Source organism: Emys orbicularis, chromosome 12, assembly GCF_028017835.1.
Source record: "Emys orbicularis isolate rEmyOrb1 chromosome 12, rEmyOrb1.hap1, whole genome shotgun sequence".
NCBI classification, from domain to species: Eukaryota; Metazoa; Chordata; order Testudines; family Emydidae; genus Emys; species Emys orbicularis.
In genome coordinates, this window is record NC_088694.1 from 48,763,439 (window position 1) to 48,834,340 (window position 70,902).

The window sequence follows — 70,902 nt, forward strand, 5'->3', positions numbered from 1 at the left end:
GCAGGCCAATGCTCAAACCACTGAGCTATCCCTCCCCCCCATTCCTCTCGTTAATTCCCGTTTCCCCCAAGCACATGCAGGATGGGGAGGAATCCCTAACAACTTGGAAACAAACACGTATGAGGCCCTGAAGGTTGCCTTTGCCTGGGAATTCAATCTCTCCAATTGTTGGATATGTTCCCAAATCCCTCACCATTCGGCAGGGCTACCCTGGAGAGCCATTCCCCACAATTGGTCCGACACCTGTCAGCTCTGGCTGGCGTGGAACTCGGCTAAGCTTGGGGACGAAGCGGTAAAACAAAACTGCACCATAGAAGCCCCCTTTAGCCTGCTAGGAAATGACACCTGGAGGCCATTTAGTAATGCTACCACCATTCCACAAGCCATTAAATTAGCCTCATCCCCTGTGGCCTATGTTACCAAGAATCTAAGCAAAACAACACCGGCACCCTTCCCTGGTGGTTTGCCGGCAACAGTACCTGCCAATACTACCTGTCCCCTGATGCTAATACCAATATGCCCCTGTATAACGCCACAGGTCACCGGGTGGGCGACGTGCCCCAAACCTTTTCACAATACTCGGCAAGCCTAAGTAAAAGCGGCAACAGTTCTATGTTTCAGAGTAGCAGCCGTGTTAGTCTGTATCCGCAAAAAGAACAGGAGTACTTGTGGCACCTTAGAGACTAACAAATTTATTAGAGCATAAGCTTTCGTGGGCTACAACCCACTTCTTATGCTTATGCTCTAATAAATTTGTTAGTCTCTAAGGTGCCACAAGTACTCCTGTTCTTCTTTCAACAGTTCCATGTTAGGGAATGGCCAAATGTATTATATATGTGGCCACAGCTCCTATAAGACACTGCCTAACCACTGGTATGGTAGCTGTTACCTAGGGTTTCTGGCCCCTCCTCTGCGAGTTCTCCCCCAGGCCCCAGGTGGCCGTCCCCAATGGCGCTGGTCTCTATATGCCACCCCTGAACCTATTAGCAAAGGAGATCGACTTGGTATGATTCTCCTCCCGTCCTATGGCATGGGGCGACTGGCCCAGCTCTATAAGAGGCTCTCTGTATTCCTTACCCAGTTTGCCAATGACACCCTGGCCATAGAAAAAGGCATAAGCTCCGAGCTGTACCAGCTTTGATTGCTGGCTCTGCAAAATCGCCAGGCCCTGGATTATGTCCTGGCCTCCCAGGGCGGAGCATGTGCCCTTATCGGTAATGAATGCTGCACATACGTCCCAAATAACGCAGAGGACATTAACAAGCACATCCTGTCCTCTGAACAGGCCTTCAATCAGTGGAAGGCCCAAGAACAGGAACCCACTCTATTTGATACCCTCTGGAGCTGGCTCCCTAGCCTAGGGGGCTTAGGAGGTGGTCTTGTCCGCCTCCTGCTTACTGGTCTCGTACTTTGTTTCCTCACCCTAGCTCTCTTCTCATGCCTGAAATGTTTAATGGTTAACGTGTGTACCACCTCTAAAAGTCAAAACACCTCCTTTTTCCCTTTAATCAATGATCCTAAGACCATGGCCTTAAATCACATTTTGTCCTCAAATTATGAGAAAACTCAAGCCGGTGCCTTTTGAGTGTTCTCAAAGGAGGGAGTTGTTGGTGTCACTAGGCATCACCCTAGGTAACTCGGGGGGTGGTGGAAGACCACGAGAGTCGATGAAGCCCCCCCCGCTCTAGGCCAAAGTGAACCAAAGCCCCTCCATGTTAAACTTTACTAACCTCACAGGCCAGCAGCTGGAAAGCGGTAGTGATAAGGGGAACCTACATGCTTCTAGCTGAAGGACAAAATAACTTGCAGAAGGGAACATTGCGAACAAGCTACACTTCCAAGTTCGTTTAATGTAACTAAAATAAAAATAAATTAATGGAGATATCCTATCTCCTAGAACTGGAAGGGACCTTGAAAGGTCATCGAGTCCAGCCCCCTGCCTTCACTAGCAGGACCAAGTACTGATTTTTGCCTCAGATCCCCAAGCGGCCCCCTCAAGGATTGAACTCACAACCCTGGGTTTAGCAGGCCAATGCTCAAACCACTGAGCTATCCCTCCCCTACAGGGGGAGGTAGGGAAGGAAGGGGGGGAGGAAGGAAAGGATAAAAAGTGAAAAACTGCTTGTATCAGCGCGCTTGATTTGAGACATGCTGGTCTCCTAGTGCCTATTCAGAGCTCTTGAATAAACTTTGTCTGCTTCTCCACCCTGGTGTGTTCATTGGCGCGAAGCACACCGGGCAACGAACCTCGCTGTTGCCCCCCTCGGGCCCTCTGTGCCGGCAACACACCCCTCCTGGTTCCCACCATGCCCTGATCTAACCCACTAGACCCCACAGAGCAAGGTGAGAACCCAGGACTCCTGGCTTCTAACCTCTCCCCCCAATCTCACCACTTGAAGCCAGGCAGACACCAGCTGACTCTGAAATTGCGATCTCCTGCCTGAATACTGGAGACCCCACTGCACCTGACGCCAGCTGGGTTGTCACCTCACCTTGTCCTGGGGCTGCAGCTCTCGTCTGAGAGCTGGATCCAGATCCCTGCTGAGGTGAAAGCAACTGAGTCCCCTCCCACTCTGGTGCCCATTAGATGGAGCCTGGACAGGCCCAAGGTCCGGGAGACACACAGTGAGCGACTCAGCGAGCACAGCTGGAGAGCACAGACTCCCAATCAATGGCCATAAAAAGTAGACACCACATTCTGTAAATATTTGCTATCAGATATCTTGTATCTGCCCATGATCTCCCGGTGCCCCTCAATCCTGCCCCCCTGCCCCCTGCTATCCCAGCCCTGTCCCCAACACAGCTCTGCCGGTGCCCCTCAATCCCAACCCATAGCCCCCTGCTATCCCAGCCCTGCCCCCAACACAGCTCTGCCGGTGCCCCTCAATTCCACCCCACAGCCCCTGCTATCCCAGCCCTGCCCCCAACACAGCTCTGCCGGTGCCCCTCAATCCCACCCCCCCCGCACCCTGCTATCCCTGCCCTGCCTCACCCCCACCACAGCTTTACCAGTGCCCCTCAATCCCACCCCATAGTACACTGCTATAGCAGCTCTGCCCCCCAACACAGCTTTGCCGGCATCCCTCAATCCCACCCCACAGCACCCTGCTATCCGTGCCCTGCCTCACCCCCCACCAAAGCTTTACCAGTGCCCCTCAATTCCACCCCACAGCACCCTGCTATCCATGCCCTTCTCCCCAACACAGCTTTGCCAACATCCCTCAATCCCACCCCCCAGTCCCCTGCTATCCCAGGTCTGCCCCTCAACCAGGGCCGGTGCAACCATTTAGGCAAACTAGGCGGCTGCATAGGGCACCTAGTGGTTGGGGGCGCCTAAAAGCCCGCTCAGGTGAGGAGGTGGAGTGGAGGTGAACTGGGGCGGGGGGAGGGCCGCCTGCAGTAACGGGGGGGGGCACGCAGAAACCGCTCCCCGCCCCAGATCACCTCCACTCTGCCTCCTCCGCTGAGCACACAGCCCTCACTCTAATTCTCCTCCAATCGGTGCTCCAAGCCTTGGAGGGGAGGAGAATTAGAGTGGCGCCGGCGTGCTCAGCGGAGGAGACAGAGGCAAGGTGAGCTGGGGCGGGCTTCCCAGGTGGGGTTAGCTGCTGTGGCGGGGGTCTCCCCAGGCGGGGTTAGCTGCTATGGGGGGGGCTCCCCGGGCGGAGTTAGCTTCCACGGGGGGGGAGAGTCTCCCCAGGCGGGGTTAGCTGCCGTGGAGGAGGGCTCCCCGGGCGGGGTTAGCTGCAGAGAGGGGGTAGCTGCTGCATGGGGGGGCTCCCTGGGTGGGGGGGGTGGGCTCTCCGGGTGAGGGGCTGGATTAGCTGCTGCGGGGGGGCAGGGTTAGCTGGGGGGGGCGCAAGGTGGAAGTTTCGCCTAGGGCATGAAACTTCCTTGCACCGGCCCTGCCCTCAACACAGCTTTACCAGTGCCCCTCAATCCCAACCCGCAACACCCTGCTATCCCAGCCCTGGGTTCTGCAATCCCCCCCCACCTCTGTTGGTGCCCCTCTGTCCTGACACATAGCCCCCTCCCATTCCTCCACACCCTCCCTCTACTCCCCATTCAACCCAGTAGACACGATACATGTCTCTAACACTGTCCTATTTGTCGGCGAGTCCTCGATTCGAGGATGATTTCTACCACTGATTTACAGATGGGTCCTGAGATGACTCAGGAGTCCGAGCTTGGAACCACAGATCCACCCGCATAGGTACAAACATTTCCTGATGGATCAGCTGCCAGCTGGGAAAAAAATTCTTTCTTTTTCTTTCCTTCTCTCTCCCTTTTCAGCTTTGAGGGCAAGGCACTTCTCCTCCAAGTGGGCCACTGCCTGATGGAGGATATGGCGCCATTGGGGTTGGTTGGTGGCTTGCTCCTCCCAGCTTGTGAGGTCCACATCAGTTTTCTTAAGATATGCTTTCAGTGCATCTTTGTAGCATTTCCTCTGACCACCACGGGATCTCTGACCCTGGGTGAGCTGAGAGTAGAGGACTTGTTTTGGGAGGTGAGAGTCTGGCATCCGCACACAATGTCCAGCCTAGCAGAGTTGGTGCATGAGGATCATTGCTTCTATGCTGGTGACATTGGCTTCAGTGAGGATGCTGGTGTTAGTGGAGCGATCTTTCCACTTGACGCGAAGGATCTTCCCGAGGCATTGTTGGTGGCACCTCTCCAGACTCTTGAGGTTCTGTCAATAGTCACCCAGGTTTCGCATCCACAAAGGAGTGTAGGAACAACAATTGTCACATAGATCTGGATCTTGGTGTCCTTCCGTAGGTCACGGTCTGTGAAAACATTTTGGAGCAACTTCCCAAAGGAAGCACTTGGCACTGGATCCTGTGCTTGATCTCACTGTTAATTTTTGCACTTTGAGGAAGTGGGCTACCGAGGTAGCAGAAGTGCTCAACTGTCTCCAAAGTCTGACCCTTGATGGTAATTTGTGTTGAGTCATGTGCAAGGCCTGAAGCAGGCTGATGGAGCACTTCAGTCTTCTCAATATTGAATGAGAGTCCTAAGCTTTGGTAAGCTTGTGCAAAAAAAATCCAATGTGGACTGAAGGTCATTCTCAGTTTGCGCGAGGATGAAACAATCATCAGCATACTGAAGACCAGTAATGGATGCCCTGAGGACTTTACGCTTTGAGCGGAGACGTCGAAGATTAAAAAGCCACCCGTCCATTTTGTATTGAATCTCAACTCCAGTGGGGAAGCGGTCTTTAACGAGGACCAAAATGACTGCTAAATAGGTTGGGGCAATAATGTATCTTTGCTTAACCCCAGTGTTGATGAGGGTCCATCTCCAGGCCATTACAGAGAATGGTGACAGTCATCTGATCATGGAGAAGCCTTAGGACCTCAATAAATGTTGGAGGGCAGCCAAATCTGGCCAGCACCTTCCACAGGCCTTCACAATTGATGGAGTTGAAGGCCTTTGTCAAATCAATGAAGGTCATGCTCCTTCCATCTGGCTTTGATGACTTTGGTGTACTTAAGGTTCATTGACCTGTCTTGGGCTTGAAGTGGTGTGAGGTCATGGGAACATGGGAACATGGACCATAAATGGCCCTTGTTTCCTGAAAAAAGCTCCTCATGTCATGTTTATCAGCATAAAGCTCAATCTCATTCACCTTTTCTCATCACCACTTGTTTTTGATGTCGTGGATTTTCCTTTGGGCTTCAGCCTTTAGTTGCTTGTATGTCTCTTTCTTCTGATGGTGTAATATGTCATTTCGCCAAATGCAATGAGGTTTTCTTTTCCAGTCGAGCAGGCCTTGAATCTCAGCATCATTCTCATCAAACCAATCTTGGTGATGGCGGGTGACATAGCCAATGGACTCAGCACATGCCAAAAGAATGGCAGCCTTTAATCCTGTGATGGGTTCGGTCACAGAGACCTCCTTGGGACTGTCACCTGATGTGCTGAGATTACCTCTGAGCCCATTTCCCCTGCCAGCTTGGGACTCCAGAACCCTGCCTTGTTGAGCCAGACACACTAGCCTGCTGCAACACAAACTCAGGGTCTAAACCACACCCCCAAAGCTGCAGGCTTTAACCAAAAACTGTTCAGCAGGTCACCTATCTCCAGCACCCAGACACCCAGCTCCCAATAGGATCCAAACCCCAAATAAATCTGTTTTACTCTGTAAAAAGCTTATACAGGGTAAATTCATAAATTGTCCGACTTCTATAACATTGATAGAGAGATATACACAGCTGTTTGCTCCCCCAGGTATTAATCACTTACTCTGGATTTATCAATAGACAAAAGTGATTTTATTAAATATAAAAAGTAGGATTTAAGTGGTTCCAAGTAATAACAGACAGAAAAGGTAAGTTACCAAGTAAAATAAAACAAAACACGCAAGTCTAAGCCTAATACATTAAGAAACTGATTACAGATAATATCTCACCCTCAGAGATGTTCCAATAAGCTTCTTTCACAGACTAGACTTCTTCCTAGTCTGTGCCCAATCCTTTCCCCTGGTACAGTCCTTGTCAGTTCCAGCAGACATCTTAGATAGAAACTAGGGGTTTTCTCATGACTGGAAGCTCCCTTTGTTCTGTTCCACCCCCTTTTATATCTTTGGCACAAGGCGGGAATCCTTTGTCTTTCTCTGGATTCCAGTATCAAGTGACATGTTCACATGTCCTGTGAGACTTCATTACCCACTGGCTGGCACACATGTATACAGGAAGGTTTGCAAGTAAGCAGAGCAGTTTACAGCCAATTGTCCTAGTCAATGGGAGCCATCAAGATTCCAAATCACCGTTAATGGCCCACACTTTGCTTAATTACAATAGGATTTGCATAATTACAATAGGACCTAGGAGTTATATTTCATATTCCTAGTTTCAGATACAAGAATGATACATTCATACAAATAGGATGAACACACCCAGTAGATTATAAGCTTTGTAATGATACCTTACAAGAGACCTTTTGCATGAAGCATATTCCAGTTACAGTATATTCACACTTATTAGCATATTTTCATAAAATCATATAGAGTGCAATGTCACAAATCCCATCCAGAAATGTTCATCATCATCATCAGCTGCAGGCATGACAGTGACAAACCTCTCCTGGAGACACTCCTGAAGTTTCTCCCAATTTGCTATATTCTGAAGAGAATTGACATTGAATTTCTTTTGTACTGATTTTGCCTGCTTATGATGCCTTGAAATGCTCAGGAAATCCATGACGGATCTAAGAAGGTAATGATCTATCCAACAGTCATTGGTTTCATGCATGACCCTCAGGATGCAGACATCCTTCTGATCTTGAGCTCTAATGAGAACATAGCCAAGAAGGTGCCAATGCCTGGAGCGAGGGTGTCTCCAGGTGGTCTTATACTTTTCACTTTGTCTAAAGAGGGTGTTTGTGATGACCAGGCCATGTTCTAGGCATTTGCTCAAGAGGAGAGTGCCATTGGAGTTGGCCTTCCCTACATCTTCTTTCCGAGATCTGACTCACACCTGACTCTAGCGTTGAAATCTCCGAGGAGAATGATTTTGTCCTCCTTGGGAATGTTGGTCCAGACTCTGTCAAGATCTGTATAGAATTGTTCCTTAGTATCCCCATCAGCACTGAGCGTTGGAGCATATGCGCTGATGACAGCAGCAGACTGGTTGTTGCTGAGCTTGAACTGAAGAGTCATAAGACGTTCATTGATTCCTATAGGAAATTCTGCAAGCTGACTGACAAACTTCTTCTGAAGTGCAAAACCAACACCATGGATGTGCCTGCCCTCTGCAGATTTCCCTTTCCAGAAAAAGTTTCCCTTCTCTCAGTTGACTTTCAGCTGGACACCTTGACTCACTGAGGGCAGTGACATCGATGTTCCCTGGCGACTGTGACACTACACCCCATATTTGTCATAGTAATATTATTATGATATGATTTTGGCATAATTATGATGCATTTTGTACAAGATGGGTCATGCATCATGAGTTCGCAGTAGCTCTGGTCACTGGAGGTGCCGCTCTTGGGGAAGTCGATGTGTTGGTTCAAGAACTGCGAGTAGCTGGTGCCTTCGCTGAGCTGGGCCAGGCAGGGGGCCATCAGGATGAGGGGCAGCAGGAGTGTGGGGCAGGGTTCCCTCAAAGCCATGGCTGTATCTGTCACTGCATTGACCTGCAGTGGGGAAAGTGGGGAGATGGATGGAGACAGTGTGGGGTGGAGATCTGCCTCCTCCATGGAACCTCCTGGGCCCAAACCCGTCCCTTCCACTCCACTCTGCCCTCACAACTCCTCTCATCCCAGGGCAGTGAGATGGGACTTAACCATTTGATTCAGAGCAACTCCATATTAGCCCAAGAGCTATTGACCCTGTGGCAACGAGGGGGCGCCAGAGTCACACGGCCGACTTGGAACACGGTTCCTAACTCTTTTTGGGTGCTGGGGGTGTATAAGTGGGCCGCCCCACCCATCTACTCACCATCACCCAGCTCCAATTCATTTCATGTCACTGGAAAAGTTATGATTTGCTGAATATGATTATCCTATTTGTACATATGTATCATTTTTGTATCTGAAGTTATGAATATTGACTATGGATCTGGTTATTTCAAATGGGATTACTCTGGAAGACTCCCACAGGTATAACAATGAAGAGGCCAGAGAGTGCTAATGGCTCTTCAACAAAGACAATGGGCTGTGAAATAGCTTAAGCCTTCCTGTTTTGGCCAGCCTGTTAAGTAATGGCTGCTATGACTCTGCAAGGGCAGGTGACCAGACCACATGACTCTGGACTCCATTTTGAGTACCTGTATTTTTCTACAAACTGTGCTGGGAACCGTTTTTGGAACAAAGGGTTCCCGCCATATGCTAAAGCTTTATAAGGCAGGGAGTGACCTCCTCTGTTGTTCTTCACTCTCCCACAACTCAACACCCGAGAGAAGCTCCTAAGGGAAAGGACTTGGAACGGGGCTGGGGAGCCCAAGCTGCAAAGCAAGTGCAGCTTGTGCCTTGAGAATCTGCCAGCCTGCTTGTATCATCAGTCAGGGTGAGATTATTGATTCAAATCCCATCTAGTATTTTAGGCGTAGTTTGCAGTTTTGTTTATTTGCTAGGTAAGCTGCTTAGATTTGTTTGCTATCCCTTATAATCACTTACCAGAGCGTTGCACTGTGGTTAGTTATCCCATAGCTATCCCATAGTTCCCGCAGTCTCCCCCGCCCATTGGAATTCTGGGTTGAGATCCCAGTGCCTGATGGGGCAAAAAACATTGTCGCAGGTGGTTCTGGGTACAGCCTCACCCCTCCCTCCATGAAAGCAACGGCAGACAACCATTTTGCGCCTTTTTTCCTGGGTGAACACAGCAGACGCCATACAACGGCAAGCATGGAGCCCGCTCTGCTCAAGACAGCAGTCATGAACATTGTAAACACCTCGCGCATTATCGTGCAATTTATGCTGAACCAGGACCAGAAAAACGAGGCAAGGAGGAGGCGGGGATGGCAGCACGGTGATGAGAGTGATGAGGACATGGACATGGACATGGACACAGAATTCTCTCAAACCACGGGTCCCGGCGCTTTGGAGATCATGTTGTTGATGGGGCAGGTTCTATCTGTGGAACGCCGATTCTGGGCCCGGGAAACAACCACAGACTGGTGGGACCGCATAGTGTTGCAGGTGTGGGAAGATTCCCAGTGACTGCGAAACTTTCGCATACATAAGGGCACTTTCATGGAACTTTGTGACTTGCTTTCCCCTGCCCTGAAGCGCCAGAATACCAGGATGAGAGCAGCCCTCACAGTTGAGAAGCGACTGGCGCTAGCCCTGTGGAAGCTTGCAACGCCAGACAGCTACCTGTGGTCACCTGTGCTCTCCACGCTGGGAAAACAGGAAATGAAATTCAAATGTTCGCGGGGCTTTTCCTGTCTACCTGGCCAGTGCATCCGAGTTCAGATTGCTGTCCAGAGCGGTCACAATGGTGCACTGCCTCATTTGCTCTGGTGGGTTTTCAATAAGTCCAATGATTCTTACATATATTGAGCAGCACCTAGTTTATTTAACCCGAAGGCGTTTTGCAAATAGGCCTTTGCCCCAGCATCTCCGGCTGGAGAGTGAGGGGGCCGAGTTAACCATAGTCCATTAACCTCACGTATGTCCAGGTGCTTTACTGGCCAGCCCCCAGTGGCAAAGAATACCCTTCTGAAGTCAGGGCCTCTTGCCCCTAGCTGGTGAAGAGACCCTCCTGCCGGGGTCAAACCGCATGTACCTTCCCTCTGCTCTGGCGCTGCTCCCTGGTGATATCCTTCTGCCGGTGGCAACAGCAGGTTCCCCTGGGACTTGGGGTGCATAGCGCCTCCCTTTCAAAGCAGCTTCCCCCGGGAGCTGCCTTCCTCAGTTTCCTTTCCTGGTGGTCCCCCACACTAGCTGCCCCCTGAAGAGACCTCCCCTTTGAAGCCTTCTCAGCCCATTTCCCAGGGGCTCTGCCTCTCCCCAGGACCCTCTGCTCCCTTAGCCAGCTCCTACTGGGAGTAGCTTTCTTTTCTCATGAGGCTTCCTTAAGGTGTCCATTGTCCTGGCTCCCAGCCCCTGCTGCTCTAACCACTAGACCCCACTCCGCTCCCAGAGCTGGGGAGAGAACCCAGGAGTCCCACCTCCCAGCCCCCCCTTGGTCTAATCCACTAGACCCTACTCCCCTCCTAGAGCCTGGAGAGGACCCAGGAGTCCTGGCTCCCAGCCCCCCTGCTCTAACCACTAGACCCCCACTTCCCTGCCAGAGCCAGGGGCTAGAACCCAGGAGTGTTTTTTTTTTTGACTGGGCCCAGCTCACTCTCTGCCGCAGGCTCTCGGCTCAGATGGGATGTTCCATTATTCCGTCTCATCCACCATCTCTCAAAGGGCTTGGCTGGAAGGCTTTTCAAGTCCCCCCTCCCCCCCCCCGTTCCACTTTCCCAGCCTCAGCCCTTGGCCCCAGGGTTGTGAGAGCTTCCCCTGGGTGTGCCATGCAGAACATGGAGGGGCACAGGGGGCAGTGTAATGTCCCATGTAGACAAGCCCTTTGACACTCTGTGACTCAGTTTCCCATCTGGGAAATGTGGCTAATGGCCAGAAACCTCAGATAGATGGATGTGGAGGTATTGGGTGGGGGACAGAGCTGAAGCCCCTCCAACAACTCTCACTGCACCTCTCTCACCCCGGCCTTTCCACCCCGCTCACCCCGGCTTTGTTCCAACACTTGCCCGCTCTGCTCCGACCCCCATGTACACACAGCTGCTGTGACTCCCCAACCCCTGCTCCTCCAGCACCCCTTCCACTGTGCTCATTGCGCCGAGTGTCCATCACATCCCCCTGTTGCTCTGACCCCCCCGAACACCCACTCTCCGCTCCTCTCAGCCACTCCATGCCCCTGGGAAGCAGGCTGGGCCCTGGGGAACTGGGGGTGGGGCCGTCAGGAGTCCATGAAAGGGGCAGGAGAGGGGAGACATAGAGCCTCTGCCCCAGAACTGGGCTAGTGAAAGGGGCAGGGGCACTACACACTTTTCTGCAGGCCGGGAGGCTGGGAGAGCTGCGAAGGGACCGGGGCACCTCGACAGGAAGGTCTCAGCTGGGCGAGATGCCCCCCCAGAGATGATACAGCCTGGGGCAATGGCAGGGCCTCCCAAAGGAGTCAGGGGGCCTGAGGCAAAGCGGGGGAGCTGCAGCGCTTGTACTCACCCGGCGGCGGTCCGGGTCTTCGTTGGCATTTCGGTGGCGGGGGGCCCTTCAGTCACTCCACATCTTCGGCAGCACTGAAGGGCCCCCCGCCGCCGAAATGCCACCGAAGACCCGGACTGCCACCGGGCCAGGGCTCGCGGGGCTCCTGTGGGGCCCTGGGCCTGGGGCAAATTGCCCCACTTGCATACCCCCCCCCCCGGACAGCCCTGGGCAATGGTGCTGAGATGTGGAAACTGCTCCAGGTGTCTCCCCAGGTGTTCCGAGCCCCCTGCCCACAGTCAGGGCTTCAGAGCCTGGGCCATGCACCGAGTGTGCCTGTTCTCAGCTCCCCACCCAGCTCCTGAGGCACATTTATGATCCCTGGCTCAGACCCCCATAGAGGGGCAGGGTCCCTGGATTCTAGCTTGGACATGAGGGGCTCCAGTATCCCCCAGCGGGGCAGCACACAAGAAGCATCTGACAGCTCCCCCAATACTTCTTACTCCACCTGCCACTCACCACTATTTTCCCCTCCCACGCCCCACCCCTCATCCCCACCCCCTGGCCTGTGCCCCCAAACCCCTCTCCCCTCCCTCACCACCTGCTCCTGTTTATCCCCCTCCCACTAATCCCCTCTCCTTGCTGCCACCCAAACCCTTTTTCTCCCTACTCCCCCCTCATGCCTCCCCACACTGCTCCACCTGTCCATATTCCCTGGCACTCCTCTGCAATGGGAGAAGGCTGGGAGGGGAAACTGAGTCATGAGCAGAGCAGTGACTTCCCAAGGCCCCACAGGAGCTCAGTGGCACAGCTGGGAGTCCAGGAGTCCTCTCATCGGGAGCCCAGAGTAACAGACACTTGGCTTTTGAGAGGACGGCGTTCTCCTGCAGCAATCCTGTAGATGTCCACGCGGGCAAAGGCAGTGACAAGTGACCCCCACCCCGAGGCGCTTCACCCGGGCTCCAGTGAGCACTGACCCCATAACCCGCAATGTACCAGCTCAGCGCTCTGAGTCACAGGGCGCATCCCCATTAATATTTCCCTCTCCCGTTGACCGCACTGAGCGTCGTGGGCCCTCTTCCATCTCCCGTCTCTGCCTCGGTTCCCCACGCCTGTGAGAAGGGGGTGAAGATTCTGGCCCGGTCTGTGTAAAGGGCTTGGAGGTGCCTGGCATGGATGCCGGATGCTGTATCACGGCAAGGGGGCACTGCTGTGGTGATGGCTGAATAAATGCCCTGCTGTTTGTGGGAGCTGCAGAGCCGGGGGTGAAAGGAGCAGGGGTAGGAGAATCCAGCTCTGCCTCTGCACTGCAAACCTGCCTGGACAAAGCCCCAGAGGTGGCTGTGGGGCACGGGGACCCTTCCAGCCCCATGGAAACTTTGGCTGCAAGCAGATGAGCCAGACCTCAGATGAAACCTCTCTGCTCCCAGATCCCCTCCCAGACTCACACCTGCAGCCAGGCAGACCCCGCTGAGCTGCAGCCACATTGTTATGCTTAGAAGAAGCACACGGAGTCTTTTAAAAGGGGATAAGGCAACACGCCGCATTTACTGAGAGTACAATTTAAGCATTGAAATCAGCATATGCTTCCATTCATAACTCCCCCCCCCAAAAAAACGGTTCTGCAGCTGGATCTTATAGTTACATCCTTAGTGTTGCGTGTTCAGTTTCAGTGGCCAGCTGAAACTGTACACGAGGGAGGGGAGCTGGGCTGTCGAATGCGTTTGAAGCTCCAGTGTTGATTCAGAACGAACCCAAAGTCCCATGGCCATACACCCTTCTTTTATAGTGATAACTTCCCATACAAGTCTCTGGACCTTGCTGTGTCACACCGGAGCTGTCAATCACGAGGGATTCAAGATTGCTCTGTTTAGCATTATTTTGAGTTGTTACTGGGAGGATCCGCAGCTGTTTCTTATCTCGACCCTCTGGCTCAACTCCTTATCTCGTCCTTCGGGGGTGCCTTTGCTTTAGGGTCGTCAATCTGCCATCCTGGATCGTTCCACTCCCTTGACCATCCAGGCCAGTTGTCCTGTCTCAGTTAATCACCACACGTTCTTCACTCACACGAACAGTAAATAAGGCAATTACAGCCATAAAACTTCTATCCTTCTAGAAACAATCCTTAACACAATCAGTAAAGAATAAACCCAGAACAATTTCTTCTTGCTAATTCAAAGCTAGCAAAATGGAGTATAAGGCAAAATAAACAAAATGGAGCACAATTTTACTTGAGACAATTTCTTCCCATTAGGCTTTTGTCCTACAACATGGCACCTGATACTCCGGAGATAAAAATCCCTGAAGCCCCTTCCCTACCCCCACTGAGCCACCCAGCTTATGGCCACAGAGAAATTGGTGTCACCTAGAGGGGAAAGGTCCTGTATCCCCTTCATAGCCAGCAAGAACCCATGCCATGGAGCAGGACTGGAGCTGGCATCCCAAAAGGGGAAGCGCCCCATATCGCATTCCTGACCATCACCCCCACCTCCCACAGCAGGCTCTATGGCCGGATTGGAGTCAGTCCTCACTAGATTCATCGATTCCAAGGCCAGAAGGGACCACTGTGACCATCTAGCCCGACCTCCTGGATCACACAGGCAGGAGACCTACCCCCAATAATTCCTGGAGCAGAGCTTTTAGAAAAACATCCCATCTTGAGTTAAAAATTGTGAGCAATGGAGCATCCACCACTACCCTTGGTAGATTGTGCCAATGGTTAATTACCCTCTTGCAGAGATGACCCGTGACTGCTGATACTGGGGTGGGGGAGGGCACAATGTAAAAGGGGGGCACCGTGACCACCACATATGTCACCTCTGGGAGAAACCTTCCTGCCCCACCTCCCCTGGGCCAGGGCAGCCAATCATGCCAGCTCCTGGGGGGCTGGGGCCACAAGCGCTGGGAGCACATGTCTCTGGGCTGGGCTGGGGATGGGGCTGGCCCTGGCCTGGGGAGATTCACAGCACCAGTGTCTCCCCGGAGCTCCTGCGCCTCCACAGACACCTCCTCAGGGGAGGGCTGCAGGCAATGCCCCTACCTCCAGCTGAACAGAGGGACCCTGCTCCCAGGGCCTTTCCCAGCAACTTCTGTTCAACCTGGGGACACCACTCTCTCCGTGCCAAAGTTTTGGGGGGGGGTGAGCATGGGCTCTGTCCGCCCACTGCCCCTCCCCCTGGCACATTTCTGGCTCACTCAGCCCCTGTTCCCGGCAGACGGGCCCAGTCGGGGAGCGGAAGGGGCGGGACAGAGCTGCTTCTCACACCACCTGAAGGTGGCCACTCAAGATCACTGCCTCTGTGCAGTGCCGCGGCTGCCTGAGAGAAAGCCCAGCTGGGGAGGTGGCAGCAGCCCACTCCCTCCACTCCCAACCTGGGCCTGGATGTTGGGGATAGGGGCTGAGCGAGCCAGAGCCCCCTGCTCCTCCACACATTTCCGGCTCACTTGGCCCTCTCTGTTAAACGTTTACACCTTCTTTCCAGTCTGAATTTGTCTACCTTCAACTTCCAGCCATTGGATCTTGTTATACTTTTCTTGACTAGATTGACAAGTCCATTATCAAATATTTGTTCCCTATATAGGGACTTATAAACTAAAATACAGTGTCAATGACCTAGGGCCGGATCTGTAGGGGGCACACACATTTTACCCCACTCCCTGCCCGCCAGAGCCAGCCAGTCCCCTTATGCTGAGACTATCTCTAAGCCAAGGGGAAGCCTTAAAAAGGGATGGACTTGTAAATCATTTCCCAACACACCCTCGCCATCCCACACACCCTTCTGTGGTTGGGGAGCTTGCAGCAGGAAGAAAGAGGGAGAGAGAAAAGTCTGATTTCTCTGCATCAAGTCCGGCACAACAGCAGACCCAGCCACGCTGCATTTGCAGAGGGTGGGGTGGGGGAGGGGAGGCTATACTGTATAATGGGCACTAGGGGCAGCAGAGGGTGGGGGTGGGGAAGGGTCCGGCTGTAGAATCTTGCCTGTATGCTCGGGGTTCTACTGATCGCCATATTTGGGGTCGGGAAGGAATTTTCCTCCAGGGTAGATTGGCAGAGGCCCTGGAGGTTTTTCGCCTTCCTCCGCAGCATAGGGCAGGAGTCGCAGGCTGGAAGATTCTGTTGTGGGTGGGTCAGCTTTTGTGGCCTGCATCATGCGGGAGGTCAGACTAGATGACCATATTGGTCCCTTCTGACCTTAAAGTCTATGAGTCTATGAGTCTATGTTTTATTGCAGGAGGCAGCCCAGTAACAGCATCCAGGGCTCCACCTAGTGCAATCTTTATGCCACATCACCAACCCAGAAAACGCAGCATTTATGATGATGATGATGATGTATTAATTGTATCACAGCAGTGTCTCAGGGTCGTGGTCATAGATCCGGCTCACATTATTACATACGGGCCACTAGAGGCAGCAGGGGCTGAGGAGTTGGGAAGGGGCAGCTATACTGTATAATGGGCACTAGGGGCAGCAGAGGGTGGGGGTGGGGCGGTTATACTGTATAATGGGCACTAGGGGCAGCAGAGGGTGAGGGTGGGGGAGGGGCGGCTATACTGTATAATGGGCACTAGGGGCAGCAGAGGGTGGGGGTGGGGAAGGGGCGGCTATACTGTATAATGGGCACTAGGGGCAGCAGAGGGTGGGGGTGGGGGAGGGGCGGCTATACTGTATAATGGGCACTAGGGGCAGCAGAGGCTGGGGGTGGGGGAGGGGCGGCTATACTGTATAATGGGCACTAGGGGCAGCAGAGGCTGGGGGTGGGGGAGGGACGGCTATACTGTATAATGGGCACTAGGGGCAGCAGAGGGTGGGGGTGGGGGAGGGGCGGCTATACTGTATAATGGGCACTAGTGGCAGCAGAGGGTGGGGGTGGGGAAGGGGAGGCTATACTGTATAATGGGCACTAGGGGCAGCAGAGGGTGGGGGTGGGGAAGGGGCGGCTATACTGTATAATGAGCAGTAGGGGCAGCAGAGGGTGGGGGTGGGGGAGGGGCAGCTATACTGTATAATGGGCACTAGGGGCAGCAGAGGGTGGGTGTGGGGAAGGGGCGGCTATACTGTATAATGGGCACTAGGGGCAGCAGAGGGTGGGGTTGTGGATAGGGCGGCTATACTGTATAATGGGCACTAGGGGCAGCAGAGGGTGGGGGTGGGGAAGGGGCGGCTATATTGTATAATGGGCACTAGGGGGCAGTAGAGGGTGGGGCGGGGGAGGGGCGGTTATACTGTATAATGGCCACTAGGGGGCAGCAGAGGGAAGGGTGGGGAAGGGGCGGCTATACTGTATAATGGGCACTAGGGGCAGCAGAGGGTGGGGGTGGGCAAGAGGCGGCTATACTGTATAATGGGCACAAGGAGCAGCAGGGGGTGGAGAAGGGATGGCTCTGCAGTATAATCGCACTCGGGGCAGCAGCAGAGCAGGGGCTGGGGGGACTGACCATGCTGTGCAATGGGCCCAGGCTATATTGATTTGTCGTGGTGCACAGGGACCCCCCACACACAGGCGATGCGGATGCGTTGGGTGCTGGTGTCTGCATTGTAGTTGCAGGGCGGTGTCTGTGATCCCCCCTGCAGCCGGCAGGTGGTGAGGGCGAAGGAGGCTTTGCTGTCTCGCAGGTCCCCACTCGCCGGGGTCCCCCCAGAGCCGCAGACAGTGGTGATGTTGACAGCTCTGGCATGGACGAAGGTGTTGGTGAACTTGCCCCGACGCTGCATTATCTGGTTGCAGTAGGTCCTGGAGTCCGGGGCACTGCTCTTTGGGTAATCAAGAACTTCTCATAGCGCGTCTCCCCCCTGGCCAGAGTCAGCCACGTGGCCAGCCAGACGAGCAGCAGTATCAGGTGGTGTCCCCTCTGGGCCATGGTGCCTCTGCCTCCGGATCACCCTTCAGTGGGGAGGAAAGGGAGGGATGGACATATGGGGCAGAGCGGAACTGTTTCCACCCTGGCCCTCCACCCGCTCATCTCATCCAGCCCGCCTGCCCCCGGTGAGCTCCTTGCAGATTGGTCCACAATTGTTGCCCTGGATTTGAGTGTTGTATGTACCCCAGAATGTGATCAAACTAATTGCAGCCATATTATGTGCATTCAGTCACCATGAATTAATGAAATAGAACACCACATACTGTTAAGGGTTAATTTGGAAACAGGCTTTTAGAAGCAAGGTCTTATCTGCAAATCAGCATGGGAGGAGGGGACAGACAAGTAAACACGTGAGACTGAAAACCTTGGTGGATGGAAGACCTTGAATCTGGGCTCCTCTGACATTAGAAGTTTATTGAAAGTTAGGGAAAGTGATGATCCAGTAGGGGTCGTTATGACCTGTGTATTTTGTAGAAGTTAGTTATAAAAGATTAGAGTGTACTTTGGAGCAGTGCTCTGAAGCCATCTTGAGAGACATTTTTCCTGACACCTTTTCTCCCTGGTGGGTGAGCAACTGGCCACTACAAACCTGCTGTTAATTACTCAGTACTGTTCCAGATGTTAGGTAAATATCTGGGATGTTCTAAGCCTATTGCTTATGTCTGTGTGTGCTTAAATCTAATGCACTGCACAGTGCACTTACTTCCATTTAATCCTTGATCAGACAGAATTGCTGTTCCTATTGATTTATTCCTGACACCGCCTGGAGTGAAACAGGTAAGTTACCCCGGCTGTGGGTTCTGAAAACCCTGGGTAACAAGGGGACCCAAGTAGCACTGGTCAGACAGTCAGCCCAGCTTTGCACAGCATGGGATGCTGAATGTCACCCCAGGTGCTCTCAGCCCAGTCTCTTTATTTTATTCCCCTTTAAATAAATAATTTAAAATGAGCCGATAGCCTGAGCTTCCCTCTCTACATGAACTGACCCAACCCCTCTCACCCGTTTTGCTTTTTGAAATTCTGCAGCTCACAGGTAAGATCTAAACTGGTGGAAACTCCTGCTCTAGTACTCAGCGGAGCCACAGTGGGGTCTGCTGAGCCCTCTGCTCGAAACTGTAGGTGACATGTTCTTCCCTACAGGCAGGAGTCCTGATTTCCAGCCCCACCACTGATCTAACCCATTAGACCCCATTCTCCTCCCAGAGCTGGAGATAGCAACCAGGAGTCCTGGGTCTCAGCTGCTCCAGCTTTAGCCACTTGAATTCAGGAGAACATCAGCTGACCCTCACGCTGAACATTGATGACCCTCCTCACCTGACCCCAGCTGGGTCATCAACTCACCTTGTCCTTGTGCTGGGGTTCCTGTCTGAGAGATGGATCCTGATCCCTGCTGAAATGAAAGCCACTGAGCCTCCTCCTGCTCTAGTCTGCATTATATGGAGCCCGGACGTGCAGGTGGCCAGTGAGATACGGAAGGTGACATTCAGCAAACAGAGCTGGTCACGAGAAGTTCCTACGAACTGGGAGTAAAAGCAAATAACCTGCCAGGTGGGCTGGGGGAGTGGAGAAATGACAGGTGTGTTGGCCAAGATGCGGGCTTCAAATAATTCTGCCAATGCCCCTTAATTCCAATGCACAGTCCCTGCTAGCCCAGCCCTGGGCTCCCCCAGCAATGCTGCTGCGCCTCACTCCCAGCACCCCAGACAGGGAAGGGAGTGAGCCGGAGGGCCTGGGGAGAAGAGAACAGGGGCCAGAGCGAAGTGGGGTGGGAAATGCGGGAAAGGATGAAGCACTCCCAGATGTACGGGGCTAAGGGGGGAGTTATGATTGTGACGTTGTGCAGTCTATATGGTTTTATAAAAATATGCTAATGACTGTGAATATAATGTAACTGGAATATGCTTCATGCAAAAGATCTCTTGTATGGTATCATTACAAAGCTTATAATCTACTGAGTGTGATCATCCTATTTGTATAAATGTATCACTCTTGTATCTGGGACTAGAAATATGAAATATAACTCTAAGGGCCTATTGTAATTATGCAAAGTGTGGGCCATTAATAGTGGTTTGGAATCTTAATGGCTCCCATCAACCAGGGCAATTGACTGGGGCTCTGTTTGCAAGCTTCCTGTGAGTCAGGCTGGGAGGAATGAAGGCATGGGGTCTTACAGTGACATGTGATCATGTCACCTGAACTGGAATCCATCTTTAACCTGGTGCTTTTACAGTGAGGGGGGGTGGAAACCCAGAGAGAGACAAAGGATTCCCGCCTTATGCAAAAGATATATAAAGGAGTGGAACAGAACAAAAGGAGGGAGAGGAGCCATCATGAAGAATCCCCTAGCTACCACCTGAGCTGGAACAAGAGCTGTACCAGGGGAAAGAATTGTGCCCAGGCCTGGAAGGTGTCCAGTCTGAGGAAAAAACTTACTGAAGCATCTCTGAGGGTGAGATTATCTGTATTCAGTTTGATTAGACATAGATTTCCGCATTTTATTTTATTTTGCTTGGTGACTTACTTTGTTCTGTTTGTTACTACTTGGAACCACTTAAATCCTACTTTCTGTATTTAATAAAATCACTTTTTATTTATTAAGTAACTGAGAGTATGTATTAATACCTGGGGGAGCAAACAACTGTGCATATCTTTTTATCAGTGTTATAGAGGGTGAACAGTTTACCCCGCATAAGCTTTATGCAGGGTAAAACGGATTTATTTGGGTTTAGACCCCATTGGGAGTTGGGCATCTGAGTGCTAAAGACAAGCACACTTCTGTGAGCTGCTTATAGGTAAATTTGCAGCTTTGGGGCAAGTAATTCAGACCCTGGGTCTTTGTTGGAGCAGACAGGAGTGTCTGGCTCAGCAAGACAGGGTGCTGGAGTCCCAAGCTGGCAGGGAAAGCAGGGGACAGAAGTAGTCTTGTCACATCAGGTGACAGCTCCCAGGAGGTTTCTGTGATCCAACCCGTCACAATGATGTGGAGCTGTCACAGGGGTTTCCACTACACCCCACTTGAAAGGCACTGACCCCACTCCCAAGTCCCATTGAGGCTATGTCTACACCACAGAGTTAAGTAATGCATGTTACGCCGACATTCATAAATGGATATAATTGCATCACTTGTGCATGGTCACACAACACTCCTCATCTTGGTGGAGCATGTGCACAGTTGTTGATCTAGCATCAAGAGAGAGAGCAGTGAACCATGGGTAGCTATCCCACTGTGCAACTCTCCACCTTCTGCTGCTAGGAGTTGTGGGAATGGATTGCAGTGCATCAAGGATGTAGGCTCACCCTCCCATGATGCAGTTTTTTCTGTCCCATCATTCCTTAGGCTCTGACTACATTTTGTGCCGTTTTTCAACAGCCCCTGTAAACTGTGCACCCAGCATCTCTGCCTGAAAGCATGGATCCTGCACTGCTCACCAGTCTTGTGATAAGTGTTATGAACACAACACAGCTGATTATGCAGTATTTCATGAGCTGCAAACCTGAACAAGAATCCACGGTGCCTGCCCTGCTGAGTGCCATGGAAAGAAACAACACCAGATTACTTTTGGCATTCACGAAGCAGCTGCACATGATGGACTGTCGCTATTGGGCTCAGGAAACAAGCACTGAGTGGTGGGATCGCATCGTTATGCAGGTCTTGGATGATGAGCAGTGACTTCAAAACTTTTGGACGTGCAAAGTCACCTTCCTGGAACTGTGTGCAGCAGGGCCGGATTAACCTTTTGTGGGCATAGCGCCAAACATATTTGTGGGCCCTCATGGAGGCAATGGAGCATGGCGCAGGGAGGTCAGTGTGACGTTGCTCTCTATATGATTTTATGAAAATATGCTAATAAGTGTGAATATAATGTAACTGGAATATGCTTCATGCAAAAGGTGTCTTGTAAGGTATCATTACAAAGCTTATAATCTACTGGGTGTGTTCATCCTATTTGCATGTATGTATCAATCTTGTATCTGAAACTAGTAATATGAAATATAACTCTGAAGGCCTATTGTAATTATGCAAAGTGTGGGCCATTAATGGTGGTTTGGAATCTTGCTGGCTCCCATCAACCAGGACAATTGCCTGTGGATGGCTCTGTTTGCTTGCAGGCCTTCCTATGAGTCAGGCTGGGAGGAATGAGGGCTTGAAGTCTTACAGTGACATGTGATCATGTCACCTGACCTGGAATCCATCTTTAACCTGGTGCTTTTCCATTTAGAAGGAGGGATGGGAACCCAGAGGGACAAAGGATTCCCGCCTTGTGCAAAAGATATATAAGGGAGTGAAACAGAACAAAGAAGGCTGCAGTCATGAGAAATCCCTTAGCTACCACCTGAGCTGGAACAAGGGCTGTCCCAGGGGAAAGAATTGTGCCCAGACTAGGAAGATGTCCAGTCTGTGAACATGAAACAATGGGTGTTACCATACACACTCTAACGAGAGTGATCAGTTAAGGTGAGCTCACCCATTGTTTCATGTTCTCTGTGTATATATATATATCTTCCTACTGTATTTTCCACTGCATGCATCCAATGAAGTGGTCTGTAGCCCACAAAAGTTTATGCTCAAATAAATTTGTTAGTCTCTGAGGTGCCACAAGTACTCCTGTTCTTTTTACGTATACAGACTAACACGGCTGCTACTCTGAAAACAGTCTTATTAATCTCTCCTCATATGGAAGCTGTTCCACACCCCTAATCATTTTTGTTGCCCTTTTCTGAAACTTTTCCAATTCTAATATATCTTTTTGAGATGGGGTCACCAGATCTGAGGGGAGGGGAACAAGGTGTGTAGTCATATAAAGGAGTTAATACTTTACATTTCATATGTTTGAGCTGTTTTTCCATCTTTTCTGTATCTTTAATGAAAGATTAAAAGGATTGTCAATGGTGCATTTGCCATGGGACTGGGCAGGCCTAGGGCTCTGGAGACCAAACCCCGAACCTTATTTAACACTGTTAAATCCTGGACAGTGACAGGGTCATGTTAACACCATCAACTCTCTGGGTCCATATATGCCATCTAAATTACTGCAACAGAGCCCAGGGCTGGGATAGCAGGGGCTGTGGGTCAGGATTGTGGGGCACTGGCAGAGCTGTTAGTTTCTGGGCTAGGACTGTATTAGGAAGGTGCCAGTGGGTCAGGACTCAGGGTGCGTCTACACAGCAAATGAAGGTGTGATTGCAGCATTCCTACACTAGCTTTAATCTAAGAGGCATGGGTAACAATAGCTGTGGGGACATTTTGACATGTACTGTAGCATGGGTTGGGAACCAGAGTTCCCATTGTTCCTGGTGAACTGGTACTGGGGCAGCTACCCCACAGGGAATTTTGTGCCACCTGGTATTGTTGCCCACACTATCTAGGTTAAAGCTGGAACAGCTCTACTTACCCGCACTACAATCGCACCTTCACTTGATGGGTAGATGCACACTGAGATGTTTATGTGGAGCCCAGGTCTCTAGCAGGACATGTGCTGTTTGTTCCTCACCCATGCCCTGCCTTCTATGCCAATGTTTTTAATTGCCAGAATCAGGAAATTGTCCTTACCTAATTGTTTATTGGGTTTCCCCCTCCCACTCCATATCCGGCTGGGCTCTATATAACCTGCTCCAAGATGGGAAGGAGGATCAGGGTGCGGTTCAGCTCAGAAGAGGCTGGGATCCATCACTCTGACGACAAGGAAAAAACAAGACTTGGGTAAGCTGCAAGAGATTCCACCAGCTGGGATAGAGGAGAAAACAATGTCACATTGGGATTGCAACTGCAGGGTTTGTTTTCAGGGAGAACATAAGAATAGCCATACTGGGTCAGATGAATGATACACCTAACCCAAGAGCCTGTCTTCTGATGGGGCCAATGCCAGATGTTTCAAAGGTAATGGGCAGAACAGGACAATTGTTGAGTGATCCATTCCCTGGTGTCCAGTCCCAGCAACTGGCAGTCAGGGGCTTAGGGACACCCAGAGCATGGGGTTGCATCCCTGACCATCTTGGCTAATAGCCATTGATGGACCTATCCTCCATGAACTTAAATAATTCTTTTTTGAACCCAGTTATACATTTGGCCTTCACAGCATCCCCTGATAACAAGTTCCACAGGTTGACTGTGTGTTATGTGAAGACGTATTTCTTAATATTTGTTTTAAACCTGCTGCCTATTAATTCCATGGGTTGACTCCTGGTTCTTGTGTTATGTTAAGGGGAAATAACACTTCCCTATTCATTTTCTCCGCCCCATTCGTAATTGTATAGACCTCAGTCATATGCCCCTTTAGTCATCTCTTTTCCAAGCTGATCAATCCCAGTGTTTTTAGTCTCTCCTCCTAAGGAAGCTGTTCCATACCCCTAATCATTTTTGACAGGTTTCAGAGTAGGAGCCGTGTTAGTCTGTATCCGCAAAAAGAACAGGAGTACTTGTGGCACCTTAGAGACTAACAAATTTATTTGAGCTCAGATACACTTGTTAATCTCTAAGGTGCCACAAGTACTCCTAATCATTTTTGTTGCTCTTTTCTGTACCTTTTCCAATTCCAATATATCATTTCTGAGATGAGGGCGACCAGATATGCACACAGTATTCGAGATGTGGGTGTACCATGGATTTATACAGGGGTATTACGATATTTACTGTTTAAACATCTATCCCTGTCCTAGTGGTTCCTAACATTCTGTTTGCTTTTTTGACTGCTGCTGCACATTGAGCAGATATTTTCAGAGAACTCTTCACACTGACTCCAAGATCTCTTTCTTGAGTGGTAACAGCTAATTTAGACCTCATCATTTTGTATGTATAGTTGGGGTTATGTTTTCCAATGTGCATTGCTTTGCATTGATCAACCCTGAATTTCATCTCTTACTTTGTTACCCACTCACCCAGTGTTGTGAGATCCCTTAGTAACTCTTCACAGTCTGCTTTGGACTTAACTAGCTTAAATAATTTTATGTCATCTGCAAACTTTGCCACCTCACTGTTTACACCTTTTTCCAGATCATTTATGAATATGTTGAACAGCAGTGCCCAACAGATCCCTGGGCAATCCTGCTATTTACCTCTCCATTCTGAAAACTGATCATTTATTCCTACCCTTGGTTTCCCATTGTTTAACCAGTTACTGATCCATGAGAGAACCTTCCCTTTTATACCATGATTGTTTACATTGCTTAAAGGCCTTTGGTGAGGGACCTTTTCAAAGGCTTTCTGATGTCAAAGGCAGCATGTTCTAGTGGTTAGAGCTGTGGGGGTAGGGTGCTGGGAGACAGGGCTCCTGGGTTCAACCTCCACCTCTGGGTGGGGAATGGGAAACAGTGGGTTACAGATGGGGGGCTGATTTCAGTAGGGGGCTTTGCAGCAGCTGGCCCATTGGAGGTCCCATCTTGGCCAGAGTCTGAAACTCAGGACACCTGATTTCTATCCCTCGGACTGGGAGGAGAGTAGGGAAGAGTAGGTTAGAGGAAGGGGCCCTGATCTCAGTCAGGGTCCGTGAAGCATCTGGCAAAATTGGGTTCATACAACGGGAGGTGATCACGGGAGGGGTTGGGCCCAGGAGGCTCCATGGAGGAAGCCAACCCCACTCTGCGCTATCTCCATCCATCCTCCCCTCTCCCCACTGCAGGTCGACCCAGTGACAGGCACGGTCATGGTCCCAAGCAGACTCCACCCTGTGTTCCTGCTGCCCCTCATCCTGCTGGCCGCCTGCCTGGCTCTGGCCAGCGGGCAGCCATGGAAGGATCTGAATGACAAATTCAATAAGAAACACGTGGACAATACAACATCCCCAGCCACCATGCCTGCTGACTACTGTGAAAAGATGATGAGGGCCCGAAAAATATACTGGAATCTGCTCCACACCTTCATCCATGCATCCATCCCATCCATCAACAACATCTGCTTTGAGGGGATACCCATCCAGGGCGGCCTACGCAAGAGCAAAAATTTCGTCACCATCACCCAATGTTTATTTAAGCCTGACCCGAAATTGCCGACGTTCTCTTACACTGGGACAGGGGTTTCAAAGCAAATTGTCATTGGCTGCTGGAAGAGGCTCCCTGTGCTCTATGTGGAGGAGGCACTGGGTGCAGTCTGGGTGTAGAGAGCAAGCAGGGGATGCTTCCACACCAGCCGTGGCATCCGGCTCCTCACCCACCTCTGAACACTGGTCACTCTCTCCTGCCCCTAGTGCCCATTATACAGTATAGCCACTCCTTCCCCACCCCCACCCTCTGGCGCCCATATTTTTCATTATATATTAAAGCCAGCAATTACCTATCTTGCACTCCCTGCTGCCACATAGTGGCCAACTAACTCCCCATACTTTAATTAAGGATTATCCATCAGTTCACCCCGCTGGTATTGTGTATTCAATCTGATAATGGATAATCCTCATATTCCTCACAATTACCTGTTATTTCTCATTGTTCTTTTCATCGTTTTTGAACATTTCTCCTCAGTCTGCAACTCTCTGGGCTCCCTACACTTAATAAAACCTGATACTGGCATAGCAATCACTGGCTTGTTGTGTGAGATTGGGGATAGTAAGAACATAAGCCAGTGAAGACGTAATGAATGTGCTGGAAATGTTTTGTGGTTTTCCCACGAGGTTCTCTGTGCTTGCAAGCCCAAGCTCAACATTTTTCCTAGTGTCGGGAATAGAACCCATGAGTCCTGACTGCTACCTCTGGGCGTGCTCTGACCCATTACATCCCACTGCCCTCCAAGCATTGGGAAATGGACCCAGGAGTTCTGAATCTTCATCCACTCTCTTCTAACCAATCAGATCCCACTCCTCTCCAAGGATCAGGGTTCAAAACCAGGAGTTCTGATTCCCATCCTCCCTTGCTTTAACCCAGTAGACCCCACTCCCCTCCCAAAATCAGAACCCACACAACAGATATAAACCTTCATCCTTCAGATCACGAGCTAGTCACTAACTGAGGGTGGTCAGGAAGAAACAGGAGTTGGGATTCCTAGCTTTACACCTTAGCCTTTTAAGCTGGTTGCTGTAGGCTCCAGTTTCTTTAGGGTCACACCATCCAAGCCCACCACTGCCAATGTCCAAACCTATTAGCCACTCACAGAACCTCGTGTGAAGAGGACAAGGGGTGAACATAGAGTTTGAGAGGAAGGTGTCACCCTGTGAAGCAGGACTTTCTAATGCAACCCCATCTTCTGTTTCCCTTGGATACTCCAGTTCTGAACCCCCTTTACGTTTCTCTAATTCACTCCAGCTCTGCCACCCCATTGAGACCTCCAAAAAGCATCCCTCCCAGGACTTTCTAAATCACTCTGACCCTGGGACAAACCCTCTGCTCCTTCTCTCTATCTCTGCATTTAGGAAGAGGCTGGAGACAATTTGCAATATTGTTCCTCTTTGCAAAAAACCTGCATCCATCAGGGATTTAAACCTAGGCCCTCACACACTGGCTGCAAGAGTCACATGCTTAGACCAACCAGGGCCGGATTAACTTTTTGTGGGCCTGGCACCAAACATATTTGTGGGCCCCCCTGGGGAATAATTGTAAAAGGGGCCGGGGATAAAAGCACAGTGGGGCAGGAGCTAGGGTTGGGCTCTGGAGCAAGGGAAGGATCGGGGTAAACTGCAAGCACAGCAGGGCTGGGGAGGGGGTAAACAGGATCCCCCCCGCCCACATGGAGCGGGTACCTACCTGGTTCTAGCCCATTCTCTTTGTCTCTCTCTGCATCGAGCTGCCCCTCCTCCCACAGCAGCATGACAGGTTCTCTTGCAGCCCTCTGGGGTGGGTGTTGCGAGTGGGAGGAGCAGAGGTTAATGTGGTTACTCCTATAACCAGACATTTAGTTTCCAGTCAGCACTGCTAACCAGACACTCAGGTCCCGTTTTCTACTGGAGTTTCCAATCTAAAACTGGATCCCTGGCAACAGGGCTGCCAGAAAAGCCTGAGGGGGGGAGGCGGGGCAAACAATCATTTTTAAAAGTAAGAGGGCTAAGCCTTAAGGGGGGGGCAAGTGGTGGGTGGGCTAGGGAGTGGAGAGGAGCTAGTGGGCAGGGCCATGTCTGCTATACTGCCCAGGTAGGTTGGAGTCTGTGGGGATCAGCTGACACAGCATCCAGGGCCGGTGCAAGGATATTTTGCACCCTAGGCGAAACTTCCACCTTGCAGCCCCTCTACCCCCCCACCCCCCGGAGCATCGCTTATTATAAATTTTCAAAAATGAATACAGTGGAGTCACATCTTACGCGGGGGTTAAGTTCTAAGGTCAACGTGTAAGAGGAAAATCGCGTATAGTGAAAATTACCATAAACTACGGTACACACAGTATACTTAGTATACACTGTCTACACTAGAACGGGGTCCTCAACCTACGGCACGCGTGCCAAAGGTGGCACGCGAGCTGATTTTTTTTTTTAACGGCAGGCTGCGGGTCCCGGCCATCGCGGAGCCTGCTGCCAGCCTGGGGTTCCGTTCACTCAGCTGCCAGCCGGGGTCCCAGCCGGCGACTCCGCTCAGCCTCCTGCCATTCACCTAGGCCAGCAGGAAGCTGATCAGGGCTGGTGGCTGAGACCCTGGATGGCAAGGGGCCGGCGGCCGGGACCCCAGACCGGCACCAGACTGAGCTGCTCAGCCCGTTGCCAGTCTGGGGTGCTGTCTGCTGGCTCCTGCTAGCCAGGGTCCCAGCCGCTGGCCCCGCTCAGCCTGCTCAGCCCACTGCCAGCCAGGGTCCTGGCTGCCGGATCCGCTCTGCCTCCTGGTGGCCTGGGTGAACGGAACCCCAGCCCAGTAGGAGGCTGAGCGGGGCCGGTGGCCAGGACCCCGACTGGCAAGGGGCTGGCAGCCAGAACTCCAGACTGGCAGTGGGCTGAACGGGGCCAGCGGCTGGGACCTCAGCCTACTGCCAGCCGAGGTCCCAGCTGCCGGCTCCGCTCAGCCTCCTGACAGCCTGGGTGAACGGAACCCCAGGCCGGTGGACGGAACCCTGGGTGAACGGAACCCCAGACCGTTCACCCAGGCCAGCAGGAGGCTGAGCGGAGCCGGCTGGGACCCCAGTAGGCTGAGCGGGCTGAGCGGGGCTGGCAGTTGGGACCCCGGCTGGCAGGAGCCAGCCCACTGCTGGCCCTGCTCAGTCCGCTGCCAGCTAAGTGAACAGAACCCCAGGTCGGCAGCAGGCTCAGCGGCAGCTGGGACCCGCAGCCTGCCATTAAAAGAAAATCGGCTTGTGTGCCACCTTTGGCATGCGTACCGTAGGTTGAGGACCCCTGTTCTAGTGTATACTGTGCTTTATGGTAATTTTCACTATACGCGATTTTCCTCTTACGCGGTGATTTTACAACCTAACCACCGTGTAAGATGTAAAAAAAAAATTTGGGGCACCGCTTTTTGGCAGCCCCAAATCGTGGCGCCCATGGCGGTCGCCTAGTTCGCCTAGTGGTTGCACCGGCCCTGACAGTATCCCCAGCCCAGGTGACGTGACAGCCAGGGGTAGATTTAGAGTTACTGGGGCCCCCCAGCCCTGTGCTCAGCTTCATTTTGGGGGCTCCTCCTGGGGACCCAGCCAAGAAAAAGAACATTCTCTCTTATCTCCCCCTGCCCCCATTTTTCATTCTTTTTTTCTTCATCCTCCTCCCATAAGTAATAGCAAGTAAATGAAAATAAAGTGAGGTACCTTGATTGTTCTTGTAGTCGAACTTATTTTTCCACAGACCACTTGAAAATCACGGAGGGTCTCGACAGACCACTTAATGATCTTTCCAAATATTGTAAAAAAATGTTTGGGTATAGGGTCTGGTCAGGAGCTAGGGCAAGGGAGGGGGTTCAGGTTTGGGGCAGGAGGTGGGGTGTGGAGCGCTTACCTGGGGCAGCTCCTGTTTGGTTCTCAGGATGGGGGTGGGGATGTGGGGGGGGTTCAGGAGTCAGGGAAGGAGGCTGGGTGTGTGAGGGGGGATGCAGGAGTCAGGGCTGGGGGCTGGGGGTGTGTGAGGGGTGAAAGGGGGTGCAGGGGGCTGGGGAGGTGTGTGGGGTGCAGGGGTCAGGGAAGGTGGCTGGATGTGTGTGAGGGGGTGTTGAGGAGGTGTGAGGGGAGTGCAGGGGGCTGGGGGTGTATAGGGGGTGCAGGAGTCAGGGCAGGGAGCTGGGTAGGTGTGAGGGGAGTGCAGGGGTCAGGACAGGGGGCTGGATGTGTGTGAGGCAGTGCAGGGGGCTGGGTGTGTGGGGGGTGCAGGAGTCAGGGTAGGGGGCTCGGGGTATGTGAGGGGGTGCAGGGGGCTGGGGGGTGCAGGGGTTAGGGTGGGCAAGGGGCTGGGGGGGTGGGCTAGGGTTGTGGGGGTGCTCACGCAGGGGGCTGGAGGGGGTATGCCCCAATTCCAGCCTCTTCCCCAAGGCCTCATTCCCGCCTCTTCTCCTCCTCCTCTCTGGAGGAGCGTGCTGCGGCTCGCTCCTCCTCCCCCCTCCTGCCGGCAAGGAGCTGATCCAGCTGATATGCAGCAGGCAGGGAGGGGGGAATGTAGCACGCTGGGGAAAGAGGCGGGGGAGGGCCTCACCCCCGCCTCTTCTCCTCCTCCTCCCTGGAGCGGCGTGCTGCGGCTCCCTCCTCTCCCCTCCTGCTGGCAAGGCTGTACCAGCTGACCGGCGGCGGCGGGGGGAGAGGGAATGTAGCATGCTGGGGGAAGGGGCAGGGCAGGAGCCAGGCTTCCAGCAGAGGCTGCCACGGAGCCGCAGCAGCCCGTAGCATCAAGCTTCTCTGACCCTACAGGAGAGAGCGGGGGGCGGAGAAGAGCGCGCCGGGGCCCCTTTCAACCATGGGCCCGGCGCCAGTGGTGCCATTGTAAATCCGGTATTGGTATGCAGAGCCCGCCCCAATTCTGAGGCACAAGGACACCAAAATGAGAGCTGCCCTCTCAGTGGAGAAGCACGTAGCGATCGCTGTGTGGAAGTTGGCAACTCCAGACTGCTACCAGTCAATCATGAATCAGTTTGGAGTTGGGAAGTCCACCATGGGGGTTGCATTCACACAAGTGTGCATGGCCATTACTCGCATCCTGCTATGAAGGACTGTGATTCTGGGAAGTGTGTGAGAAATTGTGGATGGCTTTGTGGCAATGGGATTCCCTAACTGCAGGGGGGTGATAGATGGCACACATATTCCAATTTTGGCCCTGGAGCATCTTGCAACAGAGTACATCAAGAGAAAGGGCTACTTCTCTATGGTATTGCAGGTGCTTGTGGATCACCGGGGCCATTTCACTGACATCAGTGTGGGGTGGCACATCTTCAGGAACACTGGTCTGTAGAGAAAGCTGCAAGCAGGGACTTCCTTTCCGGACCAGAAGATTCCAACAGGGGAGGTTGAAATGCCTACAGTGAGCCTGGGAGACCCAGCCTACCCCTTACTCCCTTGGCTCATGAAGCCTTACACTGAAAACCTTTACAGCAGCAAGTAAATTTCAACAACAGGCTGAGCTGGTAGAGAATGACCACTGAATGTGCGTTTGGCAGATTAAATGGTCGCTGGCACTGCCTTTATGGCAAGTTAGACGTCAACAAGGGAAATATGCTCCTGGTCATAGCAGCCTGCTGCACTCTAAATAATATTTGTGAAACTGAAGGGGAAAGTTTCGCCAGGGGTGGAGCATTGAGGTGATCACCTGGTGGCTGATTTTGAGTAGCCATATACCAGGGCTATTAGAGGGGCTCAGAGGGGGCTGTAGTGAGGCCGAGTGGCCTCCCTCCCCATTGGAGAGAGAGGGACCATTACACTCCCCTTGGAGGGCGAAGCCTAGATCGCCCCGCCCCCTCGCCGGAAGTACCGGGGTGTGGCCAGAAGTATAAGAGGCAGGCCCGGCAGCACAGTTGCGGGGGAGCCTGCGGAGGAGAAGGACACTCTGCTGGTTCTGCCGCGTCCCAGAGGGGAACCGACACCTGGCTGTTCCCGATCCCCAGATGTCAATGAGGACTGGCCCAGAGTTCCTGCCGCCGTGTACCCCGAGGAACCGGAAGAGGCCTGGAGGCCACAGGTACCGAACCTCGGGGAGGCAGGAAGTGGCCCGGGAAATCCATGGAGCAGCCGGCTGCCGAGCCAAGTATGCCTCAGTCAGCGTGTTGCGGCTGGATCCCTGCCGATGCAGGGGCAGCCAATCCTGCCCTGCCTGGGCCCTGAGCTGGGACGCGGTGGAGTAGTGTGGGCCCGCGTACCCCCTGCCACCCCACCCTGGGGTGGCTGACTTCCTACACTGTGCAGTGAAGTGCTACCCCTGAAGAAGGAGCCTCCCTTACCAGCTCCCTTATAGACTATTTGTTTGCTGGCTGCCTGAGCCTCCTCAAGCCTAGGCCCCCACCACCGTCATAGACTCTGTTTAAGGGCTGGCAGCTTGAGCCGCCCAAACACAGGCTAAAGCCTGACGGTGACTATTGGTTATCCAGCCCTATTGTGGGCTCCTGACGGTCCTGAGGACTCTGGTCGTAGCCAGTCAGGACCAGACTGAGAGGCCTCCCTCCCCACGGGAGAGCGAGGGACCATTACAGGGGGTTATTTGAATCAGGGAGGATTTGAAGCAGGATTTTGACAATGAGCCCCAGAAATCTGTCTTTATGTAATGCATTCTGCCAGGCTTTGTTTACTTACCTCCTGGAATGACCCTTGTCCTGATTGCTTCCTGAGTGTGATTTGTAGTCTGCAAATGTGCCAGTTGCCACCGTGTAGGCATTCCAGCAGCAACCACCGTGTGTAGGAGAAAAAGAAAGATTTTTTTTTAAAATATGAGTACCTTTTTATTAAACAGCAATAACCAATACACAGACTTCAAAATCTTGCAAGGGCCATGACACTGAGGAGCAGTTGGAGGCTCTCCTAGCTGTATGTAAGTCCAGCTGTCACTAGCAAACCTGTCCAAAGGGATGGAGTGAAAGGGGAACTGCGACAGGCCAGGAACATGCAAAGAATCTGAGCAGAGATTTTGGGGAGGGCATGGCATGTAGTTCTGTATGGGCAGCAGGGGGAGGTGAGCATGCATGTGTTCTGCCTGCAGCGCAGTTACGAACTTCAGCATCTGTTTGGTCTTCCATCAGTTTTATCATGCGCTCCCGCCCCTCTAAAATATGAGCCTGGCCCTGCTTCCTCTCCTCTCCCCTTCCTCAATTTTTCATGAATTGTCTCTCTGCACACCCTGTGATCATGTTCTGCAGCACCAGATGGTTGGAGAGCCCTCCTTATTCCTCCTGGGCTGCCTCCCATAGGCGACGCATAATGAAGACTGGGAGAGGCTAAGCCTCCCCAAACCTCATGCCACTGGGGTGGGGGGCAGTGGTAGATTACCCCAGGGGCCCTGGCCAATTTGGTGCCCCCAGAAAAATCTCCCCCCCTCCACCGCCCTGGGGCTAAAGGAGCTCTCACTCCCTGCCGTGGCCCGAGGGTCACAATGTTGGCACAGATGTCTGTGTCAATGTTTACGGTCTCCGGGCCACAGCGGGATGCAGGGGGTGGGGTGGGAAGAAGTGAGCAGGGGCAGGACCTAGGGGGAAAAGGCAGAGTTGGGGCAGAGCCGGAGATGGAATGGGGGCAGGGCTGTGGGGAAGGGGCGGAATGGGGTGGGGCCATGGGCGGGGGCCTAGGGCAGAAAGGGCAGGGAATCAACCAGAAGAGGTGGGACCTCCCCAAGTGGGAGCTTCACCAACTGCCTATGCCGTCTCCTTATCTGATGGAGGTGCTCCACTGGTGTGTATGGGGTTCCCCTCAAGGGCACATCTGCAGAAGCACAAGAAACAATAAACAGAGGCAGTATTGTGAGTGCACTCACAACATTGAATCATCAAGAATCGTGTCCCTAGCCTCTGTTTGCCAGAAGCTGGGAACGGGCGACAGGGGATGGATGATTACCTGTTCTGTTCATTCCCTCTGGGGCACTTGGGCCACTGTTGCAAGTCAGGATACTGGCTAGATGGACCCTTGGTCTGACCCAGTAGGCCCATTCTTATGTTCTTATAATAGTTGCATACACCTCTTTCTCACTCTCCTTGGGCAAGCACACAGCACGGTGAGTGCCCTAAACATGGTGAGTTTGGCCCAGGGAGGGGGAGAAGGTCCAAGATGGGGCAAAGGGTCTAGGTGGATATTTAAGGAGATCATTGCAAGCACCTAGGGACACTATTGTGAATTCTGCCACCATTTTCCAAAGGTGGGGGTCATTGAAGCCAATATCTCACTCCTTAGGGTAAGCAAGGATGCAAGCATACATCTATGGAATGCGTGTGGCTTCAGACCAGGTCCCTTATGCTGCTCACCTGTGTGCTGCTTTCATCCCTGGACAAGTGATTGCCGATTGGCACAGCAAAGTTTCCTACAGCAGAAACAAAGCAACTCTGCCAAGGAACCTTTCGCAAAGAATTGGCGAGTACCTCCAGGAAAGTTTCGTAGAGATCCCTCTGGAGGATTCCCATGCAACCTCGGTGTACGTTAACAAACTTTTCCGCAGGGCTCCCACACTGCGTAGCTGCATGGGGGAATGTGAAGCAGACGCAAACACAGATAGTCTTGTACATTTCTATCCCTTAACCCACTTCTAGTGGATAACGAAACAAAGGACAGCTCTACCTCATGTCACCGAGCTGTATCAATTAAAAATGAGCACTTACCAGAGCTCCCCTCTCCTGCATCGTGCGTGCCACCGACCAAGGGCGGGTCCTGGCTTGAATCCTCAGGAGTCGAGAAGAGGTCCTGGCTCGCCACGGTACCGGACGACCCTGTCAGCTGTCTCACATCATCCTCCAACTCCACTCCTTTGTCCACCACATCTTCCTCGGGGTTGAGTCCACTGGCCACTGTCTCCAGCCCCACCCCCCCCAAATATCCACAGGGCTCTTGGCGGTGGAGGTGGGGTCACCGAGGATGGTGACCAGCTCCTTATTGAAGTGGCAGGTGTTTGGCGCAGCACCAGAAAAACAGTTTTCCTCCCTTGACTTCTGGCACACCTGCCTCAGCACCTTTATGTTCCCACGGCACTGCTGCGTGTCCCATTACTGGCCCTTATCACACAAGCCATGAGAGATCTGCTCATCGGCATCGAAGTTCCCATGGCTTGAGTGCAGCTGGGACGGCACAGCCTCCTCTCCTCACTGACCCAGCAGAGCCAATAGCTCCGGTGTGCTCCAAGAGGGAGAGCTGCAAGGGAAGATGCGATGTGAGCTGTCCATGATGAGCAAAAAGGAAGTGGAATTTCAAAAATTCCCAGGCCTTTGAAGGGGGCAGATGCCCATGTACCAGGCTGCAGGGCAGCGGACTTTGAACTGCTGACCAAAGTGGTCAGGATAGGCATTGTGGGACACCTCCTGGAGGCCATTGACGGTGACATAACCAAGCACAGTGTCTACACTGACACTGCGTCAATCTAACATTGCGGCAAAAAGCTCCAGGCCTCTCATCGAGGTGGTGAGGTTATTTTATCGGTGCAGCAGGGGAGTTAAATCGGTGGGAGGAGCATCGCAGTGCGTGCACCTGCACTTTTTGGTCGACAAAAGCTGACGTTAGTCGACAGAACTGTGTCATGTAGACAAGGCCTGAGCTACTCAACTTGTGGCCATATTGTCACTGGTGACACCTAGACAGGAAAAGTCCTTTAACTTATTCCCCACCCCATGAGCCAGCCAGTGCCCTGCCCTGGGGCCAGATGGGAACCAGCACCCTGTAGAGAGGAAAAGATCCGTGTCCCATTCCCCACCTCCCTGCGCCAGCCAGTGCCCTGCCCTGGGGCTGGATCAGAGTGGACTCTCTTAGGGGGGAAAGGCCCCGTGTCCCATTCCCCATCCCTCTGAACCAGCCAGTGCACCACACCAGGGCCAGATCGGAACCAGTGTCCCATAAAGGCGCAAGGATCTGTAATTCATTTTCCAACACCTAGTCATAGAATCCTAGAAATGTGGCCATGGAAGGGACCTCACGACGTATCTAGTGCACCCCCTGCGCTGTGGCAGGACCAAGCAAACCTAGACCATCCCTGAGAGGTGGTTGTGAAACTTGTTTTTAACAAGCTCCAGTGATGGTGTTTCCATAACCTCCCTTGGGAGTCTGTTCCAGAGCTTAACTACCCTGAGAGATAGAAAGTTTCCCCCAATACCTAGCCTAAAGCTGCCTTGCTGCAGATTAAGCCCATTGCTCCTTGTCCTGCCTTCAGTGAACATGGAGAACTGTTGATCCCTGTCCTCTTTAGAACAGCCCTTAACATATGTGAAGATGGTTATCATGCCACCCTCAGGCTTTTCTCCCGACTAAACCTGCCAGTAAAAAGAACTGGGCCTGTTTAGTACTTTCCTGACAGGGCAGGTTTTCTAAACCTTTGATCATTTCAGTTGCTCTGTTCTGGACTCGCTCCAATTTATCCACATTTTTGCTAAAGAGCAGCACCCAGAACTGGACCCAGGACTCCAGCTGGGGCCTTACCAGTGCTGAGTAGAGCAAGACAATTCCCTCCTATCTTACATACCACACTCCTGTTAATATACCCCAGAATGATATTAGTCATTTTCACGGCTGTGTCACGCTGTTGACTCATCAGTTTGTGATCCACTATAACCCCCAGATCCCTTTCCGCAGATAACCTAGCCAGTTATCCCCCATTTTGCAACTGTGCCTTTGATTTTTCCTTCCTAAGTGAAGCACTTTGCACTTGTCTTCATTGAATTACATTTTGTTGGTTGGTATCAGACCAATTCCTCAATTTGGCAAGTTTATTTTGAATTCTCACCCTGTCCTCCGAAGTGCCTGCAACCCCTCCTACACTCTGCACTCCATTAGCCAAGTCATTAATGAAAATATTGACTAGTACCAGACCCAGGACTGACCCCTGCGTGACCCCAGTACGGATGGACTAATATCTCCAGGTTTGACAGAGAACTATTGATAACTACTCATTCTGTTTTCAGCACTGTCAGGGCTTGGAGTGAGACACAGAGAGTGACGTCTAATTTCTCTACAGCACAGCCCCACAACCATACACTCGGCCCTTCTGCATTTGCAGTAACATTTTATTGCATGAAATAGGAAGAGAATCCAACTCATCAACAGTTACCACAGCAACAGTCACCACAGTACCATTTCCCTACATCACCCAAAGCAATAGAGGAAGATTTCACTATATTGTATAGTGGGCACTAGGGGCAGCAGAGGGTGGGGGCAGGGAAGGGACGGCTATACTGTATAATGAAAACAAGGGGCAGCAGAAAGCGAGGGGTCGGGAAGGGGCAGCTATACTGTATAATGGGCAGTAGGGGCAGCAGGGGGCAGGGGTGGGGAAGGGACAGCTATACTGTATAATGAGTACTAGGGGCAGCCATTTGTGTTTGTATCCTGCTGGCCCAGGCTCAGGGTCTCAGTGCCAGCTGGGGGTGGCTGGGGGCCCAGATTTTCACTCGTCTGGATGGGAACTGGCCCTCAGCATGGGAAATCCCCCTGCAGGCCCCAAGCTGCCGGCCTGTGGGATAAGGAGATGCTGAATATCCCTGTGGGGATTCATGGCGGGCATTTTCCATGGGGGGGCAGAAGGGACAGGGCAGGATAGCCCCCAGTGACAGAGGACTGCCTGTGAGCAAAGTGGGGTGGGGAACAGGGGTGGTCCCATGCTCCCAGGTTAGGGCAGGTACGTTGGCTCTAAGTGCACGGGCAGCCGATCTTCACAGCCCACGCGGACCCTCGTGTTGCCAATTGCAGCCCTGTATTTACAGTTCCCCGGGTAGGAGCCAGGCAAAACCCGGCACACAGTGACGTCGAAAGATCTGTGGCTGTCGTAGAGATTACCACCAACGGGTGTCCCTGCATATTTACAGATGTCTTGGAGCTGGTTTATGGGGGTATGAATGAAGGTGTTGGTGGGTTTGCAGGCAGAGCAGGTCAGGCCCCAGCGCTGCATCATGCGATTACAGTAGATCCGGTCATTGCGGGCGCTAGTCTTGGGGTTGTCAACGTGTTGTCTCGCAAACTGCTGGTAGCTGGCTCCTTCGCTGAGCTGGGCCAGGCCAACGACCAGCAGGATAAGGGGCAGCAGGAACATGAGGCGGGGTCCCCTGGGGACCATGGCTGCATCTGTCACTGGATCAACCTGGAGTGGAGAGAGGGGGGAGATGGATGGAGACAGCGCAGGGTGGGTATCTGCCTCCTCCATGGCACTTCCAGGGCCCAAACGCCTCCCCCTGCCAGCCCATGCTACCCCTAACGCCTCATTACCGCTACCGTGATCAAAGTGCCCATTGTTCTGGGTGCTGCCCAGAGCCAGACAGAATGTCTTACACTCTCAGTACGTAAAGTGAACAGAGAAAGGGTTCTGATCCCCATATTACAGAGGGGAAAATGAGGCACGGAGAGGAAAAGGCACACCGTTTCCATTCCCACATGGATAATGCATACTCTACACCAGGGGTCTCAAACACGCGTCCCCCAGAGTTATTTCCTGTGACCCGACAAGCTCCCCTCCCCGCCCCGAGAGCACCGCATACCCACTCCTCCGCCTCTCTCCCAGTGCTTCCCGCCACCAAACAGCTGTTTGGCAGTGCTTAGGACTTTCCAGGAGGGAGGGGGCAGGAGAGGGGACGCAGCGCACTCAGGGGAGGAGGCGGAGAAGAGTCGGGGCCAGGGAGGGTATTTGGGGAAGGGGTTGGAATGGGGCAGGGAGGGGGCGGAATTGGGGCTGGGACTTTGGGGAAGGGGTTGGAATGGGGGTGGGGAAGGGGTGGAAAGAGGCGGGCCAGGGGTGGGGCCTCATGGAAGGGGTGGAGTGGGGGCAGGGCTGGGGGCAGAGCGGGGGGCTTTAACCAAAGTAATTCTAAAAGTAAGTGCCTTTTGTCCTTTGAGTGAGGTGCATTACTGAGTGTTTATATTTTATTAAAACCCCTCAGAAATGACTTCGGCATTGAAAAAAAGAACACTCCTGGAAGAAAAGAGAGTTTTCCAAGACAAATGGGAGAATTTATATTTTTTCTGAGAGGTAGAAGATACAATTCAATGCCTTATTTGTCAGCAAACGATTGCTGTTCCCAAGGAGTATCACATGCGTTGGCACTACGACATGATGCACCGTGAAAAATATGATGCATTCACCGGAAAAATCCAAGAGGAAAAAGTTCAGCAACTTAAAGCAGCATTTGCCAAGCAAAGAAATTTCTTTTTGGAGATTAACAAGTCTAGCGAAGATTCAGTAAGAGCAAGTTTTGTGATAAGCGAAATGATAGCTAAATCATCGCAACCTTTTACAGAAGGCCTATTCGTAAAAGAACGTATTGTGAAGGCTGGCAAAATGTTATGTTCTGATAGGAAGAAAGTTTTTGAAGGCATAAGCTTGTCTGCCAATACAGTTGCCTGCAGGATAACGGATTTAGCAGATAATGTGCAAAAACTATTGATTCAAATGGCAAAAGACTTGGAAGCATTTTCAATTGCTCCTGATGAGAGTACAGATGTATCAGATACCACCCAGTGTGCAGTGCTCATTAGAGGTGTGGACTGCAATTTGAATATAACTGAAGAATTGCTAGACTTAATGCCACTGAAGGGTACCACAATGGGATGTGACATATTTCAAGGATTGGAAGAGTGCATTGAAAAAGCTGCGCTGCAATGGAACAAACTGGTATCTTTGGCTACAGACGGTGCGCCATCAATGTGCTCTGAAAACGTTGAAGACCAGACTGAACAGCCTCAATATACCAGGAATTAGCTTCACCAGTATACATTGCATTTTGCACCAAGAAGCCCTGTGTAGTAAAAGTCTACAAATGAAGGATGTTATGGATGTAGTTGTTAAAACTGTTAATTTTATATGTGCACCAGGGCTGAATCACAGACAGCTCACTTCTTTTCTAGCAAGTATGGACAGCCAATATGGGGAACTTCTGTATCACACTCAAGTTAGATGGCTGAGTCGTGGAAATGTTTTGAAGCGTTTTTTGCACTGAGAGAGGAGATTGATTCCTTCATGAAAATGAAAAACAAGGAGGTTCCACAGCTTGCTGATTTCACTTTTATCTGCAACCTTGCTTTTCTAACCGATGTAACTGATCACCTTAATGCACTGAACTTCAAGCTTCAGGGTAGAAAACAGGTGATAACACAGATGTATGACAGTGTTAAGTCATTCAAAGTCAAGCTTACGTTGTGGGGGAAACAGCTGACTGCTGGCAATTTGGTCCATTGCTCGACTCTGAATTCCTTAGGAAAAGTTGAACCCAAATCCTTGAAAGACTATGCAGATACTGTATCATTTCTAACTTACACAAACAGTTTGATGTGCGGTTTAAAGATTTCAAGGCACTTGAACCACATTTTCAACTTTTTTCCACACCATTTGCTGTGGAAATTGACAATGTTGCAGAGGAAATGCAGATGGAATTAGTGGAGCTTCCGTGTGATACCATTTTGAAGCAGAAGTATACAGATGTTGGAATTCCAGAATTCTACTGGTTTCTTTCACAAGAAAGATTTCCCATGTTATTCTCTGCTTCTGCAAGGGTAATGGCAATGTTTGGAAGTACATATATATGTGAACAGTTTTTCTCTTCCATGAAGATTAACAAATCTGTGTTAAGGTCAAGGCTCACCGATGAACATTTGCAAGCAACACTGAGATTGGTTTTGTCTCAGGATATCAAACCTAATATTGATGCTCTGGTTGATGCAAAACGCTGCCAGCTAAGTGGCCAAAAATGAAATGACTGTCAAAATTAGCACTGACTTTTCGCATTACAGTTTTTAAAAAGTTAATACATTGACTTTTAATATCATACTGTATTACTCTTCATTTTTTTCATTTTTGACTATACTTTTGTATTGTTCTATGAAAAGGTTTCAGTGATGCGTCTCTCGGGCCAATGTACTAGTCCTCATGTGCCCCTCGTGGTGATTTGAGTTTGAGATCCCTGCTCTACACCAGTGGTTCTCAAACTAGGGCCGCCACTTGTTCAGGGAAAGCCCCTGGCGGGCCAGGCCGGTTCGTTTACCAGCCGCGTCTGCAGGTTTGGCCGATCGCGGCTCCCACTGGCTGGGGTTCGCTGTTCCAGGCCAATGGGGGCAGAGGGAAGTGGCAGCCAGCACATCCCTTGGCCCGCGCTGCTTCCTGGAGCGGCGAACCATGGCCAGTGGGAGCCGTGATCGGCCGAACCTGCTGACGTGGCAGGTAAACAAACTGTCCCGTCCCATCGGGGGCTTTCCCTGAACAAGCGCGGCCCTAGTTTGAGAACCACTGCTCTACACTATATAATAGGCACTAGGGGCAGCAGAGGGTGCGGGGAAGGGGCGGCTATACTGTAGAATGGGCACGAGGGGCAGCAGGAGGTGGGGGTGGGGAAGGAGCAGCTATACTGTATAATGGGCACGAGGGGCAGCAGAGGGTGGGGGGTGGGGAAGGGGCGGCTATACTGTATAATGGGCACTAGGGCAGCAGAGGGTGGGGGTGGGGACGAGGCGGGTATACTGTTTAATGGGCACTAGGGGCAGCAGGGGGTGGGGGTGGGGAAGGGGAGGCTATACTGTATAATGGGCACTAGGGGCAGCAGAGGGTGGGGGTGGGGAAGGGGATGCTATACTGTATAATGGGCACGAGGGTCAGCAGGGGGTGGGGGTGGGGAAGGGGCAGCTATACTGTATAGTGGGCACTGGGGCAGCAGAGGGTGGGGGCGGGGAAGGGGCAGCTATACTGTATAGTGGGCACTAGGGTGCAGCAGAGGGTGGAGGGTGGGGAAGGGGCGGCTATACTGTATAGTGGGCACTAGGGGCAGCAGAGGGTGAGCTGTGAGGAAGGAGCGGCTATAGTGTACAATGCAGAGGTTCTCAAACTTCCTTCAATGGACCACCAGTCGTCCGCAAGCTCCATTCAGGTGGTGTGTGGATATTTCCCTGTAAGGTGCACGCCTGGGCGGCCGCACACAAGACAATGAAGGGCCAGTGCGGCTCCACTAATTAGGTGCCTGGACCCTAAAGAAGACGTACATGTAAGGTGAGGGGGTGGCCTTGGGGTGAATAGGGGTTAGGTGGGAGGGGGCAGGGGTTGAGAAGAGGGGGTGGGGGGAATTTGAGACGTGCAGGGCTGTGGCGGCCAGAAAAAGAGGTGACATTCCTCAGCTCCAGGGCTGCGGCTGCCGGGGAGAGATGGCCTTCCTTCCCAGCCTCAGCTCTATGGCTGCTCTGGTGGGAGAGAGACCCCCCCTCCTTCCCAAGCCCAGCTCGGGGGCTGCTGTGGTGGGGGAGAGAGGGAGAGACCCCCCTCCTTCCCAGTCCCAGCTCAGGGGCTGCTATGGCACGGGAGAGAGGGCACATCCATCGCATTAGAAAGGTAAGACTACTGATATTAAAATATAAGTTGTGTGCTTTTATTTGTAGTACAAAAAAGTTTATTATTATTAAGTATTTTTGATATAGCACTTTTATCCAAAGCACTTTATAATAGTTAGCTAATTGTACAAACAACATTTGGAAAGATCATTAAGTGATCCGCCAGGACCCTCAGCAATTTTGAAGTAGTCAACGAAAAAAAAAGTTTGAGAACCACTGGTATAATGGGAACTAGGATCAGAAGAGGTTGGGGGCAGGGATGGAGTGGCACTGGAGGGCAGCAGAAGGTGATGGCAGGGAAGGGGCAGCTATACTGTATAATGGGCACTAGTTGCATTAGAGGTTCTTCATGGCGTTGGTGGGACCGATACAGTTGACTGTGAATGCTGACTGCAGTTCTGGGGTCCACCTTCTGGAAAGGAGCAGAAAAGAGCCACAACAATGATTTAAGGGCTGAAGAAATTGCCTGAGTGAGAGAATTAAAGAGCTTGATCTGTTAATGTATCTGGCAGCAGACTGAGAGGTGACTTGATGAGAGTGTACATGGACCTTCATGGGGAGAAAACACCAGGCACTCAATGTCTGTTCAATCTAGCAGAGAATGGCAGAGAAAGAACCAAGGGTTGGAAGTTGAAGCCAGACAAATTGAACTTAGAAATAAGGGCCCAGTTTTTAATGGAGGGGATGAGGCATCATTGGAACAAATGAGCAAGGGGAACAAATTCCATCTTCACCATAGGCGCCGACTCTGTGGGTGCTCCGGGGATGGAGCACCCATGGGGAAAAATTGGTGGGTGCTCTGCACCCACTGGCAGCTCCCAACCCCACCCCAGCTCACCTCCGCCTCCTCCCCTGAGTGTGCCGCTTCTCCCCCTAGCTCCAGCTGTTTTGGGGTGGCAAGTGCTGGCAGGGAGGGGGGAGGAGGGTGAACATGGCGCGCTCGGGGAAGAGGCGGGCGGGGATTTGGGGAAGGAGTCCAATAGGGGCAGGAAGGGGGCGGAGTTGGGGTGGGGACTTTGGGGAAGGGGTTGGAATATGGGCGGGGCAGGGACGGGCCAGGCCCGGAGGCGAGGGGCACGAGCACCCACTGGCCCCGGGAAAAGTTGGAGCCTATGATCTTCACCATCTCTGGCTGGCTCCAATCCAGACTAGACAGCTTTGTGGAAGGTGCTTTAGCCAGACACGTGTGCTTGGGCTCAGTGTTGGGGTAACTGGGTGAAATTCTCTGGCCTGTGATATACAGGAGGTCAGGTTAGATAATTGAATGGCCCCTTCTGGCTTTAAAATCTAGGAATGGTTCTGGTGGGAGGCAATTCACGGAGGCCGGTTCAGAGTGTGAACACCCCAGCTCTATAGGCAGGGCCGGCTCCAGGCACCAGCTTACCAAGCAGGTGCTTGGGGCGGCCACTTCGGAGAGGGGCGGCACGTCCAGCTGTTCCGCGGCAATTCGGTGGACGGTCCCTCACTCCTGCTCGGAGCGAAGGACCTGCTGCCGCAGATTGCGATCGCGGCTTTTTATTTTTTTGTTTGTTTGTTTGGCTGCTTGGGGCGGCCAAAACCCTGGAGCCGGCCCTGTTTATAGGGCTTCTTGTGCAAATGGGTAAGGAAGGGATGCCTCAAGGCAAGGAATGGTCCAAAATTTCCCCATGGGTTGGACAATGGATCCCACCCCAAAACTAATCCCCAGAGAGATCCCCCCACTCAGAACCTCTTTGTAACCCCCATCCCAGCATGTGCTCCCATCTCTCTCGTAACTGATCCCCAGAGGTTTATGAGTCTGCCAGACGGGGAACCTGAGCTGGGATTTTGAAAGGAGCCTTCCAGAGTTAGGTGCCCAAATCCCGCAAGAGATCCCCAAACTCCTTTAGGCCCCTTTGCAGACCCCAGCCAGAGTCGTCCAGCAGTAGCAGTTCACGCACTAGACTCCAGTGAATTCTAAGGCATTGTCTACACTAGTACTTTTGTTGATAAAACGTTTATTGGTCAGCGGTGTGAAAGAACACCCCCCTGGGTGACAGAAGTTTCACCGAGAAAAGCGCCGGTGTGGACATTGCTATGTTGGCGGGAGACGCTCTCTCCCATTGGCATAGAGCGACTACATGGGACACTTTACAGCGGTGCAACTGTTGGTGTCACTAGGCATAGCTACGAGGTAACTCGGAGGAGTGGAAGGCCATAAGTGCCGATGAAACTCCCCTGCTCTGGGTCTAGGTGAGCCACAGTAACTCCATCTTGTGAACTTTGACCTACCTCCATGCTAACTGCTTACATGCTGTAGCAGAAATGTAATGGTCAGCTTTTTCTAGCAGACAGCTGCAGTTTCGTTCACACTAGCAAAACTTTTAGTGATAATGCGGGGGAAAAGATGGGAGGGAAAGACTGCATATGCATGAATCTACAAGGTCGAAGATAAGCATACGGACGGGAATCTTTCTAACTGTAACTGCTCGAGGAAGGAGGGGTAGGAGGGGTAAGAGGGAGTAACAGAACAAAGGCTTACACAGAAACAGCTTGGAATATAAAATGGGACACTTGCTTGTATGTGCTGCGCTTGATTTGAGACATGCTGGTCTCCTAGTGCCTATTCAGAGCACTTGAATAAACTTGGATTGCTTCTCCACCTCGGTCTGTTCATTGGTGCGAAGCACACCGGGCAACGAACCCCGCTGTTGCCCCCCTCGGGCCCTTTGGGCTGGCAACAGTTTTGGCATCCCTGGGTGGGCTCGAGGCTGAAATTTAGCCTTGCCCGGATCCCTCCTGGCGGCTGACGGATTACAACGATGACCAACGCCCAGAGCTCACCAGTGACTTCATCGGGGGCCTCGGCGGAGACGTGGTTTGATCGACCCCATAGGGCACAACAGTTCAACGCACACGGACAGTGGAGAAGCAGCTGTGGGCAATGGTGCAGAACCGGACCCTTGGATAAGGTAGGAACAGTCCAGTGGGGACTTTACCTGTTTTGACCTGGGGACGCCCAGTGTCTCCCTAGAGTATGGGGCAGGAACAGAGTACTCTAGGCAGGGCAAGGTGTACTCCCTTAGAATGCATTCTGGTGAACTGGAAAGTGTTTGGATCAGATCCGTTGATTAGAAGTAAATTAAAAAGATTCTGTACAGTAGACTGGCCTCAATATCAGCTAGAGTGCCAGGAAAGGTGGCCACCGGAAGGATCACTGAATTACAACACGATCCTTCAGTTACTTTTGTTTTGTCAGCGAACTGGTAAATGGAATGAACATCTCTATGCATATGTGTTTATGGTATTAAGAAATAGGACTGATATTTTGCACAAGTGCCATTTGACTCCGACAGACTCGGTAGTAACGGCTGCTAAACCCCAGAACCCTCCCACAGTTGTAATGCCAGAATCGGTATCCCCTTTGGCTCCAGCACCCCCACAGGCTCCAGAGAGTGCCCCCTCGGTGGGATTGTATCCATTGATTACTGAGAGTGCGGTAGCCCGTCCAGGAACACAGGATCGTGCAGCCCAGATTGTGCCAGTGTACTCTCATGTTCCTTTTAACCCAGTCCACCTAGCTGCCTTTAAGGCAGAAGCAGGGGAATTCTCAATGAATCCAAGCAGGTTTATTTCAATCTTTGAAGGGTGTCTGGCTAGCCATAAGCCTGACTGGGATGACTGCAATATACTGATGAGAACCTTGTTGTCTGAGGTGGAGCGGAATCAGGTTATAGCTAAGGCTAAGTAGGAGGCACAGAGAAGGCATTTAAGGTTTAAAAAGGAAAGCTATTGGACACCAGAGGTTGTACCGAGTGGAATCCTCAAAAGTGAGTGTGCTTGTCCTGGTTTGTTGCTTCAAAGCTCTGTATAGAAGTTATGTTACTGAAAGGGTGTATAATGGCAATATGTATGTGTTCATTGTTGGGAAAAGGTGTATGAGTGAAGAGTGGAAGGTTCCTTTGTAAGTTAGATGAAGCCAAGAAAGGGAGAAGGAAAAAGAACAGAACGAGTTAACTGGAAAATATAGCTAGCAAGCTCAGTCATGCTGGCCCTATCCAAGGACATTGTTCCCAGCTAAGACTTGGCTGACAACAAAGAGAAAGGGGGGCCCGAATGTGCCCAAGCAACTGTGAGATCTGCAAAATACTGCCAGGCATAATGAGGACAAACGAAGGGTTAAAAAGCAGCTTTGCTGGACAGTATTGGCCCAGGGATTTAAAAATTCCCCCACTCTGTTCGGCCAGGCTCTGGCCAGAGACTTGGAAGAGTGGAATAATTCAGACAGAGTCCTGCTCCTGTAATATGTAGATGACTTGTTAATTGCTGCTGTGGGTCTAATCCCTTGTCTCAAAGCTACTGTGAGTCTCCTGAACTTTGTTGGACTCCGAGGATACAGAGTAGCTCGAAGCAAGGCTCAAATTGCACTCTCTGAAGTACAGTATCTGGAATTTCACATAAGGCAGGGAGAAAGGCGGCTCTCAAATGACAGAAAGGAGGCTATCTGACAAGTTCCTATCCCTAGCAACCGTAAACGGCTCAGAGCATTTTTGGGCATGGCAGGTTTTTGCAGAATATGGATCCCAGAGTTTGGACTGTGAGTTAAACCTCTGTATGAATGTGTTAAGGGAGCAGATCATGACCCCTTTCACTGGTCCCCAGAAGCGGACAGGGCATTTAAAATCTTGAAAAAGAAGTTGATGGAAGCCCCAGCCCTGGGTCTGCCGGATCTCTCTAAGCCGTTCCAACTGTATGTGCATGAAAGGAGAGGGGTAGCCCTGGGAGTGCTTACTCAGCTATTAGGTGCCTGGAAACGTCCCGTAGCCTACTTTTCTAAACAACTGGATCAAGTTGCAAAGGGGTGGCCAGCATGCTTGAGGGCGGTTGCAGCCACTGCCCTAGTGCTTGGGGAAGCTGAAAAACTGACACTGGGAGGAACTGTGCAAGTGTATATTCCCAAGGGCAGGTTAGGGCTTAGTCCCTTCGAGATTATATTTGGAAGAGCATGGCCTATGAATGGTACCCCAGTTCTGGCAGGGGAGTGGGAAATGGGGTGTGGTTTCTTGTCTCAGTACATGTGCTCTCTGTCTGCTGTTCTTTCTTCTCTTCACAGATACACCAAAGATTCACAGCCTCTTCTGCTGGATGCCCCGGTCCACTCCTTACAGCCTGGTGACTCCGTTCTCGTTCGGACTTGGAAGGACGAACCTCTCCAAGAGAAGTGGAAGGGACCCCACACCGTCCTGCTTGTCTCCCACACGGCAGCAAAGGTCGAAGGACACAAGAACTGGATTCATCACTCTCGACTGAAAGCAGTACCCACTCCTGAACAGTGGACTGTCCAGCCTGCAGAGAACACTGCCAGCAACGATTTGGGACTTACGCTGTCATTCAAAAGACAGTAAGGGTCACTGGGAATGCCTGGTGATCTCTCTGAACAGCCACAGCGCATTCCCCGCGAAAACCCTGAGCATTGGTTCTATCTATTCACAGTAGGCCGACCTAGCCTATGGTCCTGGTCCTTTTATTTTTTTGATTTGTTTGGTGTCAATAATTCTTATCTTCTGGGCATTTGGGTTGTTGTAATTACAATATGGGTTCAGGTTTAGGGTCTCTCACAACATTCCTTTTTGTCACAGAAGCACTCCTTCTGTTACCTACTGTTTCATCCACATCGCATGCAGGATGGGGAGCCATCCCTGCAGATATGGCTACCAATACCTATGAGGCCCTGAAAATTGCCTTTGCCCGTGAGTTTAATCTCTCCCACTGTTGGATATGTGCCCAGACTCCCCACCATTCAGCGGGATTGCCCTGGAGAGTAGTTCCCCAAAATTGGTCAGACTTTTGTCAAAGGTGGATGGTTACCAGCAGCAGCACCTCTGACAATTTAAGTTTGCGACCTAACTGTACTGCGGAAGCTCCTTATGGCCTACACAATGGCTCTTGGAATTCCCACTATAGTAGCACTCCTAAGCCCCAGCCTATTCGTCTACGTTCTCCAACCACTGGTCTCATATGTTATGAGCAAGCCAGTACAAGTAATCATACCTGGTTTGCTGGCATTAGTACATGTAGATTTTATATTGGTCCTGGTATAAGTCTCACTGTTCCTTTACTAAATGCCACTGGTTGGCAAACCGCCGCTGCATTCTTTGCCCTATCCCCACAAGCCACCCTACGGGACCTACAAGGTAACAATGGAAAGGCTAGTTATGGTGAAGCATTCTGCGTTTGTGGTAATAGTGCCTATAAATGGCTTCCTCATGGTTGGCATGGTAGCTGTTACAAAGGCTATCTCGCTCCTCCCCTCCGTGTTCTACCCCAGGCTCCCTCAGGTCGCCCTAGGTACTATCGGTCCTTGAGAGCTACCATTGAACCCATCAGAGAAGGAGACAGGTTTGGGATGATATTCCTCCCTACTTATGGGGTGGGACGGCTAACCCAACTCTACAGGAGACTTTCTAAATTTCTCACTCAGTTTGCCAATGATACCCTGGCCATAGAGAAAAGCATAAGTTCTGAGCTGTACCAGCTTCGATTGCTGGCTCTACAAAACTGCCAGGCCCTAGATTATGTATTAGCCTCATGGGGTGGGGTCTGTGCCCATATTGGAGAAGAATGTTGTACCTATGTCCCAGAGTTTTCACAGGATATTAACAAGCATATCTTGTCAGCTGAACAGGCCTTGAACCAGTGGAAGGCCCAGGAAGGGGAACCCACTATTTTTTATTCCCTTTGGGGTTGGTTACCTAGTCTAGAAGGACTAGGGGGAGGCATTGTTCGCATCTTGCTCACAGGTGTTGTGATATGTTTTGTTCTTTTCCTTTTGCTCGCTGGCTGTAAAGTGCTCATACATAAGATTTGTACCTCCCATTCCCCAGAAGTTCCTTTATATTCTCTCATTGATGATCCCAATTGCCTGGAGCTTAATCACATTTTGTCTTTAGAGTATGAGAAAACTCTGCAAAAGGTTTGTTGAGTGTTCTCAAAGGAGGGATTGTTGGTGTCACTAGGCATAGCTACCAGGTAACTCGGGGGAGTGGAAGGCCATAAGTGCCGATGAAACTCCCCTGCTCTGGGTCTAGGTGAGCCACAGTAACTCCATCTTGTGAACTTTGACCTACCTCCATGCTAACTGCTTACATGCTGTAGCAAAAATGTAATGGTCAGCTTTTTCTAGCGGACAGCTGCAGTTTCGTTCACACTAGCAAAACTTTTAGTGATAATGCAGGGGAAAAGGGGGGAGGGAAAGACTGCGTACGCATGAATCTACAAGGTCAAAGATAAGCATACGGACGGGAATCTTTCTAACTGTAACTGCTCGAGGAAGGAGGGGTAGGAGGGGTAAGAGGGAGTAACAGAACAAAGGCTTACACAGAAACAGCTTGGAATATAAAATGGGACACTTGCTTGTATGTGCTGCGCTTGATTTGAGACATGCTGGTCTCCTAGTGCCTATTCAGAGCTCTTGAATAAACTTGGATTGCTTCTGCACCTCGGTGTGTTCATTGGTGCGAAGGACACCGGGCAACGAACCCCGCTGTTGCCCCCCTCGGGCCCTCTGGGCCGGCAACACAACTGCAGCGGTACTGTGCTGCTGTAAGGTCTGTAGTGTAGATTTGTAGTGTAGTGTGACAGACCCAGACCAGTGGGGTACAGGAGTCTGATAGAGGGCAAATATACTGGTCACTGGATGAGTAGTTTTCTGTTCCCTGAGTGACCAGAGAAGGGGCTGCACTAGAGTAATCAGAAACCTGCTAGAACCAGTTAGGGCAGGTAGGCTAATTAGGACACCTGGAGCCAATTAAGAAGAAGCTGCTAGAATCAATTAAGGCAGGCTAATCAGGGCACCTGGGTTTTAAAAAGGAGCTCACTTCAGTTTGTGGTGGGAGTGTGAGGAGCTGGGAGCAAGAGACGCAAGGAGCTGAGAGTGAGAGGGTGTGCTGCTGGAGGACTGAGGAGCACAAGCGTTATCAGACACCAGGAGGAAGGTCCTGTGGTGAGAATAAGGAAGGTGTTTGGAGGAGGCCATGGGGAAGTAGCCCAGGGAGTTGTAGCTGTCATGCAGCTGTTACAGGAGGCACTATAGACAGCTGCAGTCCACAGGGCCCTGGGCTGGAACCCAGAGTAGAGGGCGGGCCTGGGTTCCCCCAAACCTCCCAATTGACCTGGACTGTGGGTTCTTCCAGAGGGGAAGGTCTCTGGGCTGTTCCTCAACCCACATGGTGAATCTCTGAGGCAAGAAAATTCGCCAATAAGTGCAGGACCCACCAAGATAGAGGAGGAACTTTGTCACAGTAGACATAGGCTAAGTGTCCCACAGGGGACCCAGGTAGCGCTGGTCAGACGGTCAGCCCAGCTTTGCACAGCATGGGGCGCTGAATGTCACCTCCTGGCGATCGTGTCCAGTCAACCCGTCCTCTTTATTTTATTCTCCTTTAAGGAAATGAGCAGACAGCCTGAGCTCTGAGCTTCCCTCTCTACCTGAACTGACTCTCACCTGCTTTGTGTTTTGAAATTCTGCAGTTCACAGATAAGATATAAACTGGTGGAAACTTCTGCTCCAGTGCTCAGAGGAGCCACAGTGGGGTCTGCCAAACCCTCTGCCTGAATCTCTAGGTGACAAGTTATTTCCTACAGACAGGAGTACTGCATCTCAACCCCACCCCCCCAGCCTCCTGCTCTAATCCACTAGACCCCACTCCCCTCCTAGACCTGAGGATAGAACCCCAGGTCTGGGAGGGGATTCCTGGCTTCCAGCCCTCGCCCCACTCTAATCCACTTGACCCCACTCCCCTCCTAGATTTGGAGATAGAACTCAGGTGTCGTGGCTCTCAGCATTCCCCCCCGCCCCCCCCCCCCCACACTCTTATGACTAGACTCCACTCCCCACCCCACCAAGCTGCGGATAGGTCCCAGGAGTCCTGACTAAAATGGATTCCACTCCAAAATTACCCCGTAGAGAGAACCCATTTGGAAGGGCTTCTCTAACCTACTGGACCCCACTCCCATTCTAGAGTTGGGGCTAGAACCTAGGTGTTGTGAATCCTAGACCCCCACCCCCTTCTCCCATTACTTCATTGTCCTCTTCTCCCAGAGTTGGGGCTAGAACCCAAGAGCCCTGCCTTCCAGCCCCACTGCTCTAATTTACTGGATTCCCTTCTCCTCCAAGACCTAGAGACAGAAACCAGAAAGCCTGAGTTTTAGCCACCCCATTCCAACCCCTAGACCTCCCCTCCTCCCACAGCTGGGCAGATGACCCAAGCGCTCTGCCATGCAATTGCACCTGTCCAACACCACCTGACATTCTGCCCTCCCACAGCCAGTTAACTGAGCCATCCTCTGTCTACATATGTGGGATCTCCAGCCTGAAGATTCAGATCAGCTTAAGAACTAACCATGGCGTAGTCTCCTCCTGGCCAAATTCCTGGTTCCTCAGCTCCTGTCCCTTTGGGGAATAGATGAGCTGTCTGCAGAGCATCGCTGACGCCGTCCCCCCGTAGCTGCCCATTATATAGAGCCCAATGGAGTAGGAGGGGCTCCCGGGCTCAGCTAACACTGCGGAACGGGCAGTGTTGTGCAACCAGTGCCAGTAATGTCAACTGTTAAAAAAACAGACCTTGGAACGGACGCTGACCCTGTTTGTGTCCATTCAGGCCCATAGCACGGGGAGCTCTCCCCAGCACAAAGGGCTTAGCACAAGCCAACCATGCGCCTAAGACAGGACCAAGGGGGTCTGCCAACTTGTGATATCAACACCACATCCCCGGTCAGGAGAGAGGAATAGCTGTGTCCTGTTTTGCTATTCGGAGGGGCTGAGCTATTCCAAGAGACCTAAGGGAATGAGGTGCCCAACTCCCATGGGCCAGCCCCAGGGGCTAGGTTCACAAAGGGGCTTAGGCACCTAAAGGCCCCTAGAGCTAAAGGTTGACAAGGAGTTTGGCTCCTGTTGAGGCTCCTGACATCCATTGATTTCATTGGGAGTCAGCAGCCTCACTCCTTGCAGTGCTGCACCCCCAAGTGCCAGGATCAGGCCCTGCTGACATTCACAGAACCCCGCTAAGCTGCCGCCAAACCCTGTAGGCACCTAAATCCCCTGGCACCGGAGTGTGGGATGTGAAATTTCCCTGGGTGTCTACATGTCTACGTGCGTACGGTTGCCAGGCGTCCGGACACCTCAGCCCCAGAGTGATGTCTGAACTGCGTTTGGGGACGTGTCCTCCGCTGTGCTCTTCTGGGGGGCCCGATCCCATGGGGCTCCTCTGGGGCCACCTAGCACCACCCAAAATATACTGGGTGATGGGCACTAGGGGCAGCAGAGGGGAGAAACGGGCATTGACTGGGACACGGGGTTTTGTGTAAGGCACTTGTTTGGAATGGGACTTTTTGTGGTTCAAAGGAGAGCGTCAATGTGAATAGCTAAGGGGAGTAAAGAGGTAGCTGTCAGAGTTCAGCGAAGCTGCACCTGTGTTCCCCCTCCACGGTTCAGCAAGGGCAACTCACTCTAGGCTCCCGGCTCCTCAGCCATCACCTCTACTGGCCGGTGATGTGCGTTCCTCTCCTCCCGACTGCGGCTTTTCCAGGCTGCACAGTTCCCTGCCTACACTGTGATATCCCCAGCAAGCCAGACTGCCTAAACGCCGTGTCTGCTCTTTGCTTTCCAGGCTGTGTCTGCGCTTTCCTTAATTGCACAGTTACAGTAATTGCCACAGTTACGAGTGACCACACAGCTCTTTGTAAGCAAATGCAGTTATTCTCCAGGCGAAAGCACAACAGAGAACCTATTAAAAACAGCAAAAGAACCCATCATGCTAACTAGCTTATCAGAGGCCACCCCAACTCCAGCTCCTGTACGTGTCGGTAGGTATCAGTCATTCAAACCCATAACTGGTTTTTCCCCGTGGTTATACATTCATGACTATCTCAGATTCAAAACCAAGAACAGTTCCATCTTTCCTTTGTATACTTGGGCCTTTGATCTTGGCCTCATGTACCAGGTGATCAGCAGACAATGGCCCACACCTCAGGGTGTAGCTACAAACGGTTGGGTGGGTTTCTGCATAACCCGAAGTGGGGATGTTGCATTCACCTCTTCCTAGAAATCCGTCAGGAAAACCACTTAACCCTTGTCGTCCCAAAAGTCTGGCACATTGGTCAGTGTAGCCCTTTGAACCTTCAGGTCTCACATCTGTCCCATCTCCCCCTCAAGAGGTTCCATACAATCCCAGCCCACCATAAACCATTCATTGAATAGAATGGACCCCAAAGGTTCTTAGACAGCTGAAAAATTACTATCTCTGTTACCGCTCCCCCTAAAGAAGTGACTGCACGGGCTCTGCCTTTCCCCTCGTTCACATGGGAGAAAAGCTCCATAACTGGCCCCCATGTGAAAGCTCAAGAGGGCAGGGGGAAAAGCTGTGTAGCTCCAGATCTCAGGGGTTAGCCTGCTGCCCTGGTAAACGAGCTGGGGTGAGGGCAAGTCTCACGGCCGGCTAATAAAGGAGAGTTCTGTTTAAGATAAAGATTTAGTTAAAAGCAGTTATCTCTGCATCAGCAGTCTGTTCCCAGCTCTGGAAAGGGAGTGGTGCCTAGTGGTTATAACTAGGAGCCAGGACTCCTATGTTCTAGTTCTGGTTGGGGAGTGGGGTCTAGTGCTTTACAGCCAGAGAGCTGAAAGCCAGGACTCCTGGGTTCTATCTTCAGCTCTGGGAGAATAGGGTCTGGTACCCAAAGCAGTAGGACAGGGAGTTCTGGTTTATGTGGAGGAACCCATCACCTGCCCCCCCCCCACACCCTTACCACGGTGGGTAAGAGCGTTGTATTATGAAATCTCTGCTTCTTCTTGGAGCTGGCTCTGCTGCCATCCACCCCATGGACTGTGACTTACCTGGGTCCGTCCCTTCAGTTCTGCCTAGACAGGAGAGCCAGCCTTGTGCATAGCTGGGGTGACAGCTCTGAGCATTGTTCTCTGCCGGGGCTCCATTCTAGGGCGGGAATGGATGACAATTGAGATCCATTTCCATTTCAGTTTAAAGAGTTCCTTATAGCCTTTATTTTGTACATTTTAAGACAATGCTGTTACCACCTCTGAATGGCATATACAGCAAAGACAGTTAAGGCAAGAAAGGTAATTGATCATGTTACATCTCCGAGGTTCAGAACGGCTCAAGGAGTTGCTTATCAATGAGAAAGTGATTTGATCACGCTCTATAAGCATGTACATGGGGAACAACTATTTATTGATGGACTCTTCAGTCTAATAGAGAAAAGGTCTAACATGATCCAATGGCTGGAAGTTGAAGCTAGATAAATTCAGATTGGAAATCAGGCATAAATTTTTGACGGTGAGAGTAATTAACCACTGGAACAATTTACCAAGAGTTGTGGTGGATTCTCCAGCATTAAGCTCAAGATGGGATGTTTCTATAGAAGCTCTGCTCTAGGAATTATTCTGGGGTTCTTCTATGGTCTGTGCTAGCCCCTCAGTCCTGACCCACTGCCCTGTGCTAGCCCAGCGCTAGGCTTCTCTCCTCCTCACCCTCACCCAGCTCTGCTGGTGCCCCTTAAACCTGACCAGCCGCTTCCCTGTTATTCCAGCCCTGGGATCCCAATACAAAAACTAGATTTGTCTTTTCTTTTCTTCGTCTCTTCTGCTTTTCTTGATTATTAATAACAATAAAAAATCCACCTCTGGGACATTTGGCAACACCGAGAAATCAAACGCACCCAGGGAGGGACTTTTCAGAGCCAGCAGTTCTGTGTTTGTGTTTAACTGTGTTTTACAGGGAAAGTTCTCCACAGTAACAATGTCAGACATTCAGAGTTCTCCTGTTTACTCGGCCACACTGAACCTGGAGCATATTTTCCCATTTCTGTTTTCTTTGTTCAATATAAAGCTTGATCTCTCGTTTGTGCGGTGAAATCGAATCTGCATTTGGAAATGTTACTGAGTCAATATTGGGGTAGGAGCATCCTACTTTCGAAATGACCTGGCTTTTCTGAACTGGGTTTCCCAACTTCAGCACTGCACCCATTTCATCAAAAATTCACCAGCTACTGCTTCAAGTACAAACCCAGTTCGGGCCTGATGTCAGCCTGGCATCGTATGAGTAACTCCCATTAGAACGCCTGAGAGAGTTTCTATCTCAGGCCTGGTCTACACTACAAATTCAGGTCGAGGCAAGGCAGTTTATGTCGACCTAACTCTGTAAGCACCTACACTAAATGTTGCTCCCACCGACGTAAGTTACTGGCTGTGCCCACTTAATCACTCCACCTCCGTGAGAGACGTAGCGCTTTGGGCGAGGTAGTTAGAGTGACGCAGTGACAGTGTAGACACTGCACTACTTATGTCGACTTTAGTGGCTTCCAGGATGTGTCCCATAATGCCCCACCGTGAGCACTCCGGTCACCGTTTTGAACTCTGCTGCCTGGCAGCCACGTACACAGATATAGGCCCTTTCCCTTTTAATGCCCCGTGAATTTTTGAAATTCCATGTCCTATTTGCTCAGCGTGGAGAGCTCACCTAGCAACTGCCCAGCTGAGAATGCCGGCTCCATGCTGCGGATGGCTCCTGCCTGGACTGCACAGGAGGTGGTGGATCTCCTGGGTCCGTGGGGAAAAGCAGCTGTGCAGGCACAACTCCGCTGCAGCCGTAGGAACATCGATATCTATGAGCAGATCGCTCGGGGCATGGGGGAGAAAGGCTACAAGAGGGACCCGCAGCAGTGCTACGTGAAAGGGGCTGAGGCAGGCATACCACAAGGTGAGGGAGGCTACAATCACTCTGGTGCCGAGCCACAGACATGCCGCTTTTACAAAACCGCATGCCATCCTCGGCGGAGACCTCACCAGCACTGCCAAGAGCCCTGTGTAGGGTTCCCAACTTTCTAATGGCACAAAACCAAACACCTTTGTCCCAACTCCTGCCCTGCCCTTTCCCCAAGTCCCTGCCTGTCACTTTCACCAAGCTGGGGCAGGGAGTTGGGGTGCGGGAGGGGGTGAGGGCTCTGGCTGGGGGTGTGGGCTCTGGGGTGGGGCTGGGGATAAGGAGTTTGGGTGAGGGAGGAGGGGGCTGAGGGCTGGGGCAGAGGCTTGGGGTCCAGGGGGGCATGAGGGCTACAGCTGGGGGTGCAGGCTCTGGGGTGGGGCCGGGGATGAGGAGTCTGGGGTGCAGGAGGGGAATATGGGCTGAGGGGTTTGGAGTGCGGGAGGCTGTGCGGGCTCTGGGAGGAAGTTTGGGTGCGGGAGGGGGCTCCCGGCTGGGGCAGAGGGTTGACATGTGTGTGGGGAGGTGGGCTATGGAGTGGGGCCAGGGATGAGGAGTTTGAGGTGCAGGAGAGGCTCTGGGCTGGGGCTGAGGGGTTCAGGGTGTGGGAAGGGGCTTGGGGTTGGAACAGGGGGTTGGGGCGCGGGAGGGCATGCTGGGTCCAGGTGGCGCTTAAATAAGGCGGTTCCTGGAAAGCATCCAGCAGGTCCTTACGGCTCCTAGCCAAGTGGCAGGGAGGCTCCATGCGCTGCCTGCGCTCGCAGGCACCATCCTCGCAACTCCCATTGGTTGTGGTTCCTGGCCAATGGGAGCTGCGGAACCGGTGTTTGGGGCAGGGGCAGCATGCGGAGCCTCCCTTGCCCCCAGTATGCTTAGGAGCCGCAGGGACCTGCCAATCACTTCCTGGGAGTCGGGGAATCAGGGCAGGCAGGGAGCCTGCCTTAGCCCCACTGCACTGTCTACTGGACTATTAATGGCCCGGCCAGCGGTGCTGACCGGAGCTGCCAGGATCCCTTTTTGACCAGGTGTTAGGGTCGAAAACCAGACACTTGGCCACCCTGGCCCCATGGATACCTCAAGGGAGCTGGAGTCACAGGCCTCTGGACTGAGCAGTGAGGCGGAGGTGTTGGATGAGGAAGATCATGTTACCTCTCCGAGGTTCAGGACGGCTTTTTTCAAACCTCTGGTGTTTGCTCTGTTCTTCTCCTGTGTCTTGCCCACTCTCCTGTTATCAGTCACCTGCCTTTTATCCCCTGTTCCATAACTTTGCACCAATTTAGGACTTGTCTACCCTTACAGTGATGCAGCGCTTAGTGAAGATGCTACCTACGCCTACAGGAGAGCTTCGCTCATCAGCGTAGCTAATCCACCTCCCCGAGAGGCGGTAGCTATGTTGACGGGAGAAACCGTCCCATTGACATAGCGCTGTCTACACGCTCAGTTTGGTCGGTATAACTGTGTCGCTCAGGGGTGTGAATTTTCCAATCCCGCAGTGATGTCATTATAGTTCATAGTTTATAGTTCATAGGTTCATAGTGTAGACCAGGGCTCAGTTTACCCAGTAACCTCATTTGTGTACCTGTCTCTTCTTAACCCCTAATTAAAACATTCACCGCCTAAATCCCAATAACTAACCTAAACTGATACATCTTTGCTTATCCTGCTCCAACTGACTTTTATCTATGCACTTCTGCCATCTATTCTTTGCTGTTAACACAACTGGCTCATCTCATTCTTATCTTACTGGTCTGTTTTTGGTGGCCTTGGGTTTTTGCTTATTCCCTTGTCTTGGGGGACACCCGAAGCTAACAATTCTCTCCTGACAGTCTGCTTTACCTTACAGATCAAGATTCTTACAAATAAGACCCACAAACCAGGTTTTGTGGTTTACAGAACTCTGCACCCTCCCACAGACATCGTTCAAGGATTAGAAAACCTGCTTTAATGAGTGATAGACTCAATGAGCTCCATCTGTGTGGTTTAACAAGGAGAAAGTGACTTGATCACGCTCTATAAGCACCTACCTGGGGAACAAATATTTAACAACGGGCTTTTCAGTCTAGCAGAGAAAGGTCTAACTTGATGCAATGGCTGGAAGTTGAAGCTAGATAAATTCAGATTGGAAATCAGGTTTAAATTTTTGACAGTGAGAGTAATTAATGACTGGAACAATTTATCAAGAGTTGTGGTGGATTCTCCAGCATTAAACTCAAGATGGGATGTTTCTAGAGAAGCTCTGCTCTAGGAATTATTTTGGGGATGTTCTCTTGCCTGTGCTACCCCCTCAATCCTGACCCACATCCCCCTGCTAGCCCAGTGCTGGGCTTCTCCTCACGCTCCCCCAGCTCTGCTGGTGCCCCTTAAACCTGACCAGCCTCCTCCTTGTTATTCCAGCCCTGGGATCCCATCACAGGTACTAGATTTGTCTTTTCTTCTCTTCTGCTTTTCTTGATTATTAATAATAATAAAAAATCCACTTCTGGGACATTTGGCAACACCGAGAAATCAAACCCACCCAGGGAGGGACTTTTCAGAGCCAGCGGTTCTGTGTTTGTGTTTAGCTGTGTCCTACAGGCAAAGTTCTGAACAATAATGATGTGAGACATTCAGGTTTCTCCTGTTTACTCGGCCACACTGAACCTGGAGCATATTTTTCTAATTCTGTTTTCTTTGCTCAATATAAAGCTTGAGCTGTTTGTGCGGTGAAATCAAAACTGCATTCGGAAATGTTACTGGGTCAATATTGGGGTAGGAGCCTCCTACTTTCGAAATGACCTGGCTTTTCTGAGCTGGGTTTTCCAGTGTTAGCACAGCAGCTATTGGAACGCCGGAGAGAGTTTATATCTTGTATTCCGATAGTACAGTGCTCAGCACCCAGAGCTGAGATAGAGAGCTGGGTGTGTACGGGCATGGAAAGAACGAACATCAGTGTAATTAGAGTGCAGCCTCAATGTTCTAATACACTGACGTGTGTGTGTGTGTGTGTGTGTGTGTGTGTGTGTGTGTGTGTGTGTGTGTGTGTGTGTGTGTGTGTGTGTGTGTGTTTTCCTGGCTTTAGCAGCTATGCCAACTATTTAGGCAGAGCTAAAGCCATTGCTCCTTTTGCATACAGTGGAGGAAGCTGTCCCCAGGCCTCGGTGGGGAACAGCTGAGAATACCAGATTCAGGAAAAACTGCTGAGAAATAGGGGAGACACACCCCAAAACTGGTGGTTATTCTCCCACAAGATATACCAAACCAGTAACAAAAGTAAACTTCTGTCTCACCACACTGGCTGACAGGAAGTTAGAAATGCAGCCTCCTTGGGTATTCCAGTCCTGGATTCAACACCCAGACACTAGACTTAATGATAAGTGGTTATTTAAAGCCAATTTCATCAACCAACGGGTTCTTCTGATTCCTAAGGACCAGCCACCTACCCACGTCAATATATAACTCAGATCTTACCCAAGAATCACTCTGTTGCCAAACCTTTAGTATCTAATATCTAAAGATTTATTTATAGAAAGAAAGAAAGAAAGAAAGAAAGAAAGAAAGAAAGAAAGAAAGAAAGAAAGAAAGAAAGAAAGAAAGAAAGAAAGAAAGATGAGAGTTAAAATGGTTAAAGGAATCAAATACAGATACACCTTGCAAAATTCTTGTATCTGGTTTGTATCAGTGATGGAATAAACTGCTGGCTTGTTAAGTCTCTGGTGGCATTCAAAAGATTGGCAAGCCCTCAGTCCGTTGATTGAAATGCTCCTTTTTGTGTAAGTCCATAGTCCAGAGATCAGAGCAGGAAATAGGCATAATGAAGTTGCTTCCAGGGCCTTTTATACCTTCTGCCTTGTGGAGGGAACTTCATTGTCCGAAGCAGCCCAGTTAGTGGAAAAGTACAGGCACAACATGGAGTTCAGTATCACGTGAGCTAGTCACATGGCCTTGCATGCTTCGATGAGTCATAGCAGGGGCCATTACTCATATTCTGGCTAAAACGTCCACAGGAAAGTCCATGGGGTGGAGATAAGCTTCTTCTATGGCCTATTGTTTTTCTTAATGGGCCATTGCCTCGAATGGTTCATCTACAAGATGCTGGCTAGACTGGATGTAAACTACCTTGTGGGTGTCACCCCAGGAGCAAACCCATTTGAAATACAGGTATATAGTCAATATTCATAACTTCTGATACAACAATGATACATGCATACAAATAGGGTAATTATATTCAGCAAATCATAACTTTACCATTGACACCTTACATGACGTACTTTGTACAAGATTTGTTGCAATTGTATGTAACCCTTCTGCCCATCTAAGTTGGCAGCAACAAGGGCTGGGTTCAGTATCTAGGGGTCCCATTTCAATAACGCAATGCAAAACCGGCTCGAGCCCCCACCCAGTGACCTGGGACAATTACATACCACCCCCCCGGCGCCTCTAGGAGACAATACTTCCCCTCTCGCAAGCACGGAGTCTGAGTATAGCAGAAAATGTTTAATAACATGAGGTAAACGACATCAGCATTAAATTGGAAAAAACACCACAAACAGGATTCATAACACAAACCATGAGCAAAAAACCCACCCCAGCAAATTGGGCTGTGTCCTTTCCCTTTGGTTCAGCAACCACCCAAAGTCCCAAAAGTCCAACAACCCCCAAAGTCTCTGTCCCTGGTCAGTGCAGCCCCAGAGTAAAGGGGGGGGCACGCAGGGTGTTAAGGGGCACCTTACATGATCCGAGGCCGGCCGGCCATCTCTTCATGGGGTTCCGCCGCAGCCTTCACCATGAGCCAGTCCACTTCCTGCCGTCCCACGAACTGCTCTGGTCTACGAGCTGCTCCGCTCACCGACCTGTGAGCCACTCCAGCCATCCCCGCAAACAGCTCCGCTCACCGTTTCTTCCGTCCCCGCAAGGCTCTATGCCACTCGCTGCTCCTCCAACCGTCCCCACAAACTTGCTCCACCAGCTGCTTAGCAATATAGCTTCAGGCTCCCCCACTATTTAACACAGCACTCAGTGATCTCAGTTCTTAATAACTTTAGCTCTTTTGTGATTTCAGCTTGTTGTAGGGGAGCCACAGTGCTGGTGCACCATTGGCCCAAAGTGAATTCAGCTCAGCAGCCCGTAACTAGATTTCTAATAGAATCAAAGTTAGCTCTGACAGTCAACAGTGGAGAGAGGAGGTAGTGCAATTGGTGTTTTGAGCCCTCAAAGGGGGGCCCATACTCTCAGGTACAAATACCCATCCTCTCTCCAGTCACTGGGAATTGTAACCCATGCCCCTTGTCTAGCAAGTGCTACTTAATTACTGGTGAGTCTCTCTGTCATACAACAGTTCCACTGGCCTTGATTCACCGAATCAGGGTAACACCACTTTATTCTTCCTGCCCCAATAACCGAGAAACTGGGAATCCCACACCAGCCAAAGTAACCACTTTCAGTTGTTGTTGTCCCAGGCTAGGCGGGTGGGTGAGCCTATGCAAACAAGGTCAGCCCCTGAAGTTCTTTTCAACCCTCACCATAATTCATCACCAGATGTCAAGGTAGAGCTTATCCTGACTCTGCTTACATGTATAACGGTGGTAGGAATAATGGTATACAGGGTCATATTTTAATCATGTAAAGTCACAGAATCATTTGCTGTTGGGGACAAAATTCCCTGCTAGCAGCTGCAGAGCATGTGTGTGTTTATGCAGGCCCACCTTGTGAGATGCAACTGGTTTGGAATTTTGCCACACACACACACACACAGCTGGACTCATCCACTCCAGCAGTGGGTGGCACATGACCTCCACCCGTGTGCACACACACATGCCTTGTACCATTTACACACACACACATGACTGGCACCATTTCCACACGCTCCCCAGAAGGGGCACACATGTTCTCTCCTAACACCCTGCCAAAGCGATCCCAGGGCATTGCACCTTGCTGTGACGTTGTGATCCATGGAGTACACCCCCAAATAGCTCTTTACACTTCTTAGCAGTGGGGGTCAGTCTGGGGGGGAGGCAGGACAGTGGAGCCAACATGCAGCACTCAAATTAGGCTCATGCAAAAAGAATAACTGGAGAGACCGAGTCACTTGCGGCAGGTCTAGAGTGAAGATAAACTGGAGGATCTCAGGGGTTAATTCCGAGATATTCCCCTGTATGAAACTTGCTTTGAACATAGCAGAGTAACAGGCCAAGCCCTAGTGAAATAGGGACTCAGGACCCCTGGTTTACAAAACCAGTGCTTTAACCCCTGAGCTATGGAGCCAGCTGACGCAGATATAACTCACCTGAGCTGCTATTGACAATGTCTAGGGAAGCTGCAGTCAGCTGGATCAGCTGTCAGAGAGGCACAGGGAGACTTATAGGTGGTGATGTTTTGCAGTGATTTCCCCTGGGCTCCCAGCCAGGGCTCTCCCTGGCAAACGTCCCAGTTGGGGCTGGGCTGCAAAGCCGGTTGGTTTGCCCATGGGCATGTGGCTGGGTGACAAGAGGTGGGAGCTGCTAGACACACACACAGATAATCACTGTCTTCAGACGTACACAGCTTCAGCATCCCGCTCTCCATGGCAAATCCTCCGGGAGCAAGGTGCAGCCATGTATCTCCATTTGACTGGATGACAGTGGGCGCAGGTGGGGGTACAGCGCTGACCTTGACTAGCTACCTGGAGGTAAAAACTGTCTGGGCTTTGTCTGCCGGGGGGATTCTAGAGAGAGAGAGAGGGACAGGATTTCTTCCCTTCTGAGTGACAGCTCCAGTTCTGTGTGGCTTTTCTCTGCCCTGGGACAATGCAGCCAGGTGGGGTGGCGGATCTAGGGGCTCAAAGATAGAGAAAAGTAGAAAACCCCACAAACAACATACACACACACACAACCTCACACAAATAAAGGGATCAGCAGTATAATGTAGCGAGCTGCCTCAGAGGGCTAACGCATTGCGTGTCTGTATTTGCAGCATTCCCTAGGGGGTGTGTGTGTGTGTGTGTGTGTATGTATGTATGTGAGTTTAGAATACTAGGGTTTGACTGAGTGTGGACAGTGTCTGAGGTGATGTTAGATGATGTGGAGTGTTGGGGTTTGATAGGATAAGGCGTCTGGTATGTGCAGGGTTCTGTGTGTGTGTGTGTGTGTGTGTGTGTGTGTGTGTGTGTGTGTGTGTGTGTGTGTGTGTGTGTGTGTGTGTGTGTGTTTGGGTCTTGGCATGTGACTGTATGTACAATGTCAGTGTGAATGTTTGGATGATAGTATGTATGTATGCAGGGCCTTAACTGTGAGGGTGGATGTTGTGTGTGAGGGGTTGTAGGGTGTGTGCATAGACAGATATGGGTATAGGTGTGGAGTTGGTACAGTATTTGTGTGTCTAGGGCAGGTGTCTGAGTGTCTCTTAAGTCCAGGGATTGCTGCCAGTACTGGGAGGCTGTTGGCTATTGCTCCAAGGCACAACTCACAAGTATAATTGTGCCATGGACAGACACTCATGGACAAAACAGCCAGCTACCAAACCCAGCTATCACACCCAGTTGCCATACCCAGCTATCACACACAGTTGTCACACCCAGCTACCACACCAAGCTGTCACACCCAGCTATCACACACAGTTACAGTCACACACAGACGCAAAGAAACACAGCACAGAGACAAAGATTTGCGTAAAGCTCAAAACTCAGGGGGGTGGAGGGGGGTTTACAGGGGCAGAGCAGGGGGCCAGGCTCCTGGGTCCTATCCCACATGTGGGAAGGGAGCAGCGTCTAGTGGATTAGAGAAGCAGTCTGGGAGCCAGGACTCCTGGGTTCCATTTTTAGCTCAGGGACAGAGGGATGAGGCGTAGCCCAGACAAACAGTAGGAACCAGGACTCCTGGCATTGCTCACACCTGGCACTGTCCTGGTCACTGGGGACTGGCCTCTTTCCAGTCACTCAAACATGGGCCCCCGCACAGGACGGAAAGTCAGTAGCTTCCTTGCTCAAAGGGCTGGGGCCTGGATTCGCAGCAATGTTGTTACCCAGCCACAGAGCTGCCATCAGCGGCAGCTAACGATACCTTGGCTATTTGCACAGGCAGGGATGGGAGCTCGGCATCACCCAGACAATAAGAAAAAAGGTCCCTTCATGACATTGGAATCACAGCATTAATGTCTGTCTATCCATCCCCAGACACATCCATCTATCACTGCACCCACCTATCCATGCAGACCCACCCCCCAGACACATCCATCTGTCACCGTACCCACCCCCCACCTATACATCAAACCCCAGACACATCCATCTTCTCACCATACTCATCCCCCACCTATCCATGCATCCTGTGGTTTGGGCTGGACTCTGGATTGCCCTGAAAGGGGCGAGAGCCGAGAGCGACCTGGCCGGAGGAGCAGGTCACAGTCGCCAAGGGGACCCCAGTGTTTTGGCTTGTTGATGAGCAGGGGTGAAATGCGGAGAAGCCCTGCAATGCTGCGCCTGACTGCGAGGGGGTACCCAGATGGTGAGTCTCTTTGCCCTGGGGGACCTGCCGGGGATCCCCCCGAACCCTGGAGAAGCATTCCATCTCCTAGCAGGCTCTGGGGCCTGGGGAGTTTCTGTGGTCAGTGCCAGGGCTGGGAACAGAATCTGGCTCCCAGGCCCTTGGCCAGATCAGCAGCGGGAGATGGGTGGTGTGGGGAGCATAGGCTGGAGGAATGGGGGGCATCAGGTAGGGATCCCATCAGTGGCTGGGGGGGAGTTTACCCCCCTTCCCAGCACCCACAAACCCTCCCCCAGCATCACCTTGGGAGCCCCGTGAATCAGTCTGAAGTGCAGAGACCTCACGTGACACCCCCAGGAAAGAATCACATCAAAGCCGAGTGCTGAACTGGGAGCTGGGCCAGGGGGAGCCCAGCAGGCAAAGGCTGTGTGTCTCAGGGGTTATTGCCCTGCTCTTGTAACCCAGGAGCTGTGAGTTCACATTTCCTTGGGAGTGGGGGGGTCTTCAATATGAATTAACTAAAAGTCCATTTCAGCCCCTGGTGATTTTATCCCCCCACCCTTGGCCAAGCCCGGAGCAGGGGACCTTCTGCCCCAATTGTTTTGTAATCTCACCCATCATAACTCTAATAGGGACCAAAGGCCACAGCAGCCGCCCAGTAACAGTGTGGAACATGCCGAAAGGAAGGTGTCATTAATTGACTAATCAATTAACTAACTCATTAATTGCATGGTTAATGTTCCTCCAGGGAACTGGCACAAGGACTTTCCCCAGTTCCAGATTCGCTGAGTAAAACTTGCCCCCAGAGGGCAGAAGTTGGAATCTCCCCGTCTGCTATCTGAACGCCGCTCCCAGCTGCTTTTGGGCCATGGAGCCCGGAAGGAGAGCTGAGCTCGTGTTTGCCCAGAGGAGCTAATGATGAATTCCCACCAGCAGGGGGAGAAATGGTCCGACTTCAGTGCAAAGAGAGCACCTTATGGTGACAATTAGCATCACTTGCTGTCCATAGTGTGTCACCTTCATGTGGATTATTGGTCTAGATCGGGGGGGGCAACCTGAGCCTGAGAAGGAGCCAGAATTTACCAATGTACATTGCCAAAGAGCCACAGTAATATGTCAGAAGCCCCTCATCCACTCCCCCCCCACTCCCAGTGCCTCCCACCCACCGGCAGCCCTGCCGATCAGCTCCTCCCCCTCCCTCCCCGCACCTCCCGATCAGCTGTTTTGTGGCATGCAGGAAGCTCGGAGGGGGAGGAGCGAGGGCATGGCAGGCTTAGGGGAGAGGGTGGGAAGGGGTGGAGTGGGGGCAGGGCCTGTGGCAGAGCCAGGGGTTGAGCAGTGAGCACCCCCCAGGCACATTGAAAGTTGGCGCCTGTAGCTCCAGCCCCGGAGTCGGTGCCTATAGAAGGAGCCGCATATTAATGTCCGCATGTGGGTCCGGAGCCACAGATTGGCCACCCCTGGTCTAGATGATCCCAATGGTCCCCTCTGGCTTTGGAATCTGTGAATCCATCCTTCCACTGGAGGGATCAATGAGAACACTACCTACACCCCCACCCCCTGCACCCTGCCATCCCTAATGCCTGTAACTTAGTGGTGAAGCCAGGAGGAATTACAGCTCTTCTGTGCAGTTTATTGTAGTTAATGTCACTCAGGATGTTCTTATTGCTCATGTAAATGTGAAAACACTTCCCTGAACTGGGCTAAGCTCTCTGAGCCTCAGTATCACCCCCGGGCAGAGACACCCCACGTCGCACTCTGCCAGGAGGAAGTAGGTGGCAGTGAGCCAGGGATGCCTAACTGCAGAGTTCTGCATCAGGGAGGAGAGAGTACACAGGGGAAGCCCCAGCTACCAGACTCCTTGGTCGAGGCATGTGGCTCTTAGAGCCAGTGTGTGAGGGCCTGGGTTTAAATCCCTAAGGAATGCAGGATTTTTGCAAAGAAGAACAATATTGCAGATCGCATTTAGGAAGCGGCTGGAGACAGAGAGCTGTGCGCAACAGAGCCCAGGGGCAGAGTGATTGAGAAAGTCCAGGAAGGGAGGTCAATTTGGGGGTGTCAGAGCTGGAGTAAGTTGGAGAAGCCTACAGGGGGTTCAGGATGGGGTGTCAAGGAGCAACAGGAGTCAGGGTGAATTAGAGTCCTGCTTCATGGACCACACCTTCCTCTCAAACTCCACATTTATCCTTTGTGCTCATCACGTCATGTTCTGTGAGTGGCTAATAGGTTTGGGCATTCACAGTGCTGGGATTTGAACCCATGACATCTTAAACTGCTCAGCTTCCCTGTTGGGAACACCAGCTACTGCTTCTTCCTCTGTTAGTCTAAGGGTGCATTTCTCATCTGAGGGGTCTGGTTCATACCCTAACTGATATGAATTTTGACAATGACTTGTGGAGGAATCAGAGCTGGACTGACCCAGCTGTCAGCAATGATTCTGGGGGTGACACAGGCCAGGGTCCCTCCAGCTCAGCCTCTGACACTAGCCAGTCCCTGCTGCTCGAAAGGAAGGAAAGCCTTCAAGAGAAGAATAATGAAAAAACTTGCTCAAAGGCAAAGTTTCTTCCTGACCTTCCTCAGTTAGTGAATGGTTCAGGCCCTGAAGGATGAAGGTTTAAATCTCCTGTATCAATATCAATTTTGGAAGGGAAGTGGGGTGGCTGGGAGTGAGGACTCCTGGGTTCTGACACTGGGAGGGGAGTGGGCTCTGGGACCTGGGGATTTATGTTCCATCCATCCCCAATCTCACACAAGACAGATTGCTTTGCAGGTACCAGGTTTAATAAGATTTAGGGAGCACAGAGAATGGCAGAAAGAGGGGACTTTTTTTTTAAAACATCAGAGAAGAATGACAAATACCAGATCATTCAATGAATATGAGGATTTTCCATCATTAGACTGAGTACGCAATCCCAGAAGAGTGAAATTGGTAGATATTTCTTAATTAAGACTTTTTTTTTTAAGATGGCCACTATCTGTCAGCAGGGAGAACAGGATAGGTGAGGGGCGGCTATTCTGTATAATAGGCACTGGGGCTTCAGAGGGTGGGGGTGGGGAAGGGGCGGCTATACTGTGTAATGGGCACTAGGGACAGCAGAGGGTGAGGGGTGGGGAAGGGGCGGTTATACAGTACAATGGGCACTAGGGGCAGCAGAGGGTGAGGGTGGGGGTGGGGAAGGAGCGGTTATACAGTACAATGGGCACTAGGGGCAGCAGAGCATGGGGGTGGGGGAGGGCGGCTATACCGTATAATGGGTACTAGGGGCAGCAGAGGGTGGGAGTGGGGAAGGGGTGGCTATGCTGTATAATGGGCGCTAAGGGTGGAAACACCTAAACAATATGACCAGTGTTCAGAGGCGGGTGAGGAGCTGGGTGCCATGGTCAGTGTGGGAGGGACAGAGCGGGGTTAGAGGAAGCAGTAGGGTTCCTGCCTCCCCTCCAGGTCCAGCCCCGGGCCCTAGATCTGCTCCAGGTAGTACACAGGGTACAAATTCCAGCAGCCAATGATAATTTTCCGCTTCTTCACTATCCCGAGGAAAGAGAATGACGTTGAGTCAGGCTGAAATACGCACTGAGTGATGCTGAATTCATCTTTGCTCTCACGCAGGCCACCTATTATGGGTGTCCCACCCTCCTTGCAGATGCTGTTTATTTTTGAGACAGGCTCATGAATGAAGGTGTTGACTAGCTTCCCATATAGTCCCCGATTCTGCATCATCATGTTACAGTAGGCGTTGTCGTTGGTGGCATTAGTCTTTGGATAGTCTACATGCTTCCTAAGGAACTTGAAGTTTGGCTCGATCCATGGCTGCCCACTGGTCAGGACCAGGCAGGCGGCCAGCAGGACGAGCGGCAGCAGGAGCACCGGGCGGGGTCCCCTCAGAGCCATGGCCGTGTCTTTCACTGGATCGACCTGCAGTGGGGAGAGGGGGGGTGATGGATGGAGACAGCGCGGGGTGGAAATCCGCCTCCTCCATGGCACCTCCTGGGCCCAACCCCCTCCCACCTCACTCTGTTCCCAAAGCTCCTCCCTTCTTATGATTCCCCTCCCACACTGCTCTGCCCCCCTAAGCTCCTCCTACTATTCTTGTGCTATTGTGCCAGGCACAGCACAGACCCCGACCAAGATAGGTCTATTCCCCTCCCAGAGCCAGGTTAGAACCCAGGTGTCCGAGTCTCAGACTCTGACCAAGCTGGGCCCCCACATTTGACAGGTGCTCCACAAACCCAAATTGAGATCAGCCCCTGAACCCAGAGAGGTGGAGTGTGAACTCAGGAGTCTAGACTCCCAATCCCTGCCCCCTCGCTCTAATCCCTGGATCATGCTGCCTCTCAGAAACAAACCCTGCCATTCCAGCCCCATGTGAAACTGTTCTCTGCTCTCTCCAGGCTGGTGGAATCTCCTGTAACTTACCCAAGTCCTTGTTCCTTCGCTGTTGTCGGAGCGATGGATCCCAGCCTCTGTGGAGCTGAACCTCACCCTGATCCTCCTACCCATCTCAGAGCGGGTTATATAGAGCCCAGCCGCACGTGGAGGTGGGAGGAGTGGGAGGGAAAATTCCAGTGAACAGTTGGGTCAGTGCAATCCTGTGACAGCTGACAATTAGAAGCAGTGACCTAGTAGGCAGGGTGTGCGTGAGGAACAAACAGCACATTATGCCAGAAACATCCTGTGGCGAAGTGGTTTTTTTTGCACTTTGTTATATTGCAGGTGAGTCTTACTGTCCTATACTAATACTGTGTGTGCCTCAGTTTCCCTGTGCACTGTACCAATGCCTAGGTGGTGGAAATTGGGTGTGTGACTTTTGCTGAGGCCATCAGGGCAGGTGAAGCTGTCCAGCAGTCTGCACATAGGTGATGGACGGTGCACTTCGTAACCTGAGACCAGGAGGGGGATTCGACCAGGTGACACTTTGCCTGGAAAGCAGGACAAAGCCCGGGGGAGGAGCAATGGGCGTGTTGGAGGCCAGGCAGTGGGGTCCAGGGCAGTCTGCAATGTGGGACTGGAAGAGGGTGTCTGGCCCGGGACCCCCCAAGTTGGATTTGGCTGAAAGTCACTGATTTCTGTGCTAACAAGTTCTGTCCTACGCTGTGTTCCTGTTGACTAATAAACCTTCAGTTTTATAATGCTGGCTGAGAGTCACGTCAGACTGCAGAGTTGGGGTGCAGGGCCCTCTGGCTTCCCCAAGAGCCCCGCCCGGGTGGACTCACTGTGGGAAGTGCATGGTGTGGAAGGGATTGTGATTGCGTTAAATCGAATTAACCCTGCACCCATCCACACAATGAAACCATTTTTGTCGACATAAAGGGCTCTTAAAATCGATTTCTGTACTCCTCCACGACGAGGGGAGTAGCACTGAAATCGACATTGCCATTTCGAATTAGGGTTAGTGTGGACACAATTCGACGGTATTGGCCTCCGGGAGCTATCCCACAGTGCACCATTGTGACCGCTGTGGACAGCAATCTGAACTCGGATGCACTGGCCAGATAGACAGGAAAAGCCCCATGAACTTTTGCGTTTCATTTCCTGTTTGCCCAACGTGGAGCGCTGATCAGCACAGGTTACCATGCAGAGCTCATCAGCACAGGTGACCATGCAGTCCCAGAATCAAAAAAGAGCTCCAGCATGGACCGTACGAGAGATACTGAATCTGATCTCTGTATGGGGAGATGAATCTGTTCTATCAGAACTCCGTTCCAAAAGACGAAATGCCAAAACATTTCAAAAAATCTCCAAGGCCATAATGGACAGAGGCCACAACAGGGACTCAGCACAGTGCTGCATGAAACTCAAGAAGCTGAGATAAGCGTACCAGAAAGCCAAAGAATCAAATGGACGCTCACGGAGGGAGGGGCGACTGACGACTGTAGCTATCCCACAGTTCCCGCACTCTCCGAAAACCATTTGAATTCTGGGTTGAGCTCCCAATGCCTGAAGGGTCAAAAACATTGTCGCGGGTGGTTCAGGGTATATGTCGTCAGGCACCTCCCCGCCCCTTGTGAAAGCAAAGGGGAAAAAATCGTTTCTCGCCTTTTTTCACTGTCACTGTATGTCTACTGGATGCTGCTGGCAGACGCGGTGCTGCAGCGCTACACAGCAGCATCCCCTTGCCTTGCCTTGCCGACGGCAGATGGTGCAGTATGACTGGTAACCGTCATCGTCATCCTGTGGGTGCTCCTGGCTGGCCTCAGTGAGGTCGGTCAGGGGCGCCTGGGCAGACATGGGTGCTCCTGGCTGGCCTTGGTGAGGTTGGTCGGGGGCGCCTGGACAAAAATGGGAATGACTCCAGGTCATTCTCTTCTTTAAGTTTTGTGTAATGGAGAGTCAGTCCTGCCTGGAATATCATGCCAGCTGGAGGCTTCTGTCTGTGGCTGCTCTCCCAGTCGGCAGCACTGTGTGGTCGCACCTACCCCAGCCTACCCCTTGCTCCCATGGCTCACAATCAGATACTTAGACCTCTACATTTTGCTGCAAATAAAAAAATTAAGCTGCCATTTAGAACTGTCCCCCAACATACATATCCTGGGACATTTTGTATTTTACCAGTGTCAACCAAAGCCCACACACAAATGGAGATTCAGTCCTGCCTGTGCTTCTATCCTAGTGCTTATCACAGATTCCCATTTTCAGCTATAGGCTGAGCAAGTGCAGAATGGTGGTTCACTCGACTTCGCTGTAAGCCAACCGCCCTCCCCCCTTTGATCTCTGCTTGCAGAGGCAATAAAGTCAGTGTTGTTTCAAATTCATGCATTCTTTATTACTTCATCACACAAATGGGGGGATAACTGCCAAGGTAGCCCGGGAGGGGTGGGGGAGGAGGGAAGCAACGGGTGGGGTTGTTGTGGGGGCACCCCCTAGAATGGCATGCAGCTCCTCATTTCTGTGGGATGTCTGGGGCTCTGACCCGGAGCGGCCGTTTGCCTCTCGGGTTCTTTAGTAGGCTTGCCT

The 70,902-nt window shown here is 51.7% G+C and overlaps 3 protein-coding genes and 1 pseudogene across 3 annotated transcripts; 1 reads left to right on the forward strand and 3 right to left on the reverse strand.

Moving 5' to 3' along the window:
- Positions 1 to 17,110: 17,110 nt before the first annotated feature.
- Positions 17,111 to 17,511, reverse strand: LOC135887244 (ribonuclease-like; annotated as a pseudogene).
- A 7,640-nt stretch (positions 17,512 to 25,151) lies between these two features.
- LOC135886356 (ribonuclease pancreatic-like) lies at positions 25,152 to 25,604 on the forward strand. Its single transcript, XM_065414151.1, has one exon. It carries the CDS (start codon positions 25,152 to 25,154, stop codon positions 25,602 to 25,604), a length of 453 nt encoding a protein of 150 aa, XP_065270223.1.
- Positions 25,605 to 37,100: 11,496 nt separating this feature from the next.
- LOC135887228 (ribonuclease-like) lies at positions 37,101 to 37,562 on the reverse strand. Its single transcript, XM_065415000.1, has one exon. It carries the CDS (start codon positions 37,542 to 37,544, stop codon positions 37,101 to 37,103), a length of 444 nt encoding a protein of 147 aa, XP_065271072.1. The 5' UTR covers positions 37,545 to 37,562.
- Positions 37,563 to 67,407: 29,845 nt separating this feature from the next.
- LOC135887242 (ribonuclease-like) lies at positions 67,408 to 67,839 on the reverse strand. Its single transcript, XM_065415013.1, has one exon. It carries the CDS (start codon positions 67,837 to 67,839, stop codon positions 67,408 to 67,410), a length of 432 nt encoding a protein of 143 aa, XP_065271085.1.
- Between the last annotated feature and the right edge of the window lie 3,063 nt (positions 67,840 to 70,902).

Coding starts and splice junctions, on each gene's coding strand:
- LOC135886356 (XM_065414151.1), top strand. CDS start 25,152: ATGGTCCCAAGCAGACTCCACCCTGTGTTCCTGCTGCCCCTCATCCTG.
- LOC135887228 (XM_065415000.1), bottom strand. CDS start 37,544: ATGGTCCCCAGGGGACCCCGCCTCATGTTCCTGCTGCCCCTTATCCTG.
- LOC135887242 (XM_065415013.1), bottom strand. CDS start 67,839: ATGGCTCTGAGGGGACCCCGCCCGGTGCTCCTGCTGCCGCTCGTCCTG.